Below are 72,089 nucleotides of genomic sequence, written 5' to 3'. Positions count from 1 at the left end.
TCCCACTGAAAGCACCCCACGCCGCTGGGAAATTGACAGGCGGGAGTGCACTGCCAGTGGGAAAAAAGAATCCCAACTGCCAGAGAATTCCGGCCGAGGAGAAGGGGATGGGAAACAACTTACCAAATATTTATTCACCTTCCAGCTCTTGTGACCCCTACCACCAAGAGGGACATGAGCATCAAAGTTGTGGAAAGGCCTTCCCCTTCAAGTTCCCTTTCAAGGCACATATTACCAGAATATGAATGTATTTTGCCGTTCCTCCAGTGACCCTGGGTCAAAATCTGGGAGCTGCCTATCTAACATCACTGTGGAAGTACCTTTGTCACATCGAATGCAACAGCTCAAGAGGGGGACTCACCACCACCTTCTCAGTTAAGTTAGTGATGAGCATTCAATGTTGGCCATCACCTCCATTCAAGGATGAATAATATACATATATATGTAATGTGCAATGATGCAAAATGGGAGCAGACTTAAGGCAATTAGCCCCTCAAGCCTGGTCCCGCAATTCAATAATATTGTGGGTGATCTGTTTGTGTTGCGAATTCCACATTCCCATTTACCTCGATAACGTTTATTCCCAGGCCTAACAAGAACCTCTCTACCTTCAGCTCAAGAATATTCAATGGCCCCACTTCCACTGCCTTCTGAGGCAGACAGTTCCAATGTCCCACAACCCTCTGGGAGAAATAAATTTGCCTCATCTCTGTCCCAAAAAAGCGACCCCTAATTTCAAAACAGTGCCCCCTAGTTCGAGACTCACTCACAAGAGGAAACATCCTTTCAAAGTCTTACCTTGTCGAGGCCATTCTAGATCTTACAGACTTCAACCAAGCCACCCACCGACTCTTCTAAACTCCAGTGGGAACAAGTTCAATCTGTCCGACCTTTCCTCATGTGTATAAAATCCCTTATTGAAGCCCAGCAGATGGATCAAAGACTTAGGCAGTTTGAGATGGATTAACAGCTGACTAGCATTTCAGCGCAAAACATATATAATGAAACACCATAAATAATAAATGCAGTCAACTACAAACATCTGATGTTTACTTAAAAATATCTGTCGTTCACTTCAGCATCAGTATTCAATTCTGACATGAATTCTTCAGGCACGTCCTCGACAAACGTTTTTTCTTTCCATTTAATTAAAGTAAAGTTCCAGTCCATGGGAGATGCAATTCTCCACCAAAGAGCTGTTTTAGCATTAGTAACTTTACTTCCCATGAGGACGTCTTGTGGTTCAATCGGTAGCTTCCCTGCCTCTGGGCAAGAAGCTTTGGGCCCAAGTCCCCACTCCAGGAATTGAAGGCCATGGATGGTCTATTCAGAACATTGCCAAACTGGTTGATCATCAATAAGGGATCAAGGGTTATGGGGAGAAGGCAGGACAATGGGGATGAGAAACATATGTCATGATTAAATGGCGGAGCAGAGTCGATGGGCTGAATGGCCTAATTCTGCTCCTATGTCTTATGTCTGATAATCACTGGCCAATCCATGGCCTCCAATTTGGACGGCACGGTGGCACAGTGGCTAGCAATACTGCCTCATGGCACCAGTGACTCGGATTCAATTGAGAGCTTGGATGATTGTGTGGAGTTTGCACATTCTCTCCTTGTCTGCGTGGGTTTCCATCGGTTGCGCCGGTGTCCTCCCACATTCTAAAATGTGCAGGTTAGGTCGATTAGCCATGATAAATTGTCTCTTAGTGTCCAAAAGGTTCGTGGAATTACTGGGTTACGGGGACAGGACAGGGGAGTGGGCTCAGACAGGGTGCACTTTCAGAGGGTCTGTGCAGGGATGATCGGCCAAATAGCTTCCTTCTGCACTCTAGTGACTCTATGATCCCAATACCCTCTTCGGCATGGCACCTGAGGAGAAGGAATGTTACTGTACACCATAATCCATTATTTGAAGGTCGAATAAAGGATGTTCTTGCTACTCATTTTATCCTATCATGGAATATGGGTATCACTTGCAACACCAACATTTGTTGCCCATCTCTAATTGGCCACAGCAGAGGGCAGTTAAGCGTTAACCACATTGTTGTGGGGCTGAAGACACACAGCCCAATTCCCCAAAAATTGATGGTAGATGTCTTGGTAACCATTACTGAGATCAATTCCAGACTTATTCCTGGAATTTAATTTCCACATAGCTGCCTTTGCAGGATTTGAACCTAGGTCCCCCACTCAGAACTACAGAATTGTTATGGCGCTAAAGGAATCTATTTGGCCTATCGTGTCTGCGCTGCCTCTCCAAGTGAGCATCATGGCTTCATGCCATTCCTCTGCTTTTTCTCCATAGCCCCTGCACATTGTTTTTGTTCAAGTAATCATCTAATGCCGTCTTGAATGCCTTATTGAACCTGCCTCTGGGAATTTTTTCTCTCTGTTCTTATCAATTCCATGAGGGAAGGTAGTGGCCTAGTGGTATTGTCATTGGACTAGTAATGCAGAGACCCAGGATAATAATCGAGGGACTGGGTTTGAACCCCACCATGGCAAGTGGTGGAATTTAAACTCAATGAAATACCTGGAATTAAAAGTCTAATGATGACCATGAAATGATTGTCGATTGTCGTAAAAACCCACCTGGTTCACTCATGTCCTTTAGGGAAGGAAACTGACAAATTCTATCCGCAACATTAGCATCTGAAAGAGAGCACTTCTAACAAAACTGCACTCTCACAGCACTGCACGCAACTGGCAGCCTAGGTTATGTGCTCAACACCCTGGAGTGTAACGGAGTAAGCGCACAATATCCTAACTTACTTGAGACTGTCCCACATGTTGCCAATGAGTATCGGATTTATGTGGAGCAACATTTCAAGGTTTAAACTGAAAGGTGTTGAGTGACAAAAACGGTACCTACTCGATCTCCTGAATTGACATAGAATGTGACTTGACCACTGTTACTATTTTAGAGCGTTCCAGGGAATGGAATGAACTTGTTTTCACTTGCTATCTGTCTAACCTCAAGCTGATGCCAGGGTCACAGTTCCCACTGAGACAATCCAAAAACGAACATTGGTAATTATTATGTCACCCTGAGTTGCAGAGAACACTGAAGGCTAGTGAGTGCACAAATGCAAGGTTAGATGTGAAACGTTAAACCGTAGTCTGTAAATACTACAGCTAGGAACTGCAAAGACAACTTGAAAATTAAATGAAATGAAAATCGCTTATTGTCACAAGTCGGCTTCAAATGAAGTTACTGTGAAAAGCCCCTTGCTGACATATTCATCAGATGTTGAACATGTAGTACCTGTAAGTGAGACAGATATGTTTTTTATTGGACAGGTAACCATGTCTATTATGGGCAAAGTGACCATGTTTGTGCTGGGTTAGGTGACTGTGTTTGTTGAGGGCAAGGTGACCATATTTGTTATGGACAAGGTGACCATGTTTGTTGTAGGCACGATGACTAGGTTTGTTATGGTCAAGGTGACCATGTTTGTTATGGACAAGGTGACCATGTTTGTTGTGGGCACGATGACTAGATTTGTTATGGGCAAGGTGCCCATGTTTGTTATGGGCAAGATGACTAGGTTTGTTATGGGCAAGGTGACCATGTTTGTTGTGGTCAAGGTGCCCATGTTTGTTATGGGCAAGATGACTAGGTTTGTTATGGGCAAGGTGACCATGTTTGTTATGGGCAAGGCAACCCAAGTTGGTTGTGGGCAAGGAAAGGTTCAACCTGGTTAGAAGTCTTAGTTGGAGATTTGTTTCCTTTCTTTGAAGTGTTAGACTCCAGTTCAGCTTGCAAAATCATTGGCCCAAATCCTCCAGTCTCCAGATTGGACGTCCAACTGAAATGCTCATCTGGAGTCTGTGGAACTCCTGGCATATTGATCTATGTGGGAGATTCCTCTGAGGTTTCAACGTCTGATGGACAATTCCCCTGATACTGAAACCCTCTGTGAAAGTCTGAGGCTCTGAGTTAGGGTCGGAGACTTGGGACAGTTCCAATTTGCTTCCGTGGATAATTACTCAGAAAATGTTAGTTGGATTAGAATCTAGTCTAACCTCTGGGTACCTACAGAACTGATTCCCAAATTATTCACCGTGAACCAGTGACTACCCTCTGATCCGAACCGACTACCTTCCCAGATACCTCAGGAACATCCTGATGCCGAACCATATCGCAGTCATGTGACTATCCCCTAACCAGACCCAACCTCCCACTGTTGACCTGACTGACCCCTAATCCGTCCAGACTATACCCCATCCTGACCTCCTGACTACATCTCCATCTGACCAATCTATCCCACGATCACCTGACTGCCTCCTCACCACCCCCCCCCCCCCTCCAATTATGCCCTCATCACCTGAGTACCTCCCCGGTCCAGCCCAACTCCCCTCCCAACCCAACCCAACCCAACTACTCCTACGACCACACAATTATCCAACAGAATTATCTAATTTCCCACAAATATTCCATTTCACCCACCTGTCATCTCACCCACCTACCACCTCATCCACCCTACCCACTTCACCCAACTGACACCTCAAACAGATACCCCCTCACACACCCTTCCCAATTATATACCTATCAGGTTCACTCATTTAGCCACCTCACCAACCTACCTCTTAACCAACCGCAAACAACTATCACCTCAAGCTCGACATCTATCATTAGGACATGCTTCGATGAGAAACATTGTATACTCCCAGAATGTCCTGATCCACTACAAGTTGAATACAACTGGTCCACAGCAGACGCCATCTCCCTGGCCCTGCACTCATCCCTGGAGCATCTCGACCACAAGGACTCCACATTAGACTCCTCTTCATTGACTATTGCTCTGTCTTCAACACCATAATCCCAGCCAAGCTCATGTCAAAATTCCTTGGTGTGCACACCACCGACAATCTGTGCTGGTCCACCCACATCAACGCTACGACCAAGAAAGCACAACTTTCTCAAGAAACTAAGGAAATTTGGCATGTCCACATTGACTGTTACCATTTTTTACAGATGCACCATAGAAAGCATCCTATCTGGCTGCAGCACCACCTTGTACGGCAACTGCTCGGCCCAAGACCGTAAGAAACTTCAGAGAGTCGTGGACACAGCCCAGACCATCACTCGAGCCCGCCTCCCATCCATTGACTCCATCTACACCTCCCGCTGCCTTGGGAAAGTGGGCAGCATAATCAAAGACCCCTTCCACCTGTGTTATTCTCTCTTCCAACCTCTCCCAACGGGCAGGAGAGTCAAAAGTCTGAGAATATGTGCAGACTCCGCGCAGGCAGCGACCCAAGTGGGAATCGAACCTGGCACCCTGGTGCTGTGAAACAACAGTGCTTATCACTGTGCTACGGTGCCACTGAAATGCCCTAGCAAACCACGCAGTTGTATCCAATTGCTTGAAAGTCAATTAAAAGGGATGAAACTGGTCTGACCTTCTGGAATCAACCTAGGTATTGGAAATGACAACGGCACATCCATCCCGGTCAACATTGCAACATCACTCTTACGAGCATCTTAGGGCTGTGCCAAATTTGGAAAAGCTGTCTCACAGACTAGTTAAGCAACAGCCTATCATGGTCATACTGATCAAGTCCCAGACACCATCCCTGGCTCACCGGCAGGCCACACCGAGCGGCACAGTGGTATACAGTTGGGAGGGAGTTGCCCTGGGAGTCCTCAGCATCGACTCTGGACCCCATGAAGTCTCATGCCACCAAGTCAAACATGGACAACAAAACCTTCTGCTGATTACCATGTATTGTCCACCTTCGGGCAGCACGGTAGCATTGTGGATAGCACAATTGCTTCACATCTCCAGGGTCCCAGGTTCGATTCCAGCTTGGGTCACTGTCTGCACATCCTCCACGTGTGTGCGTGGGTTTTCTCCGGGTGCTCCGGTTTCCTCCCACAGTCCAAAGATGTACAGGTTAGGTAGATTGGCCATGATAAATTGCCCTTAGTGTCCAAAATTGCCCTTAGTGTTAGATGGGGTTAATGATTTATGGGGATAGGGTGGAGATGTTGACCTTGGGTAGGGTGCTCTTTCCAAGAGTCGGTGCAGACTCGAAGGGCTGAATGGCCTCCTTCTGCACTGTTAATTCTATGATAAGTTCAGCTGATGAATCAGTCCTCCTTCATGTTGAACACCACTTGGAGGAAGCATTGAGGGTGGCAAGGGCACAGAATGTACTCTGGGTGGGGGACATCATGAAGAGTGGCTCAGTAGCACCAACTGAGACAAAGCTAGCTTGGTCCTGAAGGATATAGCTGCTAGACTGGGTGTGCCGCAGGTGGTGATGGAACAAACAAGAGGGAAGAACATACTTGACCTTATCCTCACCAACTGCCTGCTGCAGATGCATCTGTCCATGACAGTATCGGTCGGAGTGAGCATCGCACAGTCCGTGTGGAGATGAAATACCATCTAAACGTTGAGGATATCCTTCATCATGTTGTGCTTATTGTACATCCTATGTTTTAATGTGTGGAACGATCTGTCTGGACTGTACGCAAAACAATACTTTTCACTCTACCTCGGTACATGTGACAATAAATCCAACTCCTACCTACGTTCTTACCCACCTCATCCATCTCACTCACCTTACCCACCTACCCACATATCCACTTACCTCGCCCACCCTACCCACTAACATCACCCACCTACCCACCATGACACCCTGATCCTTCACTCACTCGTTCACTCACCCAATCACCCGTTCACTAATGTTCAAACTGGATATTTAAACTTATCGTGTGGCAGCTAGTTCCATAAAAAGGGGGTACCTGCCTCCCCCCCCTAACGCACTCTGCTTTGTTGGACATGGCATTGCGCTCATCTGGGAAAGCTTGGGATCACCAGGTCCCGGAAGGAATGTGGGGCAGCATTGAGTCGGGGGAGCAGAAATTCATCAGTGATCGCTGCACCTTAGAAGCTCCAGGCTATTAATTCCCTAAAAAGGAAAACTTGCATTTCTATAGCTCCTTCCACAGATGCAAAATATTCCCAAGGTGCTTTAGAGCCAATGCAGTTGCTCTTGTACTGCAAGAAAACCAGCAAGCAATTTGAGCATAGCAAGCTCCCACAAACAGCAATGAGGCAACTGAACTAACTTTGTGAAACTGATTTGAAACGGTGGCCAAGGAATCTTTTGCATCAACCTGGGAGGCAGACAGGGCCTCAGGTTAATACATCCCATCCAATAGGCGGCACCCCAATAGTGACAGCCGTCACTCAGCCCTGACACATGGGCTCAGCTCCTGGAGTGGGGCCTTAAACCCACAACCGAGAGTCTCAGTGGCGAATTCCACCAACGCACAGCCCCTGCCTCAGCCCCCAGAGTTTAATATGGGTGGCACGGTGGCACAGTTAGCACTGCTATTATTCCTACCAAAATGGATAACCACACAAATGTGAGGTTCTCCATTTTGGTACGAATAACAGCAAAAGAGATTATTATTTAAATGACAAAATATTAAAATATGTCGCTGTGCAGAAAAACCTGGGTGCGCTAGTACATGAGTCGCAAAAAGATGGTTTGCAGGTGCAACAGGTGATTAAGAAGGCAAAGGAATTTTGTCCTTCATTGCTAGAGGGATGGAGTTTAAGACTAGGGAGGTTATGCTGCAATTGTATAAGGTGTTAGTGAGGCCACACCTGGAGTATTGTGTTCAATTTTGGTCTCCTTACCTGAGAAAGAACGTACTGGCGCTAGAGGGTGTGCAGAGGAGATTCACAAGGTTAATCACAGAGCTGAAGGGGTTGGATTACAAGGAGAGGTTGAGTAGACTGGGACTGTACTCGTTGGAATTTAGAAGGATGCGGGGGGACCTTATAGAAACATATAAAATTATGAAGGGAATAGATAGGATAGATGCGGGCAGGTTGTTTCCACTGGTGGGTGAAAGCAGAACTAGGGGGCATAGCACCAAAATAAGGGGAAGTAGATTTAGGACTGAGTTTAGGAGGAACTTCTTCACCCAAAGGGTTGTGAGTCTATGGAATTCCTTGCCCAGTGAAGTAGTTGAGGCTCTTTCATTAAATGTTTTTAAGATAAAGATAGATAGTTTTTTGAAGAATAAAGGGATTAAGGGTTATGGTGTTCGGGCTGGAAAGTGGAGCTGAGTCCACAAAAGATCAGCCATGATCTCATTGAATGGCGGAGCAGCCTTGAGGGTCAGATGGCCTACTCCTGCTCCTAGTTCTTATTATGTTCTTATGCTGCCTCACAGCGCCAGGGACCCGTGTTCAATTCCTGTCTGAGGTTACTATCTGTGTGGAGTTTACACTTTTTATCTACGTAGGTTTCCTCTGGGTGCTCCGGTTTCCTCCGACAGCCCCAAAAATGTGTGGGTTAGGTAGATTGGCCATGATAAATTGCCCTTCATGTCCAAAGATGTGCAGGTTAGGCTATATGGGGTTACAGGGATAGGTCGGATGGATGTGTGAGGCATGGGTAGAATGCTAATTCAAAAGTTCAGTGCAGGCTCAATGGGCCGAATAGCCTTCTTCTGCACTGCAGAAATTCTCTGATTCACGGTGAAGATTCAACCTGTGCGGTGCCTGGTGCCAAAGCAATCACTTTCAGTGGGCGATCTACCGCTTGGAAAGATCCCAGGACCAAATTACAATCCGAATACCAGCGGCCACAATCGACCAGTATTGGGAATCGAACAACGCGACAACTGGTTAATGGATGCCTCGATCGATCGACCTAATTAGAAACCAATAAAATGTATTCCAAGATCAGGGATGAATAATAATGACTTAACACTGGGTTTGAAAAAAAGTGTCAATCCTTGGTTGAAAAATCCAAAGTATCGATCACCCGCCCCCCTCCAGAAGATTAAGTGCGAGGTCAATATTGACGAATTGCAGCAATGAGCTCACCAAGGGTGTCACGATTGTGATCTGGTGTGCAAGCAGAGAAATGACAGATGTCAAAGAACATAGAACGTACAGTGCAGAAGGAGGCCATTCGGCCCATCGAGTCTGCACCGACCCACTTTAAGCCCTTCACTTCCACCATATCCCCGTAACCCAATAACCCCTCCGGACTTTTCTGGCACTAAGGGCAATCCACCTAATCTGCACGTCTTTGGACTGTGGGAGGAAACTGGAGTATCCGGAGGAAACCCACGCAGACACGGGGAGAACGTGCATACTCCGCACAGACAGTGACCCAGTGGGGAATCAAACCTGGGACCTTGGTGATGTGACGCCACAGTGCTATCCACTTGTGCTACCGTGCTGCCCACAAAGAGCGCTGAAGTTTTGCCTCCCCTCCGGCGAATGGGAGTGCGGCTCCTGCCTTGAAATGCCGAAAGAGACCGCGTCCAACTGGATTTCGTCCTGTTGGGCTGATCGCGCCTTCGCGAAGTTTGAAGAAATGATGAATAACCTGGATTATGCTGGAAGGCGATCCCTCTTGCTGTTCCTGCACTACTGTGCACCATCTAGTGGACCGTGGTGGTGCCTACAATTCTTTGGCAAATGGAATCATGAAGGGCACGACATAAATACAATCTTTCCTGCCTGAGAGACCGGCAAATCTTTGATTGAAAAAATAGGCGTGCGTCAAGCAATCACCTCAGGAATAAACTATTCTGTCAATGATTCTGTATGCCAAGCAGGACAACGGGCAAATGGTGACAAAGTAAGGTTAACCAGACTGCAGGCATGGGACATCGCTAGTACGCTGTCAACACGGGGGCGGGGGGGGGGGGGCTGCGGGGTCGCCTGGGATCACACGTAAAAATTTCACTGGAATCCTGCGAGAATCGTGGCGAATCTCATTATTTTCTCATTGGGCCACCCGATTTAAATGATAGTTCAGGTGGAAGGTACACGAGGGGAATCAAGCAGCTTAATCGTGTCTGCCTGGGAGGAAGTCTATTAAAGAGAGGTGATCGCTTTATTATGTGGTAGAGATGAGGGAGACCTGATTTTTCATTTCAAATTAAAGCAGCAAAGGAACAGCTGAGCTTATAGATGAAAATTAGTGTGAAGGAAATGCAAGGCAGAGAAGTATAGAAAAATACTTCTTCCTCATCCATCAACGTCTTCAGTTTTCTTCTCTCTGTGAGCGTAATATTCTGAAGAAGGTCTTAATTCTAACGCCCGTGTTTACACACTTTGTCATGCTACGAACTAGTCATGAAGTGGACTCATTTGCAGGGTTGTGGGGAGAACAGGGGTATGGAAATAAATTGGAAAGCTATTGAGACAGTACAGGAACGCTGGGCTGAATGGCCTCCTTCAGTGCAGGATGATGGTATGATTTTAAGCTGCTTCTGAGTGTGGTGACGTGCCGATTCGCAATATCATAGATGATTGGTGGTGCGACCTCCAACCAGCTGGTGGCGGTACAGGCACACCATGCGGTCTCAAGACAGTGGTCATGTAACAATGCACTCCAATGTAAGTGGGGGCACATCTGGCCATCAGGAGATGGTTGGAAGACATACAAGAGGACAGACGAGCACTCGGAGTAGTTCCAGAGTAGTACAAAGAAACTCCATGATAACTTGCTCTGTCACAGATCGTTATCTTACCACGAGTGATTCAATGGCTTGGACAAGTCACAAGTCATTTGGTGGATTCCTTGCTCGACATTGAACACCAATCACAACGCTGAGGTCCACCGACTGATTGTGAACATTGTAGTTCCCACGACCTCCCATTAAATGTGTCAAGTTTCAATAACCTTCTATTGTCACAAGTATGAAGTCACTGTGAAAAGCCCCCAGTCGCCACGTTCCGCACCTGTTTGGGTAAGCTGGTACGGGAATTGAACCCGCGCTGCTGTCCTTGTTCTACATCACAAACCAGCTATCCAGCACACTCAACTAAACCAGCCCTTCTCAGGGTATGGATGAAATAAAAGGCAGTGATTTTTCGCCCGTCATTCACCCAGTTACGCTGGAACTGTGCACAGTGGAAAGATGGAGAGGTTTAAAGAGTGAGATAAATTTGGGCCTCACCCGAGCTCTTCAGAATTCTGAACAATTTTGTCAGAGGAAGGAAGAATACTCTGTTTCCACCAGTTGGTACATCAGTGATTATGGGATTTCAAGATGGTCAGCAAGAGAGTGAGGAGTGAGATGAGGAGAAACATCTTCACCCAGAAAGTTGTTGGGGTTTGGAAAGCATTGCTGAGAGTGCGGTGGAGGCGGATTCCATAGGAGGTTTCAAAAGGGAGCTGGATACATATTTGAAAGTGATGAATTTAGAGAGCGACAGAGATAGGGCTGGGGAATGGGACTAGCTAGGTAGAACCTTTGAGAGCCATTGCGGACATGATGGGCCGAATGGCCTCCTCTGTGCTGTAAATTCTATTATTTTCGGATTTGGATCAGATTGGATTGGTTTAATGTCACATGTATCGAGGTACAGTGAAAAGTATTTTTCTGCGAGCAGCTCAACAGATCATTAAGTACATGAAAATAACATAAAATAAAAGAAAAGAAAATACATAATAGGGCAACACAAGTTACACTACATAACACCAGCATTGGGTGAAGCATACAGGGGTGTAGTGTTAATGAGGTCAGTCCATAAGAGGGTCGTTTAGGAGTCTGGTAACAGTGGGGAAGAAGCTGCTTTTGAGTCTGTTCGTGTGTGTTCTCAGGCTTTTGTATCTCCTGCCCGATGGAAGAAGTTGGAAGTGTGAGTAAGCCAGGTGGGAAGGGGTCTTCTATTCAATTTAAGTAAAAACATAGCCATCAATGGTGGAATTTTAACAGTGGTAGATGCATACAGGACGACAACTGGAGGAGCAGGAAATCTCAGAGTCTAGAGGCTGGAGGAGATTATAAAGGTAGATGAGACAGTGGAAGGATTTGACTGTGAGGATGAGAATTTAAAGTTTGAAGCAATTTCATTAAATGCTAACGAGTAATAATTTCCTCCATTGAAGATGGGTAATCATTTCTTCAAATGTAGCTATAATGCATTCCTCAACCTCCTCAACACCAATCATCCTTCCAAGAGAAGAAAACACCATGCCAACATCCTGACCAGCTTGCCAGGCAGAAGGCAAGTATTCCCTGGCAGCAGTGGGCAAGCAGCTTCTGCGCAGCCTCAACAAAGGTAATCAGACGTCAAACAGCATTCTGTGAAGAACTAGGAGTTACATTAATCGGGAGATCTGTCTTGTGCCTTTAGGCTGGAAATTACTGTCCTCTCCTCACTGTTCTCACACAAGTGTGGATTTTCCAAAAATAAACCAGCGAACAATTCCATCAAAGCCACAGTAGAAACTTGCATCAATATGGCTCGAATGTGCGAACTGTACTTCACAAAGCAGAAATGGATTCAAAGGAGGAGGGGTCATCACCAGCAGGGCAGAGGCATGAGGGAGGCGTAAAACTGAAAAACACTGTCAAGCACTTAGCAGACCAGGTAGCGTCTGCAGCGGGATGAACAGTATTTTGGATTGTTCATCAGACCTGGAAGACGTTAGAGATCAGCAGCTTTTTAGTAAGTGCAGAGCCAAGGAAAGGTCACCTTCTTGTGTCCAAAGATATGTAGGTGAGGTGGATTCGACATTTTAAGATGCCCCTTAGTACCTAGGGATGTGCAGGTTAGGTTATGGTATTAAGGGGATCGGGTGGGTGGGTGGGCCTAGGTGGGCTGCTCTTTCAGAGGGTTGGTGCAGACCTGTTGGGCCGAATGGCCTCCTTCTGCACTGTAGTCATTCTATGTTTAGCATTAGACACCCAAGACGAGACCTACACGTCTTGACACTGAGAGTGGAATACTGGGAAGAGAGGCGTAAGAGCAAGGGGCGAGATGCATACAAATGCTTGGGCAGGGCTGGGACAGGGCTGGGAGATGGGAGGGAGATGGAGGAAAAAATGCTCAATTCCACATGTTAAGGGAACAAAGAACCAATGGAAATCAATGGGGAAAGTGCGGATAGATCAGTCAATTTAATGTGAAACAAGATTGAGATGGTGAAGTACGGAATGCGCGAAAGTATGCGTAGGGTAAGGCTTGGCCGGCAGCTGGGAAGGACAACGAGACAACAGAGTTATCCCAGAGTTCTCCTACGATACATTAACAGAAATTCTTACTGTCTCGCCACCTCGGTTACACAAAGGTCACTGATCAAAGTCAACAAATTTACTAAGGAAGGCATGAGAAAGGTCTGGAAATGAGTTTCAGAAACTGATTTTAAAAAAAGGAGAACAGAATGTGAATACAATTTAGCAAAAGGCTTCTATTGGTATGTAAAAAGGAAGACAAATGTGGGTCCATTGCAGGCAGAGTCAGGAGAATTCATAATGGAAAATAGAGAAAGGGCAGATATTGCAAGATTATATTGTGTCTGTTTTAACGAAGGAAGTTACAGGAAATCTCCCAGATGCAGAGATCCAAGGGGCTAGGGAAACTGCAGAGTTGAAGAAAATTAGTATAAGTGGAGAATTTAACGGGACTGAAGTCGATAAGACCCCGGGACCCGATATTATGCATCTCAGAGTGTTTGAAGAGGTTGCGTTAGAGATAGTTGAATACATTGGTGATCATCATCCAAAATTCTATAGATTCAATCAAGTTCACAGGGGGAGAGGGCAATGTGCAGATCTGGTGCGGAGTTCAGCCGGTTCCTTTGTGCTGTCTTCATCATTGTGAGGATGGAAAATCAAACCTCACACATGTAGGTCATTGTGAAGGGCAATGGCAACAAAATGCTTGTTTTACTCAGCACTGGATACTCCTCGGAGACTTGGCTACTCCAGAATGCTGACAACCTCATGGACTTGCCGGGTGATTTTAATATGCTGTCACAGGTGAGGTACAAAAGTTCAGTCTCTTAGTTTGGAGTCAGGTGTAAGTTAATAATTGACTCTGGGGTCTAAAACTCAAAAATACTTTTCACCCACCATTTTTTTAATCGCTCAAGGTTTATGGGCATCACCAGCTGGCCCAGCATTTATTACACATCTCTAATTGCCCTTGAAGGGGCAGTTAAGAGTCAACCACATTGCTGTGGGGCAGAACAGTCAGGATGACATGAGTGAAGCAGATGGGCTTTTAGAACAATCGACAATGGTTTCATGGTCATCAGGAGAGCTTTAATTCCAGACTTTTATTGAATTCAAATTTTGTAATCTGCCCTGATGGGATTCAAACCCAGGTCCCCAGAGCTTTATCCTGGGTCCCTGGATTCCTAGTCTAGTGACAATGCTACTGCACTACTGCCTCCCTCTTCTCTTTCTGCCCTGGAAAATAGTGACAAAAACGTTTGATCAGCGCAGCCAGATACGACTGAATAAGGCTTGCCAGTCTATTAACAGTTGCTGACACTTTTTTCTTCGATGTGTCGTAGCAGTGTGGGGAACATGTTGTAGTTTTGACTTTGTACTTACACTTGCCAAACTTTCAATTACTTTTGGAAAGCAGCTGTTTCTTCACAGTGCCGAAAGCAATCATCATCCTCCCCTTGCAATTTGATGTTCAGTTCATTTAGAATTGAAAAGATGTCGGCATGGTTTTGACCTGATTTGATTTATTGTCACGTGTACCGAGGTACAGTGAAAAGTATTTTCCTGCGTACAATCCAGAAAGATTATTCCTGCCATGAGAAAAAAACATAGGTCATACATAAATATACAACGTAAATACGCAGACGCAGGCATCGAGTGAAGCATTCGGAGTGTAGTATTACTCAGTAGAGAAGATGTGTGAAGAGATCAGTTCAATCCATAAGAGGGTCATTCAAGAGTCTGATAACAGCGGGGAAGAAGCTGTTTTTGAATCTGACAGGGCCTGCTTTCAGACTTTTGTATCTCCTGCCCGATGGAAGAGGTTGGAAGACAGAATAACCTGGGTGGGAGAGGTCTTGATTATGCTGCCCGCTTTCCCAAGGCAGCGGGAGGTGTAGACAGAGTCAATGGATGGAAGGCATGATGGCCTGGGCTGTGCTCACAGCTCTCTGTAGTTCCTTACAGTCTTGGACCAAGCAGTGGCCATACCAGGATGTGATGCAGCCGGATAGGATGATTTCTATGGTGCAACTGTAAAAATCGATATGAGTCAATGTGAACATGCTGAATTTCCTTAGTTTCTTGAGGACGTCTAGGCACTGTTGTGCTTTCTTGGTCATCGTATCGACATGGGTGGACCAGGACAGATTTTTGGTGATGTGCACACCACAGGAATTTGAAGCTGTTAACCATTTCCACCTCGGCACCATTGATACAGACAGGGGTGTGTACAGTACTTTGCTTCCTGAAATAAATAACCAGCTCCTTAGTATTGCTGATGTTGGGGGAGAGATTGTTGTCATTACACCACTCCACTAGGTTCTCCATCTCCCTCCTGTACTCTGACTCATTGTTGTAAGACATAGTTAGCATTCAATTCACATTTACCAGCACTTCCCTGCATATAACACAGATAGGCTTTGCAACTTGATTTACATTGGCACAATTGACAAAGACTTACCTCAAGAAATCATCTTTATACTGCTTTGTCTCCCATTTCAGTTTCTTCTCAGTCAGCTGTTCACAAGAGGGGCTGGAGCTTTATATGCAGCTCATATGAGCACTGCTTTGTCCTGCCATGGACTCTCCTGTGCAGCTCTCTCAGAATAAATAGATTCTGGCCTATTTATGTCTCTGGCCCTCTCTTCCTTATAACAAAATGATCCATCTTCAGTTCTTCACAGTCCTGTTGCTTGATTGCTCGCAGCTATAAAATGGAGCAATCTCTCCTCGGTAGTTTTGCGGCAAAAGCACGGATGGACAGGGTGTATGATGCCCGCATACATGCCAGGCACGTGACCTGCTCTCTGCCACCACTTTTAGTGGGAAGACTGCATCATTTGTTTTTACTGGTCACAGCCGGCATTCTCAACTTAAAAATCAAAGATGGCCGGCATTCTTAAAAGCCAATTGCGGCCATTGAATGTTCCTCTCGCGATCGGAAATGGTGCAACCGATCGCTCTGAGACCCTCCCGACACCCACCCATGCGTCACGACCTGTAGTTTGGAAAACTCTGCTCTAGATTTTCAGAGAATAAGAGGTGATCTCATTGAAATCTACAATATACTTAAAAGAATAGACAAAGAAGATGCAGGTAAGATGTTTCCCTTGGTTGGGGAGTCTACAACCAGGGGGCACACTTTCAAAATAATCGGTGACCACTTAGGACTAAGATGAGGAGAAATTTCTTTACTCATAGGGTTTGAATCTTTGGAATCCTCTACCCCAGAGGACTGTGGTAGCTCAGTCATTGAGTACGTTTAACGCTAGGATTAATAGATTTCTGATTGACAACAATGTAAAGGGTTAGGGGGACAGTGAGTTTAAAAGGAATTGAAGTGTCCAAACAGCCACAATCATATTAATTGGCGGAACATGTTCGATGGGCCGAATGGCCTGATTCCTATGTTCCTACTACTTGAGAGTTTGTTGTGAGAGGGTTCTGTGATTCCAAAGATCATGTGCTCGTGAACCAGAAATGTATTTTCTTGCGGAATGCAAATAGGGAAACAGTCAATCTCACACTGATTCAGATCAACCCAGCATGTTCCACAGAAAAATATCTTTCCTTTTGTTTCTGCAAAAGTACAGCCGTCTTCGTCAGTGTCTTATGTCAGTGGGAGTCTTCATTAAAATAAATAGAAATGGCAACCGACACTACTTCCCTCAAGGCAGTCACATGACTTAGTAAGATGGCATTGTCAAAACCCAAACATTCTCTATTTTATATCGAACATATCGAACAAAAAAATTTACAAACATATCGAAACCTAGCGAACGAAAAGCCCATTTCAATGCACAATCCCGTGTGACTGTGTTACCCAGGTTACCCACCTTCTACCCACTGTTCTCATGCATTAACAATTCTTTATTATACTGGTCAGTGATATTCATTGCACACGGAGTCTTCAAATCAGTTGGTCTTTCAATGGAAGTATAGATATTAGCTGCATGTTTGAGTGATGTGTCTTGTCCGGAGTGTTGTTCCTGTGGCATTTGTTTCCTCAGTGACTGTTGTTGTTTGATTACAGTTGTTGGGGACATGTTGGCCTCTAGAATTGATGATAGTCTGTACTCAGTATAGCTGGTGAGATCTCGTCTCCCTGATGTACTGATTGTTGTATGTGAGCGTAAAGGGCTGTGATTTGAGCGTAAAGGGCTGCGATTAGAAATATAGAAAAAAGAGGAGCAAGAGGCCATTCGGCCCTTCGAGCCCAGTTCGCCATTCATTCTGATCATGGCTGATTATCCAACTCAATAGCTTCATCCCACTTTCCCCCACATCCTTTGATCCCCTTTGCCCTAAGTGCTATGTCTAACTGCTTCTTGAAAACATACAATGTTTTGGTCTCAACTACTTCCTTTGGTAATGAATTCCACAGGCTCACCACTCTCTGGTGAAGATAGTTCTCCTCATCTCTGTCCTAAATGGTCTATCCTCTATCCTCAGAATGTAACTCCTGGTTCTGGACACCCCCACCAGAGGAAATATCCTTCCTGTATCTACCCTGTTAGAATTTTATAGGATTCTATGAGATCACCCCTCATTCTTCTGAACTTCAGCGGATACAATCCTAACCGATTCAATCTCTCCTCGTACGTCAGTTCCCGCCATCCTGGGAATCAGTCTGGTCAACCTTCACTGCACTCCCTCTATACCTAGAACATTCTTCCTCACATAAGCAATATTCCAGATGTGGCCTCACCAAGTCCCTGTAGAATTGCAGCAAGGCATCCCTGCTCCTGTACTCAAATCCTCTCACAATAAAGCCAAGCATACTATTTGAGTTCTTTACCGCCTGCTGCACCTGCATGCTTACCTCTCCTAGTTCATGGCCATTCAGATAATAGCCTGCCTTCTTGTTGCACAGGTATATTTGGTTGTTCACTTGCACTGCATACAATCATGGTGACAAATTATCGATGCACGTGCCAAGGTTTCACATGCGCTGACTCCTGTTGAGGGTGTTGAAGATTTTCACCCTGATTGGCTCTGCAATGCATTGGTTTGTCAATCTTGTCAAACTGTAATTTGGTTTTCGGTCATTTCTGTTACGCGTGTAGCATGCCTGGTTTCAGTCGCTTTTTGCTGTTGGAAAGGGAATTTGCATGAGGCATAACATTAGTCTCTGGACAGCACTTCTTTTCATTCCTTAAGTGGGTCTGTTTCTCCATTCAAGGAATACTTTGTATATATGTATGCTAGGTTTGCTCAATTTCTTGATGAACCCTGGGGCAGCAGGGTAGCATGGTGGTTAGCATAAATGCTTCACAGCTCCAGGGTCCCAGGTTCGATTCCCGGCTGGGTCACTGTCTGTGTGGAGTCTGCACGTCCTCCCCCTGTGTGCGTGGGTTTCCTCCGGGTGCTCCGGTTTCCTCCCACAGTCCAAAGATGTGCGGGTTAGGTGGATTGGCCATGCTAAATTGCCCGTAGTGTCCTAATAAAAGTAAGGTTAAGGGGGGTTGTTGGGTTACGGGTATAGGGTGGATATGTGGGTTTGAGTAGGGTGATCATGGCTCGGCACAACATTGAGGGCCGAAGGGCCTGTTCTGTGCTGTACTGTTCTATGTTCTATGTTCTAACCCATTGGCGATTTCCACTGCCACCTCAGACACTGCATTCGACTGAGGATGGTGTTGATTTTACAAATCCTTTGTGAATCGGCTGAATTCTCCACTTGTGAACTGAGAGCCATTGTCACTCATCACAATGTCTGGAATGCCATGTCAACTGAAGTGTGCTTTCAGAGCATTCTGCTATTTTTCTCGTTGTCGTCAAAGTCAGTTGGTCTAACTCCCAGTAGTCCGAAGAGTTGTCTGCAGTGTCAAGATGATCAGTTCCTGTCAAAGTAAAAAGATCTGCTCCCAGCTTCATCCAATGTCTGTCTGAGATATAATGTGACATGCCGGAAAAAAGGTGGTTTTAATATTTCTCGTTTTTTGGAATATCACTGTATTTTGTACCCTGGAAAACTTGCTTATGAGGGAGTGGCTGGTCAGTCCTCAACAGAGAACGAGCGTGGACAAGGCCAGACCTTGAGAGCCAGTTTCCAATCACCCTCAAAGATCACCTGAAGAGTCACAGGGAACTGTGTGGGAACGTTACTGGCACTTTATAGAATAGATAATATATCAAGACAGTTGCCACTTAAAATGAGATTTAGCTATTTAAGCCAAGATTTGTTCGGATAGGTTTAAAAGGTATTATTGACTGTATCAAGGTGTTCTGGAATTTGAGTGTCATTTTTTTATTTCTTTATTTTAATAAATGTTTCACTTAAAATAAAATCAGCTCCTTTGGCCTGAGAAGTTGCATACATAACCGGATGAGCAATGAAATTCAAGAGCACATTAGCCATGATGATTGTAACGAGTACCAAACTAAATAAACCTGAGAGGTATGAGTTCATATCCCACATCAGACATTCATGTATAGATATCGTAATAATAGTAATAATCTTTATTGTCACAAGTAGGCTTACATTAACACTGCAATGAAGTTACTGTGAAAAGCCCCTCGTTGCCACATTCTGGCGCCTGTTCGGGTACACAGAGAGAGAATTCAGAATATCCAATTCACCTAACAGCACGTCTTTCGGGACTTGTGGGAGGAAACTGGAGCACCCGGAGGAAACCCACGCAGACACAGGGAGAACATGCAGATTCCACACAGACAGTGACCCAGCCAAGAATTGAATCTGGGACCCTGGCACTGTAAAGCAACAGTGCTGACCACTATGTTGCTGTGCTGCCCTATACAGCAGTCTTCATCAGCCTTTTGTCTCAGTGAGAGTCTTTATTGAACTGAATAGAAACGGCTGCCTACAGTGCTGGCCACGTGGCAGAGTCACATGACTATGGCAAACTAGGTCGTACACCTAAGAGGATTTCAACATCAAAATCCAAACGCTCTCTTTTGGATGCAACACTGGTTGACACAGTGGTTTGGAGTTTTTGATCATGAAGGAAAGTGTCCAAACAGAGTGTATTTTACTCTTGAATTAATGTGGCCGTGGTGGCCAGTAAATCTGTAGGATTCTGGACCCTGATAAGAGCTCATTGGATTTCATTTCTGAATAACATGCATCGTATAAAATGCGGAGACGGCATGACTAGATCTATACATGAATGTCTGATGTGGGATATGAACTCATACCTCTCTGGTTTATTTAGTTTGGTACTCGTTACAATCACCACACTGACTAATGTGCTCATTAATTTCATTGCTCATCCGGTTATGTATGCAACTTCCCACGCCAAAGGAACTGATTTTATTTTAAGTGAAACATTTATTAAAATAAAGAAATAAAAAAATGACACTCAAATTCCAGAACACCTTGACACAGTCAATAATACCTTTTAAACCTTTCCGAACAAATCTTGGCTTAAATAGCTGAATCTCCTTTTAAGTGGCAACTGTCTTGATATATTATCTATTCTATAAAGTGCCAGTAACGTTCCCACACAGTTCCCTGTGACTCTTCAGGTGATCTTTGAGGGTGATTGCAAACTGGCTCTCAAGGTCTGGCCTTGTCCACGCTCGTTCTCTGTTGAGGACTGACCAGCCACACCCTCATAAGTCTGTAATTTGTTGATGATGCAGATGCATTGTGAACTCTCTAATGAAAGATGTTGATAATCTGGGTGAAGTCAGATTCTCCTGATACTCCACAGTAGATCTGTGCCATACTTATGGCTGGAGGTATCTACCCTCTGTACTCTCCTGTACCCCACACCCCTGTGAAATATTTGTGTACATTCAGATCTGGTTTCTTGAGCAGTCCCGATTTTCATTGAACCACTGTTGGTCATGCTTCAGCTGCCAAGGCCCTAGGTTCTGGAGTTCGCTCCCTAAACTTTCTTCTTTGATTAGGCTTTACGCCACCTGTCCTAATTTGCCATAAGTGGCACGGTGCCAACGTTTTCTTAATGGCACTATTGTGTCATGCCTCGGGAGATTTGATTACAGTAAAGGTGTTATATAAATGCAAGGCGTATTTGTTGTTGCAGTTGATGACAAGGTGAATAAATCCCGAAGGTTGTGCTTGTTAGGTGAATTGGACATTCTGAAGTCTCCCTCTGTGTACCCGAACAGGTGCCAGAATGTGGAGACTAGGGGATTTCACCGTCACTTCACTGCAGTATTAATGTAAGCCTACCTGTGACACTAATAAAGATTATAGGACATTTGCCACGGGGAAAACAAGATTGGACAAATTCACAGAGAATTTCTCCCCTACTCTTCTCGCCCCCTCCAATTTCCAAAGTTGGAATCAAATATTTCAACAATAGCAAATTGTCCAGCTGCACATTCTGCTCCTGAAGCCCTTTCAGCAGCCGGCTTTATACCCCCGGCAGCGGGTGAACTCTATTCGGGCCTTCTCGGTGCTGAGAATGGGGGCCGGGCCGATATTTCCTAGGAGATACCCCCACACACTCCCAGCTTTGAAGGCGGCCAAGTGAGCTTTGGAACCGTGACAATGACCATCAATCATCGCTTCATCGACAAGGTGCAAACACTGAATCAATGCAACAAGCAGCTGGAAATGCACTGGAAGCTGTTGCAGGAGAAAGGAGCATGCAGTTCCAACATTGACAGCCACTTACAAGTTTATTTCAACCACCTCAAGCAGCAGATCGATGCCTTGGCCCAGGAGAAACTTTGCCTGCAGGCTGGGCTGGAGGGCATGCTGGGGCTGGTGGAACAACACAAGACCAAGGATGAAGGTGAAATCAACTTGCATATGGAGAGGGAGAACAAATTTGTAATGATCAAAAGGAATGTTGATGAAAACTGTCTCATCTCAACTGACCTGGAGGCTAAGCTTGAGAGCCTTACTGATGAAATCAATTTCCTGAAGAACATATTTGAAGTGGAAATCCACGAGCTGCAGGTACAGATCAAGAACACTGCTGTGAAAAGCACCTATTCACCACATTCGGCACCTGTTCGGGTCCACAGAGGGAGAATTCAGAATGTCCAAATTACCTCACAGCACGTCTTTCGGGACTTGTGGGAGGAAAGCGGAGCACCCGGAGGAAACCTGCGCAGACACTGGGAGAACGTGCAGACTCTGCACACACAGTGCTCCGAGGCCGGGAATCGAACCTGGCACCCTGGAGCTGTGAAGCAACAGTGCTACCCACTGTGCTACCGTGCTGCCCTGCCCTCATGCTGCCGTTACTGTGGAGGTTGACACCAGCCGTTAACTGGAGCTTACACTGTGACCTGATGGGGAAACCAAGTTCGACGAAACGAAGGAAAATTCTGGAAAACATGCAGAAGAGCTCCGTGTCATGAAGACTGCCATTTCAGACATGCAAAGACAAATCGAATGCTCAAGTTCTGAAATCCAGGCTCTGAACAAACAGAAAGAGCAGCTGGAGGCAGCGATCGCAGAGGCAGAGGGACATGGTGGATAGGCTATTGCGGAAGATTAAAAAACGCATTGCCAACTTACAGGAGGCCATAGAGAAAGCTGACAAGGGAATCATTCGCCAGGTCCGAGAGTGCCTGGATCGGGTAAACTCTAAACATGCCCTGGACATTGAAGTTGACACTTACAAAAAAACTACTGGAAGGAGAATAGAGCAGTTTGTCAACACCACTGAATGTGACCTATCACCAATCAACCAAAGGTTAAGAGGTGGAATTCTGCATTTCTTTTTTCAAAAATCTTTTTATTGGCATTTTTCATATTTATAAACAATTGTGTATATGCATCATTTTCTTATTCGCGTTAATTTACTTTATTGTACATAAAGGCTTATCCTGTCCTTCCTTTAATTGACCTTATATACATTGTGCCACCCTCTGGTTCGGTCTGTGGTCCCTCCCGTCTCCCCCCCCCCCCCTTTACCCCCCACTCCTCTCTTGCATACTCTCCCCCCGCCCCCCTCCACCGTTGGCTTCAGCTGTGCTTTGCTTTTATGTTCGGGGGGGGGGGGGGGGGGTTACCACCCTCCCTCCTCTTCTCCTCCTTTGTGGCTTTCCCAATTTCCATTTCTCCCCCCCCCCCCCCCCCCCCCCCCACCTCGGGTTGTGCAGTCCTTTGGTTCCTCATCTATCTTGGTTTTTTTCTTCTCGTTGTTGGTCTTGAACAAGTTTTGGAACAGGCCGACGAACTGCCCCCATGTATCTAGGAAGCCTTCCTCCGACCATCGGATAGCAGACTCAATCTTCCCCAGGTGGAGAAATTCCGAAAGGTGAGCGAGCCAGTCTGCAGCTTTGGGTGGTGCTGCCGATCGCCAGCCGAGTAGGATTCTCCGGAATGCGATTAGGGAAGCGACAGGAGGGCCGTTAGCCCCCTTCCCCATGTGTAGTTCTGGCCGTTCCGATGCCCCGAAGATTGCCATGCTTATTGTCACCCTCACCCCCACAACTGCATCGCCACCCACACAGTCCAGGGCGCGGAGTTCAGCAACTTCCGCTTCTACGTCCTCCCCAACCTCTGCGCTGCCTAACTACCCAGCCTGGACTTCCAGTGCAACCTTCAGAGCCTAACCCTGAACTTCGGCGGGACCCTACCACCCCTTACTGTGTGCGGCCTCGTGACCCTTAAGGTCGACCCGCCTTTCCTTTTTGCAAACCTAACCCCGGATTGGAAACCCGTCACCACCAGGAGCAGACGGTACAGCGCCCAGGACAAGACCTTCAACAGGTCTGAAGTCCAGCGGCTGCTTCGGGAAGGCATCATCGAGGTCAGCAACAGCCCCTGGAGAGCCTGAGTGGTGGTGGTCAAAACAGGGGAAAAAAACAGGATGGTCGTTGATTACAGTCAGACCATCAATCAGTACACACAGCTCGACACGTACCCCCTCCCATGCATATCTGATATGGTCAATCAGATTGCACAGTACTAAAAGTAGGGTGATCATTGCTCTGAGTAGGGTGATCATTGCTCGGCACAACATCGAGGGCCGAAGGGCCTGTTCTGTGCTGTACTGTTCTATGTTCTATGTTCTAGTACTGGGTCTTCTGGACAGTGGACCTGAAATCTACCTACCACCAGCTACCCATTCGTAAGGGGGACTGTCCATACACTGCGTTCGAAGCAGACGGCCGCTTTTATCATTTTCTTACGGTCCCCTTCGGCGTCACCAATGGGGTCTCGGTCTTCCAACGGGAGATGGACCGAATGGTTGACCGGTATGGACTACGGGCCACCTTCCCGTACCTGGACAATGTCACCACCTGCGGCCACGATCAGCAGGACCATAACCTTTCCACATTTCTCCACACTGCCCCTCTCCTCAACCTCACGTATAACAAGGAGAAGTGCGTGTTCAGCACTAACCGATTAGCCATCCTCGGCTATGTGGTTCAGAACGGAGTTCTGGGGCCCGACCCCGATCGCATGCGCCCCCTCATGGAACACCCCCTCCCCCACTGCCCCAAGGCCCTCAAAAGATGCCTGGGGTTCTTTCCGTATTACGCCCAGTGGGTCCCAAACTATGTGGACAAGGCCCGTCCACTCATTCAATCCACCGTTTTTCCCCTGACGGCCGAGGCTCACCAGGCCTTGAACCATATCAAGGCCGACATCGCCAAGGCCGCGATGCACACGGTCGACGAGACGCTGCCTTTCCAAATTGAGAGCGATGCATCAGACGTCGCTCTGGCCGCCACCCTCAACCAGGCAGGCAGGCCCGTGGCATTCTTTTCCCGCACCTTCCATGCCTCCAAAATTCGACACTCCTGCGTCGGAAAGGATGCCCAAGCCATCGTAGAAGCTGTGCGGCATTGGAGGCATTACCTGGCCGGCAGGAGATTCACTCTCGTCACTGACCATCATGTTTAACAACACACAACGGGGCAAGATCAAAAACGATAAACTCTTGAGGTGGCGGATCGAGCTCTCCACCTACAACTACGAGATTATGTATCGCCCTGGTAAGCTCAACGAGCTCCCCGATGCCCTATCCCGAGGTACAGCTCCAGGGTCCCAGGTTCGGTTCCCGGCTGGGTCACTGTCTGTGCGGAGTTTGCACGTCCTCCCCGTGTGTGCGTGGGTTTCCTCCGGGTGCTCCGGTTTCCTCCCACAGTCCAAAGATGTGCGGGTTAGGTGGATTGGCCATGCTAAATTGCCCGTAGTGTCCTAAAAAAAAAGTAAGGTTAAGGGGGAGTTGTTGGGTTACGGGTATATGGTGGATACGTGAGTTTGAGTAGGGTGATCATTGCTCGGCACAACATCGAGGGCCGAAGGGCCTGTTCTGTGCTGTACTGTTCTAATTCTAAAATCTACATGTGCCAGCGCACAAGTGGACCGACTCCGGACCCTGCACGACAATCTCTGTCACCCAAGGGTCACCCGTTTTTACCATTTCATTAAGGCCCGCAACCTGCCCTACTCCATCGAGGAAGTCAGGGCGATCACCAGAGACTGCCAAGTCTGCACGACGTCTGCCACTGTCATCAAAGCCCTCAACACCATCTTCGCTCTGTTTGGCTTCCCCGCCTACGTCCACAGCGACCGTGGATCCTCATTCATGAGCGATGAGCTGCGCCAGTACCTGCTCAACCGGGGCATTGCCTCGAGCAGGACGACCAGCTACAACCCCAGGGGAAACGAGCAGGTGAAGCGGGAGAATGGGACGGTCTGGAGGGCCATCCAGATGGCCCTACGGTCCAGAAATCCCCCGGCCTCCCGCTGGCAGGAGGTCCTCCCCGAAGCCCTTCACTCCATTCAGTCGCTCCTGTGCAGCGCGACTAATGAACCCCCCCCCCCATGGACGTCTCTTTGCCTTCCACAGGAAGTCCACCTCCGGGGATTCGCTACCAATGTGACTGGCAGCTCCTGGACCCGTTCTCCTCCGTAGACATGTTCGACTCCACAAGGCGGACTCATTGGCTGAGAGGGTACAGCTACTCCACACCAACCCGCAGTACGCTTATGTAGTGTACCCCGACGGCCGTCAAGACACAGTCTCTCTCAGGGACCTGGCACCAGCTGGTTCCACACACACCCCCTCCTCTGCCCCGGCGCCACCTTTCCTTCCCCCAGCACACCCCACCGCAGCCCCCGTTCCGGGACAATCCATCCTCCCCTTGCTCCCACCCGGGGATGAAGAGGATTTCGACGCGCTCCCAGAGTCACCGAAGACCAAGCTGCCGCCTGAGTCGCCACCAGCGCTGGGGCGCTCTCGACGGCAATTTGTAATATTATGTGTAATTTTAAACACAACGTTCTGTACATCGTTCTCCACCACCCCCGCAGGACTCATTTTTAACAGGGGGTGAATGTGGTAGTCACCACTGATGTATATACTGTATATATATGTGTTTTACGGTAAGGCCCCTGTACTACAAGTACGTGGATAGATCCCTGCCTGCTGGCTCCGCCCAGTAGGCGGAGTATAAATATGCATGCTCCCCATACAGCAGCCATTTCGTCAGCTTCTGTAGGAGGCCACACATCTCAGTGTATTAAAGCCTCAATTACATCCTACTCTCGTCTTTGCGTAATTGATAGTGCATCGCTGTGCTGTACCTTTCTTTGTTCTTTGTTCTGGGACAAGCCCAGAACATGTGAGTGTGGTTGGCCGGGCCCCTCTGGCACCGTTCACATTTGTCCTGCACCTCGGGCTTCTGGTCAGGTGCGCTCAGTGCACCACTTTGAGCTGCATTAGGCTGCGCAGGAGGAGGTGGAGTTCGCCCGGCTCAGTGCTTTGCTCCAGAGTCCCCACCGTACCTCTGACCCCAGTTTGTCCTCTCATTTTTGTCTGGTTTCGTCCGAGCTCTGTCCAGTGACTGCCCGTATATTTTCCCACATAGTCTCCCCTCCTTGCTGCCTGTGTCTATCAGGTCCTCTCATAGTGTGGTTTCTGGGGGCTTGGGGTACCCTCCTGTCCCTTTGCGGTGGGAGTGCTTTATATGGAGGTGACTCATTTCCTGTCCTTTTGTTAGTTTCCACTTCCTCGCCAGTTCACCCAGTGTCACCAGTCTGTGCCCTCCGTAAAAGCCCCCGACCGTCAGTGTGCTCCCATCTTGCCTCCATTTTGTGAAGGTGGTGTCTGGCATGGCTGGGGGGATCTGTGATTGCTGCAGATGGGGGCCATGGGGGGGCATCCTAGTTAGCCCCAAAGTGTTGTCTCAATCGGGCCCATGTTCTCAGCATGGCCGCTACCACTGGGCTCGTTGTGTATCTTGTTGAGGGGGATGGGAGTGCTGCTGTAGCCAGGGCCCGGAGGGTTGTTCCTTTACTGTGCTGGGTGATGCACCATCGATTGCACGTGAGGCGAGTGATTTACCAAAGTCAGGCTTTAATTAACTAGAACACAGCCTGGCGATCGTCTACAGTGGAAAGGGACGAAAGAGGCTTCTGAGCATTTATACCTCGTTGATAGAGGCGTGGTTAACTCAGCCTCTCGGCCAATCGGTCGAGAGGCACATGACCGACCAGGGCCAATGGTAAGCCGACGTTCTGGCCCAATGGCAGACGAGTATGCAGATCATATCATCACATTCACCCCTTACGGAGAAGGAAGGCGGGGGGGGGGGGGGGGTGAACGAGACCCGGGGTGGGGGGGGGGGGGGAAGAACTGATGATATGAGTAGCCGTCGGGAGAATAATTTTCTCTCCGTACCCTTGTCTAATTTGGGGGCTTGCCACTGGCCCAGACATAACAATATTTACAAAAGGAAGTCCATGGGACCGTAGAACTCTAGAAGGATTCGATCAGTCATTTTATAGATAGAAGATAGATAGAACAGTACAGCACAGAACAGGCCCTTCGGCCCTCGATGTTGTGCCGAGCAATGATCACCCTACTTAAACCCACGTAACCCGTATACCCTTAACCCAACAATCCCCCCATTAACCTTACACTACGGGCAATTTAGCATGGCCAATCCACCTAACCCGCACATCTTTGGACTGTGGGAGGAAACCGGAGCACCCGGAGGAAACCCACGCACACACGGGGAGGACGTGCAGACTCCACACAGACAGTGACCCAGCCGGGAATCGAACCTGGGACCCTGGAGCTGTGAAGCATTGATGCTAACCACCATGCTACCGTGAGGCCCCAAATTTGGTGGTCCTTGACGTCCTGGCCGAGCGCCGTAGTGGAGGAGGTGTCGTCGGATCGGCTGATGGTCCTGCTGATGTCCTGGAGTCCGGGAGCGATAGACTTCGAGTAGTCTCCGTCACCTGAGCTGGCCGCGGAGACGCCATGGATGAGGGATGGGGAAGCTGAGTGGGGTGCTGGGGTGAAAAAAGGGAGGGGGGGTCTGTGGTGGGGGGGGGCTGCACGCCGGCGGGTGCCAGGTCCCGGAGGGAGACCGTGTCCTGCCGACCGTCGGGGTGCTCCACATACGCGTACTGCGGGTTAGCGTGGAGTAACTGGACATGCTCCACTAACGGGTCGGACTTGTGCACCCGCACATGCTTCCGGAGCAAGATGGGTCCGGGAGTGACCAGCCACGTCGGGAGAGGGGATCCGGAGGACAACTTCCTGGGGAAAACAAGAAGACGTTCATGAGGTGTCTGATTAGTAGCAGTACAGAGCAGTGAGCGGATAGAGTGCAGCGCATCGGGGAGCACCTCTTGCCATCGGGAAATAGGGAGATCTCTGGACCGGAGGGCCAGTAGTATGGTCTTCCAGATGGTACCATTCTCCCGCTCGACCTGTCCGTTACCCCGAGGGTTATAGCTGGTCGTCCTGCTAGAGGCGATGCCCCTGTCGAGCAGGAATTGACGCAGCTCGTCGCTCATAAATGAGGACCCCCGGTCGCTGTGAATGTACTCGGGGTAGCCAAACAGTGAGAAGATGGAGAGGAGGGCCTTAATGACGGTCGATGTGGTCATGTCGGGACAGGGAATGGCAAAGGGGAAGCGGGAGTGTTCGTCGACAACCGCCAGGAAGTAAATGTTGCGGTTGTTAGAGGGAAGGGGCCCCTTGAAGTCAATGCTGAGACGTTCAAAGGGGCGGGATGCTTTGATCAGGTGTGCGCGCTCGGGGCGGTAGAAGTGCGGTTTGCACTCGGCGCAGATGTGGCAGTCACGGGTTACTGTCCTGACTTCCGTGATGGAGAAAGGCAGGTTGCGGGTCTTAATGAAATGGTAGAGATGGGTCACCCCTGGATGGCAGAGGTCCGCGTGGAGGGAGCGGAGGCGGTCTATCTGCGCGCTGGCGCAGGTACCACGGGACAGGGCATCGGAAGGCTCATTGAGCTTCCCAGGACGATACAAGATATCATAGTTGTACGTGGACAACTCGATCCGCCACCGTAAAATCTTGTCATTTTTGATCTTGCCCCTTTGTGCATTATCAAACATGAAGGCTACTGACCGTTGGTCTGTGAGGAGGGTAAACCTCCTGCCGGCCAAATAGTGTCTCCAATGTCGCACGGCTTCGACTATGGCCTGGGCTTCCTTTTCCACAGAGGGGTGGCGGAGTTCGGAAGCCTGGAGGGTTCTGGAGAAGAAGGCCACGGGTCTGCCCGCTTGGTTCAGGGTGGCCGCCAGAGCTACTTCTGATGCGTCGCTCTCGACCTGGAAGGGGAGGGCCTCGTCGATGGCGTGCATCGTGGCCTTTACGATGTCCGCTTTGATGCGGCTAAAGGCCTGACAGGCCTCCGTCGACGGCGGGAAGGTCGTGGTTTGCATGAGGGGACGGGCCTTGTCCGCGTAGTTGGGAACCCATTGGGCGTAGTATGCGAAAAACCCCAGGCAGCGTTTGAGAGATTTGGGGGTATTGGGGAGAGGGAGTTCCATCAGGGGGCGCATGCATTCGGGATCGGGGCCCATCACTTCGTTACGCACTACGTAGCCGAGGATGGCTAGGCGGTCGGTGCTGAACACGCATTTATCCTTATTGTACGTGAGGTTAAGGAGTTTTGCGGTTTGGAGGAATTTCTGGAGGTTGGCGTCATGGTCCTGCTGGTCGTGGCCGCAGATGGTGACATTATCAAGGTACGGGAAGGTAGCCTGTAATCCGTACTTGTCGACCATTCGGTCCATCTCCCGTTGGAAGACCGAGACCCCATTCGTGACACCAAACGGAACCCTAAGGAAGTGGTAGAGGCGCCCGTCAGCCTCGAACGCGGTGTACAGTCGGTCACTCGCGCGGATGGGGAGCTGGTGGTAAGCGGACTTAAGGTCCACAGTTGAGAAGACCTTGTATCTCGCGATCTCGTTTACCATGGTAGAGATACGGGGGAGAGGATACGCGTCCAGTTGCGTAAACCAATTGATGGTTTGGCTGTGATCGATGACCATCAGGTTTTTCTCCCCCGTCCGGAGTTTGCGGGCTGATGCGGAGGCATTCGGGCTTGATGCGGAACTCCATCTTCAAAGTTGTAGTTAATTAAATTGATGCACCATCGATTGCACGTGAGGCGAGTGATTTACCAAAGTCAGGCTTTAATTAACTAGAACACAGCCTGGCGATCGTCTACAGTGGAAAGGGACGATCGTCAGGCTTCTGAGCATTTATACCTCGTTGATAGAGGCGTGGTTAACTCAGCCTCTCGGCCAATCGGTCGAGAGGCACATGAACGACCAGGGCCAATGGTAAGCCGACGTTCTGGCCCAATGGCAGACGAGTATGCAGATCATATCATCACACCGGGTTTGTGTACCCGTTCCCTCACTCTTTCTGCCGTTGCTGCCCAGTGGTAGTATTGGAGGTTCGGTGAAGCCCCCTTTGATTTTCCTTCTTTGCAGTGTCGGTTTGGGAATTTTCGGGTTCTTACCCCCCACACAAACGCCATGATTGGACTGCCTGCATTTAGGAAAAAGGCCTTGGGGATTAAGATTGGCATGGATCTAAACAGGAAGAGGAACCTCGGCAGTACGTTCATCTTGATCGGCTGCACTCTCCCAGCATATACACACGTCACTCCACACACACACACACACACACATCGTCCCAACCAATAAAATGGCAGCGAGGAGAGTGACACCCTATTTCATGGACGCCGAGCTGTAGAGCCTCCAGTACGCCATGGAGGACAGGCGCTTGGCCCTGTACCCCGGCTTGGGATGGAGGCTGCCAGTTGCCGCCATTCGCCGTGGCTGGATGCAGGTGGCAGAGGCTGTCAGCGCCGTGGGCAACACCGTCCGGACCGGCCAGCAGTGCTGAAAAAAACTGCACGATCTCTTCAGTCTGACCTCCCGGAGAAGGTGGCTCATAACCACCGGGAGCAGGAGATAACTGGCGGGGGACCGCTGCACCTGCGGCCCCTGACCGTGGAAGAGCACATGGCCCTAGACATGGTCAGCGGCCTGGAGGAAAGGGAGGTTGCCGGGGTGGAGGTCGGCTGTGGGCGAGGAAGTGAGAACCTATCAAGAACATTCGGCCCATCAAGTCTGCACTGACCCACTTGAGCCTTCACTTCCACCCTATCTCGGTAACCCAGTAACCCCTCCTAATCTTTTTTTGGTCACTAACAGCTAATTTATCATGGCCAATCCACCTAACCTGCACGCCTTTGGACTGTGGGAGGAAACCGGAGCACTTGGAGGAAGCCAACTCAGCCACAGGGGGAATGTGCAGAATCTGCACAGACAGTGACCCAGGGAGGAATCGAACCTGGGGCCCTGGAGCTGTGAAGCCACAGTGTATCCACTTGTGCTACTGTGCTGCCCATTGTGCTACCGTGCTGCCCATATTGAATTACGGTTCCCCATGACACGTGTGTCAACCTCCCCAAAACCGTTCCCACAGCACCCTCACCACCATCCCCTCAGCACATTCATCCCCACCACCCCTGCTCCCTGTCCCCAGGCCCGTGGTCTAATCATGTGTCCTATCGCGTGTCTTGCAGGGCCCGCTGGAGATGAGGCGTGTCCATCTGGAGTCCCCAGCCCTCACCGGCCGGTGCCACAGCCATGGCCGCCACCACCTGCCCCCCCTCCCCCTCCCCTCCCACCCCCCCCCCCCCCCCCCCCCCTCCCGAGCCGAGCAGTGATTGGAGCAGCTCGGACGACAGCCCTTGACCCGCGTCTCAGGAGACCCACAGAGCTCGAGTCTGAGGATGATACAGATTTCCCATCACAGTTGTCTCCAACACCCTTCACCATCAGGGCCTCATGGTAGCATGGTGGTTAGCATCAATGCTTCACGGCTCCAGGGTCCCAGGTTCGATTCCCGGCTGGGTCACTGTCTGTGTGGAGTCTGCACGTCCTCCCAGTGTCTGCGTGGGTTTCCTCCGGGTGCTCCGGTTTCCTCCCACAGTCCAAAGATGTGCAGGTTAGGTAGATTGGCCATGCTAAATTGCCCTTAGTGTAAGGTTAATGGGGGGATTGTTGGGATACGGGATACGTGGGTTTAAGTAGGGTGATCATTGCTCGGCACAACATCGAGGGCTGAAGGGCCTGTTCTGTGCTGTGCTGTACTGTTCTATCTATCCCAGAGACACTCACCCGTTTGGGCAATTTAATGAAGAGGCTCCTGGGACACTATCTGATGTGAACCACACAGCTGATCCGGTAAATCAGGTGAAGGTAGGAAGGTGGGGTTTCGGTCTTCTGGAACAGACAGTCCCATTGATTGTAGAGGTGCTGTCTCTGAGCCAGGAACTGCATGAGGGGTTATCAGTGAGCATCCAGCACCTGCAGGGGGAGCTGGAGGAGTCCGATCGCGTGCAGGAGCAGATGCCGACTATGCGTGACGCGCAGGCCAACATCGCACGGATGGTGTTCACAGTGGAGGCATTGGGGGGGGGGGGGGGGTGGGTGACGGTTTCGGCTATGGATCAGCATGTCTAAGGCCTGGGGAATTCTGTGCAGGCACTGGCCAAGGCCCAGGTCAGGGTTTCCGCCTCAAAGACAGCCATCTGCCTGAGCCACCTGGACATCTCAGCGGCACTTCTGGGCACGGCCCATTCACAGCAGGCCATGGTTGGGTAAGCCGGCGGCATTCCCAGTTGCTGGCCGATGTGGCGCAGTCACAAAGGGAGGTTCCCAGTCCCAGAGTGAGATGGTACAGTCACTGGCTGAAGGTGGTGGACACAGTCAAACATGTCAGGAATCGTCGATCATGCCAGATGAAGGCGTCGTGCACACTGCTCGGGTATCGGGCACAGACATGCATGGTGCGCATCTGATGGTCACATATCAGTTGCACGTTCATCGAGGGAAATCCCATTCAGTTTTAGTAGAGCAGCCTGTCATCTGCAGGTGCTCATAGGGCAACATGGCATTCCGTTAATCACCTCCTGCACCCGGGGCATCCCGTTGATGCCGGCGAACACCCCTGGCCGGACATTTTGTCGGTCCATATTGAAATGGATATATTGTGCTGACTAGGCACATAGGGCCTCCGTGATACACAGATATACCTGTGCACGCAGGCCGGTGACCTCCCAGACAGGTCCCCACTCGGTGCCTGGAAGGGCCCCCTGGCATATAAGTTCAGGGCAACCGTCACCTTGACGGCCACCGGTAGTAGGTGTGCTCCACCATACCCTGCGGTGCCAGGTGTGCCATCATCTGGAAGATATGCTGCACTGTCTCTCTACTCAGCCAGTCTTCGGCAGCATGCCGTCTCCGGCAGACCCTTGAATGACAGGCACTGTTGGTACACGCGAGGCCTCATGCGGTGCCTTCTTGGCACCTCCTCCTCGGCCTGTTGGGCTGCCGGCTCTCCATCCTGGGTGGCTGCCTCCTGTCCCGCGGGGGTCAGGCTCTGCTGCTGCATTCTTCTCTGCTGGAGCATACTCCTCCTCGAGCTGCAGCTCGTACAGCTGCATCCCCAGAGCTGCGGCGACCAGCAGGAGGGCCATCATTGCTGGTTGTATTCCAATATCCATCAGCTGGCACTGCCCATGCCAGTGGTATGCCCCATGGTCCCTGTCCAGCACTGCCATAGGGGCTACAGTGGGCGTTGCTCTGGATGGGCCGTCTGATGCACGCCGGTGGATGACAGCCATGTTGCTGGGGGGGGAGGGGGGGGGGGGTATGGCAGAGGGTGGTGGGTGGGGGCACCAATATGTCCCATGTCACTCTGCAGAACCAGTGGCCAAGATGAATAGTCAGTGGGGTGCGCTGCAAAATGGCTGCCTTGCAGGCTACAGCAACGGCAGTCCATGCCTGGGACACCCCCCATGTCCCCTGGGGTGTTACCCCGGCCACTCGGCCTGTCCCTCATCAACCCCCCCGGCCTTAGCAGGGCCCCCCACCCCAGCCAGCGCCGCCAGTGACCGGCCCAGCAGCCCACAGTCACGCCTCTCTGTGTCCCATTTCCTCTCTCTCTCTCTCATCAGCCACGACGCCGGTTTCACGATTTTTAAAAGCACAAGTTAACCGTTCCGTCAGGAACTCAGCCCATCAGAGGCGGAGCATCGCAGAGGCCCCGGAGTATACCAGGTCAGGGCCGCTAATGACATGCAAATGGTGTTTACTGTACGTGTGTTCGGGGCCGCACTGATGTCATTGTCGAGGTGAAGGAGAATTGCGATTCGGTGTCGGAACCTATTCTCCGCCCAATCGTGTTTTCCCTATTTCGGCATCAGCCAACGGAGAATCCGCCCACATTTACAGATCAAAAGCTTGAATTATAGTGGGCTAGAAAGTGAGCAAATCTCTTATCGTTAAGATGAATAAAACCAAGCATGGCAAAACACTCTCCGAGTCCACCCTATTAAACAAGAAAAGGACGATTTTGTGCTTTACACAAAGAATTGTCTGGTCATTTCAACTTATCTTAATTTCCTGAGGTACATTTTAGTCAACAAAATCTGAAACTCAAGAGTTCATTGATAGGTCCTTTAAGGGATCTTGATAATAAGAAATTATGAAGGATTTTGCCCCATTGTGAGATAAAATGTGAGATAAAATTGATAATCTAAACACTTATGGCTGTAGTTAGGGGAAGCAGACAGCATAGAAACTGCACTCACAACACTTATTTATCAGACATGGCAATTTTCTCTTGATTGTTATTGAGTGACTAGACTCCCACCAGCATTCAAAAGGGGTTGAAGGCAGACTTTCTCTGTGGTTCATTCAGTGAGTGGGTAAGCTGTACAAATCCGGTCTGCTTGCAATTTTGCTTCCTGGCCTGCCTAACTTACCTGATAGGATGGTTACAGGATATGGGTGTCGGTGGTGAGACCATCGTACGAATATATGAGGAGCAGGAGTGGACCACTCGGCCCCTCGAGCCTGGTCCGCCATTCAATGATGTCACGGCTGATCTGATTCTAACCTGAACCCCACATTCGTGCTTACTCTTGTGAAGTAATTTCTGTTCGCAATTATTTTTGATTAGGTGGTGGGAGACCTTTTAAATCGCTGCATTCCATGTGGTGAATTAGCTACTCCCAGAATGCTGATCGGGATTTCCAGTGACCCAGAGACAATGAAGGAAAAATAATATATACCCAATTCGGGCAGGTCTGAATCTTGGATATATATATTCTACAGGGTTGCCAGCTGTGATTAAATGTCTTCCTCGAGACTTCATCACATGACTTGAACCCCAGACTCCAGCCAGTAGTCGGCCAACACATCCACCCTTGGGATGCATGGCCTTCCCACGCCAATCGCAAACAGGAAGATTCATTAACCAACTGGATGATGTTTGACGGTCAGCCAACAGCCTTTTTACCCCCCCCCCCCGCCCCCCCCCAAGAGAAATGTGCCCAGAAAATAAGAAAAAAAAATGTTTTGTTGTCCCGACAACTTTCCTCCAGATCGGACACAGCAGTGTCCTGGGGAGCAATCTTCAATTCCTCGCGGGCTGGCACATGTGCGTGTGTATATTAGAATAAGGAATGCTTGAGCTGCACGGTGGCACAGCGGTTAGTACTGCTGCCGAGGGCACTGAGGACGTGGCATCGAATCCCAGCCCTGGGTCACTGTCCATGTGGAGTTTGCACATTCTCCCCATGTCTATGGGTTTACCCCAACAACCCAAAGATGTGCAGGTGAGGTGGATTGGCCACGTTAATAATTGCCCCTTAACTGTAAAAAAATAATTGGGTACTCTAGATTTATAAAAATAATTATCGAATAAGGAATGCTCTGTTAAAGGTCGCAACCTCTATCTGAGTTAAGCTTCGTCAACCATTCAACTTCAGTTACATGGCCTTTTCAATCAAACTTCTTTGGTTCGTGGACAGCTTCAGGCAACAGCCTCTGATATACCTTAGCCTAGACTCAAAAGTGCAGAAAGAGGCCATTCGGCCCATCAAGTCTGCACCGGCCCTTAGAAAGAGCACCCGACTTAAGCCCACGCCTCCACCTAGCCCTGTAATCCCACCTAAGCTTTTTGACACTCAGGGCACTTTAGCATGGGCAATCCACCGAACCTGTACATATTTGGACTGTGGGGAGGAAACTGGAGCACCCTGGAGGAAACCCACGCAGACACGGGGAGAACGTGCAAACTCCACACAGAGAGTCACCTGAGGTTGAAATTGAACCTTGCAGTGAGGCAGCAGTGCTAACCACTGTGCAACCATGCCGCCCGATCTGGAGTATTTTTTAAAAACACCGACATATCTTATCAATGTTAAAATTATCATGGTGGGGTGCACATTAATGAACTAAATTAATAGTTTTCACTCCACCCCCCCCCCCCCCCCCTCCACGTTTCGCACTACACTTGAAAGGAAGGGGTACTGAAAAACCCTCTCTGGATTGTGTTGACGCCTCCTGCGATCCGTGCTTCAAATCTGCTTTCTTCTTTGCCCCCTCGTGTTGTTGCTGGTTGTGGTTTGAATGGCCAATCTCAAATAGACAGGTGGGAATTTTCAACCTCTACCCAAGGTTGATTTACACGCTCTGCTTTAATTGCCTGCATTAGAATCGTCTCCCCCGGCATTTATGTTTGCAACTGCGATGACCCGCATTTCCATTTCGACACAGCGATCCAGATTAGCTTTCCTCCAAACCTAATAGCGTGACACGTTAATTAACAATCTTCACAGTGCAGGTTTCAAAAGAATGCCCGTTTTACATGGCCTTGAGCTAAGCTGCCCCTGCTTTGTTCATTGAAACCATCCCATAGCTCATATCCCATGCAATGCACAAGTGACAGCCTGCAGGTTTCTCATCGATCCACCGCTGATTACCCATCTGGTTCATAGATCCCTGCTCGTCTCTGACTGGAAGCTGTAAAAGCTGTGACTGAGGGCACAACGGCAGCAACCCTTTCCTACTTGCTGCAAATCTCAAACTGAAAATATGCCGAAAGCGAGCATGGTTTATCTTAGCTCTGATGAAAGGAAGGAAGGATTTCTGCGACATCTTTTGTTTTTTAAACAGGTCCGTAGAATCCATTGAATCCCTACAGTGCAGAAGGAGCTCATTTGGCCCATCGAGTCCGCACTGACCCTCTGAAAGAGAACTACACCGAGGCCCAGGCCCCTAACCTATCCCCGTAAACCCCGAATATTTATCTCGGCCAATCTGCCAAACCTGCACATCTTTGGATTGTGGGAAGAAATAATAATCTTTATCATTGTCACAAATAGGTTTACATTGACGCTGCAATGAAGTTACTGTGAAAATTCCCTCGTCACCACATTCCGGCGCCTGTTCGGGTACACAGAGGGAGAATTCAGAATGTCCAAATTACCTCAGTCTTTCGGGACTTGTGGGAGGAAATAGAGCACCTGGAGGAAACCCACTCAGACACAGGGAGAACGTGCAGACTCCGCACAGACAGTGACCCAAGCGGGAAATGGGACCCTGCCGCTAATAGACAGCTGTGCTAACCACTGTGCTACCACGCCGCCCACTGGAGCATCCGGAGGAAACACACGCAGATACGGGGAGAACGGGGAGGCCGAATCAAACTCGGGTCCCTGGCATTGTGAGGCAGCAGCACGAATGACTCTCCCAGCATCCCAAATGTGGTGCTTATCTCAGAAATGTATATTTTTATTTTCAGTGAGGGGATGTGGCTATCACTGGCAAGGCTAGAATTTATTACCCCACCCAATTGTCCTTGCCTTCTTGAACCACTATGTTGTAGGCTATCCAGTTTATTCTTATTCTACCTTTATTGAGCAGTTTGATACAATCAAATGGTTATTTCAGAGAGCTGTTAAGAGTTGGGTCTGGAGTGACATAGACCAGACCAAGTAAGGTTGGTCCCTAAAGATCACGAGTAAACCAGATGGATTGCTATGACAATCTAATAGTTTCATGAAGATCATTATTGCGCACAGTGCTTTAAAAATCCAGATTTATTCGAATGAATTGAATTTAAAATCCCCCAGCTGTGGTGGTGAGATTTGAACTCCCATTTCTGGTGAATTAGCCTGGACCTCTATGTAACTAGCCCAGTATCATTACCACCGTGCCACAATTCCCATTGAAGTATGTGTTGTCGCTTCAAAGGCTGTGGCGTAGTGGTATTGTCACTGGACCAGTAATACAGAGATTCCGGATCGTGTTCTAGGGATTTGGGTTCAAATCCAACCACAGCAGATGGTAAAATTTGAATTCAGTTGGAATTGATATTGAATAATAACCAGGTTGATTGTCGTAAAAACCTACCTGGCTCACTAATGTTCTTCAGGGAAGGAAATCTGCTGTGCTTACCTGGTCTGGCCGATATGTGACTCTAGACTTTCAGTAATTCGAAGTTATTTTACAGGTATATTAAGGGTAAAAGGATAATTAGGGAAAGAGTAGGGCCCATTAAGGATCACAGTGATAATTTGTGTGTGGAACCAGAGGATGTAGGTAGGGTTCGAAATGAATACTTTGTGTTAGTGTTCATTCATGAGAGGGACAATGTGGGTTGAGTACTCAGGGAGAAGGACTTTGATAAAATTAAAGAGATTGACATTGACAGAGAGGGGGTTCTGAGTGGTCTGGCAGGCCTCAAAGTAGGCAAGCGTCCAGGGCCAGATGAAATGTATCCCAGGCTGTTGAGTGAGTCAAGGGAGGAAATAGCAGGAGCACTGATAATAATTTTCAATTCCTCTTTGGCCACAGGAGAGGTGCCGGAGGATAACCAATGTGATACCATCATTCGGGAAGGGAGGCCGGGATAAACCAGGAACCTGCAGGCCAGTCAGTCTAACCTCAGTGGTGGGGAAACTATTGGAAGCAATTCTGAGAGACAGAATTAATCTGTATTTGGAGAGGAAGGGATTAATCAAGAACAGTCAGCATGGTTTTGTTCAGGGGAGGTCATGTCTGACCAACTTGATTGAATTTTTAGGAGAGGTGACCAGGTGTGTCGATGAGGGAAATGCATTTGACGTCGTCGACTTGGACTTCAACAAGGCTTTTGACAATGGCCCACATGGGAGACTGATAGCGAAGGTAAGTGGCCGGGGATCCAAGAAAATTTGACAAATTGGATCTGGAATTGGCTGAGTGGCAGGGAGCAGAGGGTGATGTTTGAGGGGTGTTTTTCTGACTGGAAACCTGTGTCCAGTGGGGTTTTGCAGGGATCAGTGTTGGGGCCCTTTGCTGTGAGTGGTTTCTATAAATGATTTAAATATGAATGCAGGAGGGTTGATCAGTGAGTTCACAATGGTATGAAAATTAGTGGGGTTGTAAATAGTGAGGAGCCTTCGATTACAGGAGGATATAGATGGGCGGGTCAGATGAGCTGATCAGTGGCAAATGGAATTCATCTGGATCAGTGTGAGGTGATGCGCTTGGGCAGGACAAACAAGGCAAGGGGATACATAGTGAATGACAGGATCCTGGGAAGCACCGAGAATCAGAGGGACCTTGGTGTGCATGTACACTGGCCCCTTAAGGTAGCAGGGCAGCTGGATAAAGTGGTTAAGAAGGCAAATAGTACACTTGCCTTTATTAGCCGAGGCATAGAGTTTAAGACCAGGGAGGTTATGTTGGAAATGTATAAAACTTTGCTTAGGCCACAGCTAGAGTATCGTGTGCAGTTCTGGAATCCACATTATAGAAGGGATGTGATAACACTGGAAAGGGTGCAGAGGCGATTTACCAGGATGTTGCCAGGGCTAGAGAATGTTAGCTATGAAGAGGGTCTCTTGAGGGCCTCACGGTAGCATGGTGGTTAGCATCGATGCTTCACAGCTCCAGGGTCCCAGGTTCGATTCCCGGCTGGGTCACTGTCTGTGTGGAGTCTGCACGTCCTCCCCGTGTGTGCGTGGGTTTCCTCCGGGTGCTCCGGTTTCCTCCCACAGTCCAAAGATGTGCGGGTTAGGTGGATTGGCCATGCTAAATTGCCCGTAGTGTAAGGTTAATGGGGGGATTGTTGGGTTACAGGTATACGGGTTACGTGGGTTTAAGTAGGGTGATCATTGCTCGGCACAACATCGAGGGCCGAAGGGCCTGTTCTGTGCTGTACTGTTCTATTCTATAACTTCTATAAGAGAGATTGGATAGACTGGGGTTGTTTTCCTTGGAGCAGAAGAGACTGAGGAGGGATATGATTGAGATGTATAAAATTACGAGGAGCGCAGATAGAGTAGACAGGAAGAAACTTTTCCCCTTGGTGGAGGGATCGATGGCCGGGGGCATATATTTAAGGTAAGGGGCAGGAGATTTAGAGGGGATGTGAGGAAAAACCTTTTCACCCAGAAGATGGTGGGAGGTTGGAATTTGCTGCTTGAAAGGGTGGCAGAGACCCTAATAACATTTAAGAAGTTTTTAAGTGCGCATTGGCGATGACAAGGCATACAAGGCTATGAGCCAAGTGCTGGAAAATGGGATTAGAATAGTTAGGTAGCTGCTTTTGACCCGTGCAGTCACAATGGGCTGAAGGGTCTTTTCTGAGCTATGGATCCCTATGACTCTATAACTCTAATGTGGTTGATTCTTCCGTGTCCTCTGAAATGGCCCTCAGTTCAAGGGCAATTAGGGATGGGCAATAAATGCTGGGCCCAGACAGTAACATCCGCATCCCATGTATGAATAAAAAAAAGATTCTCAAGAAGTGGGAATCGCTGGAACACTATCATTCATTGCTCATCCCGAGCTTCCCTTGTGGTAGTGAGCTTCATGTCCTCAAAACCCTGCCGTCCACCTGGTGTAGGTACTCCCATATTGCTGTTAGGTAAAAGCAAATTACTGCGGATGCTGGAATCTGAAGTGAAAGAGAAAATGCTGGAAAATCTCAGCAGGTCTGGCAGCATCTGTAGGGAGAGAAAAGAGCTAATGTTTTGAGTCCAATGACTCTTGTCAAAGCTAACAGACAGAGAAAGTGGGAAATATTTATACTGCGGAGTGAGAATGAAAGATGAGTCATAGCCACCGAAACCCAGGGAAACCGGGTGCTAATGGCCACAGAAACCAAGGGGAAAGAGTGTTAATGGCAGTCCCCAGGGAGAACAAAAGATGTGAAAGGCCAAACAGCAGAGAAACTAACATCAGAGGGTGAACTGTGATAAATGTAGATGTGGGGGGAGGGGGAGGGGGAAGCAAAGAGGAGAAAGGGTCAGGAAAGGTGAATAAGATGGGGGGGGGGGGGGTTACATATATATTAAGAAAGACAAGAAAGAAAGAAACAGTAAAAGACAGTTAAAATGAAATGGGATGAAAATAAATGGGTTGAGATGGGATCGAGATGAATTCAACAACTTCAGATAATTAGCTCTACCCCATCTCGACCCATTTATTTTCATCCCATTTCATTTTAATTGTCTTTTACCATTTCTTTCTGTGGCCATTAGCACCCGATTTCCCTGGGTTTCTGCGGCTATGACTCATCTTTCATTGTCACTCCACAGTGTAAATATGTCCCACTTTCTCTCTCTGTTAGCTTTGACAAAGAGTCATCGCACTCGAATCGTTAGCTCTTTACTCTCCCTACAGATGCTGCCAGGCCTGCTGAAATTTTCCATAATTTTCTCTTGTGTTGCTGTTAGGTAAGGAGTCCCAGGACTTTGTCCCGGCAATGATGGAGAAGCGTCAGGATGGCATGTGAGGGAAGCTTGGACAATATGGCACCCTCATGCGCCTGTTGTCCTTTGTCTTTGATCTGGTAGGGGCCAGGTGGTAAACACTACTGGTAACACATTGCATGTATTAAGGTACTTCCGCTGTATTACAGGTACCACAGTAAATCCCAGCCTGCTGGCTCCTCCAGCAGGCAAAGTATAAAAGTGTCTGCTCTCCTGCGCTGCTCCCATTCTGGTTCCAGCTGTAGGTGGCACAACATCTTGTGCAATAAAGCCTCGACTGTGATGTACCATCAATTGGACTCGAGTCGTGAAGAAGTTCCAAATATCAGGCTTTAATCAACTAGTTGTGTGCCCGGCAGTCGACTGACAGAGAAAGGCCGACTGCCGGGTCCTACGGGTTCTTATACCCCGCCTCATAGGCGGGACTACTTGCCTCTCGGCCAATGGGTGAGCAGTCACATGACTAGCCTCAACCAATCAGCAGAGAGGCACATGACGGACCTGAGCCAATGGGAAGCAAGTGCTCTGCACCAATGGCAGATAGGTACCGTAAACCTCCTAGTCATACCACCACAGATTGTTTCACCATTCTCGTAGTAATTGAAGGTACATCAGGCCACAGGTATGGGAAGGGAGGGAAGGTTCTTGCATTTTACCACAAGAAACAAGTCAATGTTGCCACTATTGACGGTGTCAAACAAAAAAAAACAGCAGTTGTTCCGTGGGAAACAAATGTTCATTCACTGAGAGGTGACGCTGTAGTCTGTTTAGTTTTTTTTAGGTGCAATTTACCATAACAAGAAGAGAAATGAAATTGGAATAGACTATTTTTAAATTGCTTCAGGAGAGAATGAGACTACTGGGAAGGCAGACTGGTGGGAGGCTAGTTGTCACAGTTAAAAAAAATGTTGCACTTAGAACAGAATTGATAAGAACTCCCATTGGAAACAAAGTACTTTCTCCATGAAGCATCTATTACATCTTCAGGGCATCCCAAAGTCCTTCACAGCCAATGAATTACTTATGTTCCCGATTGTTTTATGGGCAAAAGCTGGAAATGAAACTGCGCACAGTTATCTGATAAAAGGGCAGTAAATCTGTTTGATAATGACGGTTAAAAGGTAACTTTTGGCTAGGCCTTGCACTTGTGTTAATAATACCTTGGAGACTTTTATAAACACCTGTACATATAAACATAGCCTCAGTCCCGGTGACAGTATGAACACTGTACTGAGATTGCAGCCGAGATCATGCATGGTGGCCACTGTTGGCATTGCAGCCAGTGCCCACCATCGATCATCACTGGAGCCAGTCAGGCCCCAGTGAGGGGGTGGGTGGGGTGGGGATGGTTGGGAGGACAGGGGGTTGGAAAAAGTGGGGGGGAGCATTGCGTGCCCTGGTTGGGGGACGTTCGGTGGGCACAAGGTATGACACCTCCCGCACCCCTCCTCATCCTGTACCCTGGCGACATTGTGCACTCCCAGCTCTGATAAAATACCGTCAGTGATGGGATGAGGCCAGTGATTATATTTTATTTCTTATTCATTTACGGGATGTGGGCGTCGCTGGTTAGGTCAGCATTTATTGCCCATCCTTAGTTGCCCTTCAGAAGGCGATGGTGATCTGCCTTCCTGAACCGCTGTAGCCCCTGAGGTGTAGGTGCACCCACTGTGCTGTCAGGGAGGGATTTCCAGCATTTTGGTCTGCGAACGGTGATATATTTCAAAGTCTGGACAGTGAGCGACTTGGAGGGGAATCTCCAGATGGTGGGGTTTCCAGGTATCTGATGCTCTTGTCCTTCCAGATGGCAGTGGTTGTGGGTTTGGAAGGTGCTGTCTAAGGAACCTTGGTGAGTTACTGCAGTGCATCTTGTAGATGGCATACACAGCTGCCACTGTTTGTCAATAGTGGAGGGAGGGAATGTTTGTGGAAGGAGTGCCACTCAAGGGGGCTGCTTTGTCCTGGATGGTGTCGAGCTTCTTTAATGTTGTTGGAGCCGTGCTCATCATGGCAAATGGAGAGTATTCCATCATCAAGCCTGACTTGTGCCTTGTAGACGGTGGACAGGCTTTGGGGAGACAGGAGATGAGTTACTCAGCACATGATTCCTGTCCTTGCAGCAACAGTATTTATATGGCTAGCCCAGTTCAGTTTCTGGTCAATGGTAACTCCCAGGGTAGTGGGGGACTTAGCGAAGGTAATGCCATTGAATGGTTAGGTTCACTCTTGTTGGGGATGATGTTAAAAATTTGGGAAAACTACGATTAGAAATTAAAACAGGGAGATGCCTGAAGAGATGTTGAGATGCGAATCAGCATATCAGTGAGAAAAGCACGTGTTTACCTCAGTGACAGATACGGAAATTGACACGTGTACGCGGAAAAGCGACTCCACAAGATGGATAACATCAAAGGGAAAGAATGTTATATCTATGGCACAACGACTGGGGAAAAAGAGAGACAAACACAGCTACCATCAGCCACACCCAGCTGCATAAACGGTCTCCCGAAAACAAGTTATTGCTAAACAGGCAGCTGGTTAAAAGCAAAACTCGAACCAAGTAGATTTCGCCTTTGCTGAAACTGAAGATTGATTTCCCAAACTGGGCCACATAATCTGTACATGGTAATTAACTATTGGATTTAGCCCGTTTAGTCGTATAATATTGGATTTTGTTTGGGAACAAAGGGGCAATTTGGAATTCAAGGAACGTCGGTGGTTGGGAACCAAAAGGTAATTTCATGTAATACCATGTGTGTATAGCTATTAGTGTACCTAAGTGTTGACGTGTGTTATACTCCTTCTTGTTGTATTTTTTTTTCTTTTATGTGAATAAATATTCTTTATTAATGGATCACACAATGACTGGACTTTTCCTCCCTGGTTCACATATTTTTCTCACGGTATACCAAATTGAAAATATCCATGAAGAACCGATGTTCCAAGTTACCCTTCTGGGTTTTGGGATACTCTCACTGTTAACATCAGCAGGGTTCTTAACAATGGTCATTGCCAGACACTTGTGTGGCGTGAATTGTATATTAATGATTCAGATGAGGGAATTAAGTGCATTGCCTCCAAATTTGCAGATGATACAAAGTTGGGTCAACTGTGAGGAGGATGGTTAGATGTTTCAGCAGGATTTGGACAGGCTGAGTGAGTGGGCACATGCACGGCAGATACAGTATAACATGGATCAATGGGAAACTATCCTATTCAGTAGCAAAAATAGGAAGGAAGATTATTATTTGAATCAATGTAAATTCAGAGAAATGAGTACTCAGCAAGACGTTGGTGTCCTCATGCATCAGTCGCTAAAAGATAGTATTGAGGATACAGCAAAGCATAGATAGGTTGGAGATTTGGGCAGAGGTCATGTGACGTAATGCATTTTGGTCGATCTAACATGGAGGAGAAATATACCGTAAATGGGAAAACTCTGAGGAATATAGAACGTCAGAGAGATCTGGGAGTGCAGGTCATCAGATCTTTGAAATTGGCAACACAGGGCAGCACGATGACTCAGTGAGAAGAACTGCAGCCTCACGGCGCCGAGGTCCCAGGTTCGATCCCGGCTCTGGATCACTGTCCGTGTGGAGTTTGCACATTCTCCCCGTGTTTGCGTGGGTTTCGCCCCCCACAACCCAAGATGTGCAGGGTATGTGGATTGGCCATGCTAAATTGGAAAAATGAATTGGGTACTTTAAATTTTAAAAAAAGAACTGCACACAGCAATTAAAAAAAAAGAAAGTGGCAACACAAGCGGACGAGGTAGTCAAGAAAGCAAATGGAATGATTCTCTTCATTGGACGGGGCATTGAGTATAAAAACTGGCAAGTCATGCTGCAGTTGTATAGAACCTTGGTACGGCCGCACTTGGAATATTGCGCATAATTCTGAGCACCAGATGACCAGAAGGGTGTGGAGGCTTTGAGAGGGTGCAGAGGAGGTTTACCAGGATGTTGCCTGGTCTGGAGAGTGTTAACTATGTGGAGAGGGTGAGTAGACTTGGACTATTTTCATTAGAATGACAAAGGTTGAGGGATGACCTGATAAAGGTCGACAAGGTTATGAGGGGCATGGATAGAGTGGATGGGCAGACACTCTTTCCCAGGGTGGAGGAGTCATTCATCAGGGGGTATAGATTTAAGGGGGACAAAGTTTAGAGGATATGTGTGAGGCAGGTTTTTTAAACAGAGGGTGGTGAGTGCCTGGAACACGCTGCCAGGGGAGGTTGTGGAAGCAGATACATTAACGGCGTTCAAAAGGCATCTCAACAAATACATGGAAAGGATGAATATAGAGGGATACGGCTCCAGGAATTGTTAAAGGTTTTGGACAAGGGCAGTAACATGACCGGTATAGCCTTGGAGGGCTGAAGGGCCTGTTCTTGTACTGTATTGTTCTTTGTTCTTTGAAAGTAAATGCGCAGGTACTGCAGGCAGTAAAGAAGGCAAATGGTATGTTGGCCTTCATTGTGAGAGGTTTTGAGTATCGGGATAGAGATGTTTTATTGCAATTGTGTGGAGCATTGATGAGGCCACACCTGGAGTATTGTGTGCAATTTGGTGCCCTTATCCGAGGAAGGATGTTCTTGCTATGGAGCGGCTGTAGCGAAGGTTTACCAGGCTGATTCCTGGGATGGTGGGACTAAGTATGAGGAGAGACTAAATCGGTTAGGATTATAGTCTTTGGTGTTTAGAAGAGTGAGAGGGGATCTCAGTTTTGCTGGGGCTTCCTGATGCCATATTGGATGAAAAGCTGCCTTGATGCCAAAGGCAGTCACTCTCACCTCACCCCTTGAGTTCAGCTTTGTCCATGTTTGAACCAAAGCAGGGGTTGAGTGAACCTGGCAGAACCCAAACTGGCCATCTGTGAGGAGGGTATTACTCAGCTCCCCTTCTAAATTTTACCGATGATTGAGAGTAAACTGATGGGGCAGTAATTGGACAGGTTGGATTTGTCCTGCTTATTGCACACAGAAGCTACCTGGGCAATTTTCTACATTGCTGGGTTGCTGTGGTAGTTGTACTGGAACTGTTTGACTAACTGTCCAAAAGTTCTAGAGCACAAGTCTTCAGTACTATTGCCAGGATATTGTCCGGGTCCATAGCCTTTACACTATCCAAAGCCTTTGTCCATTCCTTGATATCAGGTGGAGTGAATTGAATTAGCTGAAGACTTGCACCTTTGATGCTGGAGACATCCAGAAGAGGCTGAGATGGATCGTAAACTCAGCTCTTCTGGCTGAAGATTGTTGCATTGATATACTTGGCTCCCACATCATTCAGGATGGAAATAGTTGTGGAACCTCCTCCTCCAGTGCGTTGTTGTTGAATTGTCCACCACCATTCACGGCTGGATGTGGCAGGACTGTAGAGCTTAGATCTGATCCATTGGTCGTGGAATCGTCGAGCTCCATCACTTGCTGCTTATTCTGTTTGGCACACAAGTAGTCCTGTGTTATAGCTTCACCAGTCTGAAAACTCAATATTCCATACCTGCTGTTGCTCATGGCATGCCTTCCTCCACTCTTCCTTTAACCAGGGCTCATTCCCTGGCCTGATGGTAATGGTAGCCTGGGGGATATGCTGGGCCATCAGGTTACAAATTGTGTTTGAGTACAATTCTTCTGCTGCTGATCATAGAATCGTAGAATGCCGACAGTGCAGAAGGAGGTCATTTGGCCCATCAATCCTGCACCAAACCTCTGAAAACACACCGCACCCATGCTTATCAGTCCTCCCGCCCCCCCCCCCCCCCCTGCCTTATCCGCACCCCATAACCACACCTATCCTTTGGAAACTAAGGAGCAATTTATCATGGTCAATCCACCTATCCTGCATATCTTTGGATTGTGAGAGGAAACGGCAGCACCTGGAGGAAACTCAGGAAGACACGGGGAGAAGATGGCCCACGGTGTCTTATTGATGCCCAGTCTTGAGTGGCTAGATCTGTTCGAGGTCGATCCCATTTAACATGATGGTAGTGCCACACAAAGCAATGGAGGGTGTCCGCAATGTGAAGAATGGACTTTGTCTCCACAAGGACTGTGTGGTGGTCATCTCCACTGATCTATCATGGACAAATCCATCTGCGGCAGGTCGTTTGGCAGGATGAGGTCAAGTATGTTTTTCCCTCTTGTTCCCTCACCACCCACCGCAAACCTAGTCTAGCAGCTATGTCCTTTAGGACCCGGCCAGCTTGGTCTGTGGTGGCATTACCGAGCCACTCTTGATGATGGACGATGAAGTCCCCCACCCAGAGTATATTCTGTACCCCTGCCTCGAGTAGTGTTCAACATGTAGGTGTAATGATTAATCAGCTGAGCGGTTGATTCATCAGCAGAAAATTTCCTTGCCCATATGTGACCTAACGCCGTGAGAATTTATGGGGTCCGAATTTGATGTTGAGGACTCCCAGGGCACTTTCCTGTTGACACTCTACCACCACCTCTGCTGTATCTGACTTTCCAGTGGGGCTGAATGGGTCATTGAGGTACCGATGTGTTCATGGTGGCATCATGCTGGAGTTTGCAGATATGGCGGAGGATGATCCTTTGAATGCAGAAGCTGGTGGACTGAAAAGTGAGTACAAGAGTAACTATTGTGGTTCTGGGATGGACGGGAAGGGGTGAGGGCAGAGGTGTGGGAAATGGATCAAACCTGGTTGAGTGCTCTGTCAACCATGAAGTGGGTGTATGGGGTGGGGGGGGAGGGGGGGGGGGGATAAATCTCAATTAAGAAAGACCTTTGAATGAAAAGGCTCCCTGTCACCATGGGCCACTCAATCCGTAACACCCTGGGCCATTCCTCCATCGCTCCCAACTTCTCATCTCCTTCCCATGGCACCTTCCCTTGCAATCGCAGAAGGTATAACATCTGCCCCTTTACCTCCTCATTGCTCAAGGCCCCAAACACTTCTTTCAGGTTAAGCAGTGTTTCACTTGCAATTCCTTCAATTTGGTCTATTGTATACGCTGCTCCTCCAGATTGGGGAGACTAAACGTAGGCCGGGTGACCGCTTTGTGGAACACCTCGGCTCAGTTTGCAGTCATGACCCCAACCTTCTTGTCACTTAACAATTTAACTCAACACCTTGTTCTCAGGTCCATCATTGGCCTGCTGCAATGCTCCAGTGAAACTCAAAGCAAACTGGAGAAGCAGCGACTGATCTTTCAATTGGGCATGTTACAGCTTTCTTGACTCAACATTTAGGTTAACAACTTTTGACTGTGACCTTTCTCCTCCACCTTTGGAAATATTTTTATTAATTTTTCCTCCATCTTGACCCCTTATTTTTATATCCCAAACCTTTTTGTCTCAATGCAGAAACACTCTCCCACTGGGCCATCTGCCACTTGTTCTTAAACTTTGCCACATCTGTGTTGCAATCTCACCAATCGCTGTTCCAGCTGTTCCACCCCTCTTAACCAGGATAATATCCAACATACTTTCCCTCTCCTTACTTAGAGTCAAATGGGCTTGAAATATGAACTCTGTTTCCGTAGAATCCCTGCAGTGTATGAGGAGGTTATTTGGCCCATCGAATTTGCACTAACCCTCCAAAAGAGTATCCTACCTCGGCCCACTCCCCCGCCCTATCCCCGTAACCCCACCCAACACTAAGGGCAATTTTCGACACCAAGGGCAATTTAGCATGACTAATCCACCTAACCTGCACATCTTTGGATTGTGGGATGAAACTGGAGCATCTGGAGGAAACACACGCAGACTTGGGGGAGAACGTGCAAACTCCACACAGTCACCTGAGGTCGGAATCGAACCCGGGCCCCCGGCTCTGTGATGCAACCGTGCAAACCACTGTGCCCCCGTCGCGTTAGATGCTGCCAGGGCTGTTGAGGTTTTCCATCATTCCCTGTTTTAGTTTCAGATTCCAGCACCCGCAGTATTTCGCGTTTATTTTTTTTGTTTTCCCAAAGGTGTTTTGGGTATTTGCAAGAAAAGCACATCACAGGTAAGAGCTGGGTATTCGCCCATATCCCTTGTTGCAATGGGATCATTAACAAACAAAGACAAATCTGGCCTCGAGATTCAGTAAAACCGGAATTCTAGATATATCATTGACAGATCCTACAGAAAAATAATAAGATGGTGCAACAGGAGGATTACTGAAGAACTAATTCACAACCCCATTCAAACTGTCCCCTACTGCAGCCCACTGGTGGATAACACACTTGGAATTAGCTGCTCTGTTCATGATACCATCATAAAATCTTAATAATTATTTGAACTAGACTTAATGAAGCAGATTAAGTTATCGATGCTGGAGACATTTCACATTGACAGACAGAAAAATGATCTTGTTAGGTTCTTCAACTCACCTATCCCTTATTACATTCAGTGTTGATTAGAGATTATTATTAAGACAATGCAGCTATAAAGTTCCAGTTTATTAACCCACTAATAAGCGCTTTGCTCAATTTGAAACCAATGATCTTTGCATCACTGTGCACCAAGCTTTTTACTTCACGGCTTCTCTGCAATCCATGCAGATAAATGTGCCTTTCTTTATCTCCTTCATTACGGTGATTAGTCCTGGGTAATTAATGCTTTTTTCAGCTTGCATTTCCAATAAACAGTTATTGCTGCAAATGAACGCCCAAATCTTCAACACTGTGAATCTTGATGAACAGCACGGCTGAGTCTAATGAAGCAGGCAGGTCGTTATCACAACCTTCCTGGTAAAATTAATGCAAGGGAGCATTCACTTGATTCTTATAAAATGCTAAAGCTACTATTTTAGTAAATAAAATGAACGGGCTATAAATTGATAGCCGGGTTTCAAAGTGTACTCCATCTTAGCTTTCAGGAATCATGAGGGCGACACGGTGGCGCAGTGGTGAGCACTGCTGCCTTACAGCGCCGAGGACCCGGTTTCGATCCTGGCCACGAGTCACTGTCCGTGTGGAGTTTGCACATTCTCCCCGTGCCTGCGTGGGTCTCACACCCACAATCCAAAGATCTGCAGGGTAGGTGGATTGGCCACACTGAATTGCCCCTTAATTGGAAATAAATCATTGGGTATTCAAAAGAAAGAAAAAGGTTTCAGCAATCACCCTTCAATTCACTTTGGCTCCCTGCATTGTGAGTCTTAGCCATTGGTGGCCGCCTAGATTCTGGATTTTTCTTCACACCGCCCATCATAGTTTCCCTGTCAATATGTGGTCAAAATATCATTGGCTGTGGGTGGTGGCCTATTGCTTTGATGGGCAATCAGCTTTCAGGCCATCCATTGAGATGTCATGACCTTAGAACTGAAACAGTAGATAACTTTTTATTAAATGTTGATTTATTTTGCTGTGCCCTCCGGAACTGAAGAGAAATATCTCCATCCATGTTATCAATGGAGGAATTGGTGCATCCTTTTGGTGGATTTGGCCTTTTAGAAGGGAGATGAAATATAAAAGACGGGACGGCTCGCTGCCAATGTATAGGGCATCTGTGAGTCCACATCAAGAGTACTGTTCCTTATTTAAGTAGGGATTGAAGGCGGTTCAGAGAAGGTCCACTAGGGTAATTCCTAGGATGACTAGGGTGTTTCGTGAAGAAAGGTTGAGCAGGTTGGGCCCACACTCCTTGGAGTTCAGAAGGAAGAATGGTGACCCTATTGGAATATATAAGATCCGAGGGAGCTGGAATGAAATGTACCGGCCTCCCTGAACAGGCGCCGGAATGTGGCGACTAGGGGCTTTTCACAGTAACTTCATTGAAGCCTACTTGTGACAATAAACGGTTATTATTAGGGGCTGGTTTAGCACAGTGGGCTAAACAGCTGGCTTGCAATGCAGAACAGTGTCAGCAGCGTGGGTTCAATTCGCGTACCAGCCCCCCTGAACAGGCGCGGAATGTGGCGACTAGAGGCTTTTCACAGTAACTTCATTGAAACCTACTTGTGACAATAAACAATTATTATTATTCACTGGGATGTAAAGAGTTAACAAGTTAATGATAATGCTTGTTACCACGAGAGGGAACCGCAGAACAGTTATATAAATATCATCTGACTTTGGACATTCTGGGAGTTAAGAGTTAGTAGAGAGCTGGAAGAGGGTCAGGCATAGCGAGCAATTGTATACTTGAGAATTCTGTAAGTTAGAGATAGCATAGTTTTATATAATAACCTTCTACTTTAGGAAATTGAACAAATCTTAGTTAGTAGTGTAATTAAATTTATAGTTTTGTTCGATAACAAAGCTTTCTGTTTTTTATTCAACAGTACGCATCCGAGCCATCCAGGTAAAGCAGAATAGAGAACATAACAGGAGCTTGACAGGGTGGATTCTGCGAGGATGCTTCCCATCATGGGGCACGGTTTCAGAACAAGGGGCGCGATTCTCCGCACCCCACGCCGGGTGGGAGAATCGCGGGAGGGCCAAGCGAATCACGCCATGCCGCCCTGGCAAGATCAAGCCGCCATGTCTTGCGGGGCAGCAGAGGGGAAGACGGCAACCGCGCATGAGCGAGTTGGCGTCGGCCGACCTGCGCATGCGCGGCTGATGTCACTTAGGCGCCGCCGGCCACGTCATTCCCGGCGCGCCGCAAGCATCAAGGCCCGGCGCCCGAGATTCACGCACTGCTGCTCCTAGCCCCCTGGGGGTGGGGGGGGGGGGAGGGAGAATAGGGGCCGAGGAGCAGCCTCCGACGCCGGAGTGAAACACTCCGGGTATCACTCCGGCGTTGGCTGTTTGTCTCCCGATGGGAGAATTCCGCCCAAGGCGTCTCCCATTGAAGTCAGGGATGGCGAGGAATTCTTCTCTCACAATGTCGCTAATCTTTGGAATTCTATACCGCAGAGAGCAGACTGGGTGACTGAATATATTCAAGGCTGAGCGGGAGAGAGTTTTGATCCAGAAGTGAGTCAAGATTAATGGAGGTGGTGAGGCTGGAAAGTTGGGTTCGGGTCACAGTCAGAATGAATAGTGGAGCGGGGTCAAGCAGCCAAATTATCTTCCTTGTGTTATGATTTTCCCAGAGTTACTGTAAGCACATGGAGCTGCAGGATCTGCAAATTTGGACTTGGGACCAAAGGAAAAAGGTGACTTGAGAAAGTTTGGTTCAGTAGCACAGCACCACACTAAATCTACGGCTACCTTATAGAAACATATGAAATGAAAATGACTTATTGTCACGAGTAGGCTTCAATGAAGTTACTGTGAAAAGCCCCAAGTCGCCACATTCCGGCGCCTGTCCGGGGAAGCTGGTACGGGAATTGAACCGTGCTGCTGGCCTGCTTGGTCTGCTTTAAAAGCCAGCGATTTAGCCTAGTGAGCTAAACCAGCCCCTTGTTTAAAATAGGACCAAGAGGAGGCCATTCGACCCTTCGAACCTGCTCCGCTATTCATTATGATCGTGGCTGATCATCCTACTCCATAGCCAAATCCCGCTTTTCCTCCATATCCTTTGATCCCCTTCGCCATCTAACTGTTTCTTGAAAACATACAATGCTTTGGCCTCAACTGTGATACAAAACCACACACAGTCACAGGGAAGAAGTGAAAACTCCACCCATACATTCACCCAAGATCGGAATTGAACCGGGGTCCCTTGCACACTGCGCCACCCCTTCCATTAGCATTTCTCACAACCTTCTCCCCGCGACAGACACTGTTCATACTTGACAATTGAATTATTCTAGTTTTGGGAACAATCACAATTCCAGTAGGCTACAAAAACATCACCCGAGACAGGTCACATTCTACACAGCCAAAGGCAGGGAGTGGCTACAAGTCCATGATCACCACTTTGGTTATTGACACTCTAGACAAGTTGTTTACAAAATGGAGTTTGTCAGAGACTATCGTCAAAGACAGTGGGCCAGAGTTTGTTTTTAGTCAGTTCAAAGGTCACTCAATCTCAAAAAGGACATTATTGGCTATAGTGAACGACACTGCATTGACACTAAATCATCCTTTCTAACATGAAGCAGAGTGAAAAATTCTCCTAATTTAATCTGTGGTTCTTTTCACATTACCCTCAACCACGATCGTCCGCCTGCTCATGCCACAATTTCTACTCGGTTACTCCATCAGAACCCCTCCTGATTTAAAAAAGAAATTGAGAACCATATAAACATTTTGTATCTTAAAAGCCACAGGTTCCAGCCAGCTCCTTGGACAAGTGACTGATGGAAACCTGAGGGAAACGATGGGGGTCTCATTCTGAGAGTATTCCATTTTAGCTCGTATGACCTAGAACCTCCATCCATTCCAGGCCAAGAGATTTGACCACCCAAATACCTCGCAGACCCAACCCTCCACACTATCAGCCCCAGACTTCAAATCCAGAGAATGAACTAAGTTTCCATGGGCAACAGGTAAGTGATCCCACAGTAGGGGATAAGAGGAGGATTTTCAGCATGGCAACTAGGGGAGTGCCACAGGTATCAGCGCTGGGTCCATAATTATTTACAAAACATAGAATTTAGAGTGCAGAAGGAGGCCATTTGGTCCATCGGGTCTGCACCGGCTCTTTGAAAGGGCAGCCTACTTAAGCCCTCACCTCCACCCTATCCCCGTAACCCAGTAACCCCACCTAATCTTTTTTGGACACTCATGGCCAATCCACCTAACCTGCACATCTTTGGACTGTGGCAGGAAACAGGATCTCCTGGGGGAAACCCACGCAGACACGTGAAGAACGTACAGACAGTGACCCAAGCCGGGAATCGAACCTGGGACCCTGGAGCTGTGAAGCAACTGTACAAACCGCTGTGCTACCATGCTGCCCATATATTAACGACTTGTTTAAGGAAAGTGAATGCACCATTGCCAAGTTTGCAGATGACATAAAAATAGATAATTAATAATAATTTTTATTGTCACAAGTTGGCTTACATTAACACTGCAATGAAGTTACTGTGAAAAGCCCCTAGTCGCCACATTCTGGTGCCTGTTCGGGTACACTGAAGGAGAATTCAGAGGGAGGTAGGAATGCAGGTGGTGTGGATGACACAGAGACTTATAGACGGGTTGGGTGAGTGGGCAAAAACTTGGCGGATGGAACATAACGTCAGAAAATATTAAGTTATGCACTTTGGTTGGAGGAATAACAGCTGAATCTTATTTAAATAGAGAAACCAGGCATCACAGCCTGGGATGGCAACTGCTTGGCCCAGGACCGCAAGAAACTTCAGAGAGTCGTGAACACCCCCCAGTCCATCACACGAGCCTCCCTCCCATCCATTGACTCCATCTACACCTCCCGCTGCCTGGGGAAAGCGGGCAGCATAATCAAAGACCCCTCCCACCTGGCTTACTCACTTTTCCAACTTCTTCCATCGGGCAGGAGATACAGAAGTCTGAGAACACGCACGAACAGACTCAAAAACAGCTTCTTCCCCTCCAAACACTAGACCCCTGTATGCTTCATCCGATGCCGGTGCTTATGTAGTTACATTGTGTACCTTGTGTTGCCTTATTATGTATTTTCTTTTATTCCCTTTTCTTTCCATGTACTTAATGATCTGTTGAGATGCTTGCAGAAAAATACTTTTCACTGTACCTCGGTACACGTGACAATAAACAAAATCCGATCCAATCCAGAAAGACTGCAGAAAGCTGCACCACAGATGAACTTAGAGGTCCTTGTACGTAAATCACAAAAGGTAGCATGCAAGTTCAGCAGGTAATTGATGGAACCATCAATTCACCAGACATGTGCTTTCCGATATGAACAGTGGTTTTAATCTACTTACTACAGAGCCAGCCTGTTACCCGTTGATGAACTCTCGGTGAACTGCAGGCTGACTCTGGACAAGGGTATTTATACAGCAGCACAAGGGGGAGGAGTCATGGGCGGAGCCAAGGGTGGAGCCCCGTACAAACTCCTGAGCATTCCCAGAGCTACTCCCCCCTAGTGGTCGGATAGCGCTACTGCGCTTACAAACAGACAGTGTGAATTACCAAGTTACATTCACCACTTTCACCCCCTGCAAAAAAAAATCAAGTCCGGTGGGGGTGGTGGTCTACAAAGTCAGTCTGTCCGGTGGTCGAACTGTCCGCTGTGATCTGCGGAGCACCGGGGTTGCAGCCTCTTGCGGTGGCTGGATGGGTGTTGTGTGCTGGGGTACGATGGTGGACTCCTGGGAGGGTTGTATCCAAGCTTCATACTCTCCTGGTTCGACCGGGGACTGGGGGCGCTGGGGGCTGGCCGGCCCGGGTGCGCGGAACTGGTGGAGCGAGCCCGTGGGCTCGGGAGCGCGAGGGGGCGGCAGCATTGGGTGTAGGGTGAGGGGTCCTTCTGTTGGGGTAGAGGGGGTTCTGGATCCGGCGGGTGCCAGATCCCGGAGGGATACTGTGTCCTGATGGCCGTCAGGGGATTCGACGAATGCGTACTGGGGGTTGGAGTGGAGCAGGCGCACCTTCTCAACAAGGGGGTCGGTTTTGTGTGCCCTGACGTGTTTCTGCAGGAGTACGGGGCCCGGTGTCCTTAGCCATGCCGGACGTGAGACCCCCGTGGTAGTGCCCCTGGAAAAAATGAAGAGCCTCTCGTGAGGGGTCTAATTGGTCGCTGTGCACAAAAGGGACCTAATAGTGTGGAGCACGTCTGGGAGGACTTCCTGCCACTGGGAGACTTGGAGCTTTCTAGATCAGAGGGTCAGCAGGACGGTCTTCCAGACCGTCGCATTCTCCCTTTCCACCTGCCCGTTCCCCCTGGTGTTGAAGCTGGGGAAACCAAACAGGGTGAAGATGCTATGCAGGGCCCTAATGACTGTGTGGGAGGTCATGTCGGGGCACGGGATAGCAAATGGGAAACGGGAGAACTCATCTACGACGTTTAGAAAGTAAACGTGCTTGTTAGTTGAGGGGAGTGGCCCTTTGAAATCAATCACGAGGCGTTCAAAGGGCCTAGATGCCTTGACCAGGTGGGCCCTGTCTGGTCTATAGAAATGCGGTTTGCACTCCGCACAGTTCGGGCAGTCCCTGGTGACCGCTTTTACCTCCTCGTTGGAGAAAGGCAGGTTTCGGGCTCTGATGTAGTGGGCGAGCCGGGTGACCCCCGGGTGGCAGAGGTCATCGTGGATGACTTTCAATCGGTCAATCTGCGCGCTGGCGCATGTCCCGCGGGATAGGGCATCCGGAGGCTCGTTGAGCTTCCCTGGTCGATACTTAATATCGTAATTGTAGGTGGAGAGTTTGATCCTCCACCTCAGAATTTTGTCGTTTTAAATTTTGCCCCATTTGCGAGTTGTCAAACATGAAGGCAACCGATCTTTGGTCGGTGATGAGGGTGAACCTCCTACCTGCGAGGTAGTGCCTCCAGTAATGAATAGTCTCCACAATGGCTTGTGCTTCTTTCTCGACTGAGGAGTGTCAGAGTTCTGAAGCGGAGAGGGTACGGGAGAAAAATGCGACTGGTCTCTCTGCCTGATTTAGTGTGGCTGCTAGAGCTACCTCTGAAGTGTCGCTCTCAACCTGGAATGGAGTGGATTCATCCACCGTCCGCATGACCACTTTGGCAATGTCCTCCTTGATGCAGTCGAATGCCTGGCGCGCCTCAGCTGACAGGGGAAATCGTGTGGCCCTAAAGAGTGGGCGGGCTTTGTCCGCATATTGAGGATCCACTGGGCGTAGTAGGAGAAGAAGCCCAAGCACCGTTTGGGGGAGGGGAGGGGGAGTTCTAACCATACGGTCCGGGTCTGGGCCCAGGACTCCGTTTTCCACGACATAGCCGAGGATGGCTAGTCTGGTTGTGCGGAAAACGCATTTCTCCTTGTTATACGTTTTTGTGCCGTCTGGAGAAAACGGTGGAGGTTGGCGTCGTGGTCCTGCTGGTCGTAGCCGCAGGTGGTGAAATAGACCAAGTACGGAAACGTGGCCCGCAGCCCGTACTGGTCCACCATTCGGTCCATTGCTCGTTGGAACACCGAGACCCCATTAGTGACGCTGAAAGAGACCCGGAGGAAATGGAAGAGGCGGCCGTCGGCCTCGAATGCCATGTAGTGGTGGTCCTCTGGGCGGATTGGGAGCTCGTGGTATACAGACTTCAGATCCACCATGGAAAAGAGCCGGTAATGGCCGATCTGGTTTACCATGTCTGCAATCCTGGGGAGGGGATACGCGTCAAGGAACGTAAATCTATTTATGGTCTGACTGTAGTCGACAACCATGCGGAATTTTTCCCCGGTCTTAACGACCACCACCTGAGCTCTCCAGGGACTATTGCTGGCCTCTATAATCCCCTCACTGAAAAGCCTTCGGACCTCTGTTCTGATAAATACCCTATCCTGCAGGCTGTACCACCTGCTACGAGTGGCTACGGGTTTACAGTCCTTTGTGAGATTGGCGAAGAGAGGAGTGGGGGGGGGGGGGGGGGGGGGGATTCGCAGCGTAGCGAGGCTGCAGATAGTAAGTGGGGCAGGGGCCCGCCGAAGCCGAGGGTGAGGCTCTTAAGGTTACATTGAAAGTCTAGGCCTAATAAGAGTGGAATTTTGAGTAGCTAGCCCCTCGGATTGTGAGTGTCGCGGCGGTGCGCCCCTGGATCTGGACCGAATGGGAGCCTGAAGCGAGTGAGATAGTTTGCCGCATGGGGAAAACAGGGAGCAAACAGCATCTTACCAGGTCTGGGTGTATGAAGCTCTCAGTGCTCCCGGAGTCGAAGAGGCATGGCGTGTTGTACCCGTTGATTTGGACCTCTGCATCGAATTTCGCAGATGCTTTGGCCGTGATTTGTCCAGAGTACCTGCGCTGAGTTGCGGGGTCCGCGGGGAATGAGTTAAGGCTGCGGAAGGAGACCTCCATTGTGGTAGCAGCTTCCACAGTTGTTCCTAAGTCTTGGGCCCCCTTTTCCAGCAGTCGTTGGCGCACATAATTAGACCTGAGGCCTGCTACAAAAACATCGCATACAACAAGTTCTCTGTGTTCAGCTTGATAGTTACAGTCATTTGATAAATTATTGAGTTCCCTTAAAAATTTGGCAAGTGATTCTGTAGGCCGCTGGCAGCGAGTCGTGAACACATGGCGTGCGTAAACTTCGTTAATGGGCCTTACATATATCTTATCGAGTACCACTAGCGCTGCAGTATATGAATCGGCCGAGTCTAGTTGTGTAGAGATTCTGTGGCTCACCCTCACGTGCAGTAGACTTAACTTCTGTTCCTCTGTCGTTTCGGCTGTGCTCGCTTCTGCCAGGTAGGCCTGAAAGCACCGCAGCCAGTGGGAGAAGATTTATTTTGCCTCTGCATCCTGTGGGTCAAGTTCCATGCGCCCAGGCTTGAGAGCCGATTCCATGATCGATCTTGACTGAAGGACAGCACGGTAGCATGGTGGTTAGCACAAATGCTTCACAGCTCCAGGGTCCCAGGTTCGATTCCCGGCTGGGTCACTGTCTGTGCGGAGTCTGCACGTCCTCCCCGTGTGTGCGTGGGTTTCCTCCGGATGCTCCGGTTTCTTCCCACTGTCCAAAGATGTGCGGGCTAGGTGGATTAGCCATGCTAAATTGCCCGTAGTGTCCTAAAAAGTAAGGTTAAGGGGGGGTTGTTGGGTTACGGGTATAGGGTGGATACGTGGGTTTGAGTAGGGTGATCATTGCTCGGCACAACATCGAGGGCCGAAGGGCCTGTTCTGTGCTGTACTGTTCTATGTTCTATGTTCTATGTTCTTAAGTAGATTAAATTGATGGAACCATCAATTCACCAGACACGTGCTTTCCGATTTGAACAGTGGTTTTAATCTACTTACTACAGAGCCAGCCTGTTACCCATTGATGAACTCTCGGTGAACTGCAGGCTGACTCTGGACAAGGGTATTTATACAGCAGCACAAGGGGGAGGAATCATGGGCGGAGCCAAAGGTGGAGCCCCGTACAAACTCCTGAGCATTCCCAGAGCTACTCCCCCTAGTGGTCGGATAGCGCTACTGCGCTTACAAAGATACAGCGTGAATTACCAAGTTACATTCACCACAGTAATTATGAGGACAAATGGAATGTTGGCCTTTAGAACAAAGAACAAAGAAAGGTACAGCACAGGAACAGGCCCTTCGGCCCTCCAAGCCTGTACCAACCATGCTGCCTGTCTAAACTAAAATCTTCTACACTTCCTGGGTCCGTATCCCTTTATTCAAAGGGAATGGAGTATCAAAATAGGGAACCCCTGCTAAAACTAGACAAGGCACTAGTTAGCCCACACCTGGAATACTGTGAACAGTTTTGGTGGTCCCCTTGTCTAAGGATAGATATACTGGCATTGGAGGCAGACCAGAGAAGGTTCACTGGGCTGATCCCAGGTATGGAGGAATCTTCTTACGAGGAGGGGTTGAGTAGGTTGGGCCTGTACACATTGGCGATTAGAAGAATGAGAGGTGACCTTCTTGAGCGATACAGGGTTCCCAGGGGGCTTGATAGGGGAGATGATGAGAGGATGTTTCTTCCTGTGGGAGAGTCGAGGACCAGAGGGCATAAACAAAGAGTAAGGGGGTCACCCATTTAATGCAGATATGTGGAGGAATTTCTTCTCTCAGAGGGTAGTGAATCTGTGGAATACTTTACCACAGAGGGATGTAGAGGCTGGCTTGTTAAGTCGGTTCAAGACTGAGATAGACAGATTTTTAATCAGTGAGGGAATCGAGGGTTATGGGGATAAAGCAGGAAAATGGAGTTGAGGATTAGATCATATCAGCCATGATCTCATTGTATGGTGGAGCAGACGCGATGGGCCAAGTGATCTACTTTTGCTCCTATCATAGAATCGTAGAATTTACAGTGCAGAAGGAGGCCATTCGGCCCATCGAGTCTGCACCAACCCTTACAAAGAGCACCCTACTGAAGCCCACATATCTACCTTCTCCCCGTAACCCAGTAACCCTCACTTAATATGTTTTGGACACCAAGGGCAATTTATCATGGCCAAGCCGCCTCAGCCACACATCTTTGGACTGTGGGAGGAAACTGGAGCACCCGGAGGAAACCCACGTAGACACGGGGAGAGTGTGACCCAAACCGGGAATCGAACCTGGGACCCTGGAGCTGTGAAGCAACTGTGCTATCCACTATGCTACCATGCTATGTCTTATGGTCTGAGAGTAACTTGCAACCCCAACCCTTGGCCTCAGCACAACAGTCAGGACTGCATCGTTAGGAGCCTTCTAGTTGTTACCTTTACTTTCAATGAGATGGCATGACAATGTCCCAGAACCCAGGATTACATTACCTGTTAAACAGAGAACCGAAAGCAGTCAGCTGGGTTTGGTGCTGATGTAAGGAAGGGAACCTTTTTGATTGGGTTCCTTCCCCAGTGTTGATGTTGATAAAATATGCGTTTGGGGGGTTGTTTCTCAACGGCTGCATTGGCGAGATCACGGCCGTATTCAGCGGCACTCAGTGACTGCAATGAGCCCCCACGAGGTTCTCCCCATTACTGGCTCTCTCGCTGTCAGATTCCTCCCGCAGCTTCTTGCTGCTAACAAGGGGGAGTTGCTTTGAAATGCTCCCTCACCACTCATTCCCAGTCAACACACAAGCACAGCAGTGCGCAGACCGGCTCCTCGCTTTGGCGATGCTTCTGGCTAGGCTTCTCGATGTTGTGATTGAGAGGGGTGGGGTGGGGGGGGGGGGGCATCTCATTCCCTCTTGGAGAGGGGGGCAGTGGCAGCGCCAGTCAATTTGGGCAGCTTGACCAGGAGGACCACCGTCCAGTGTCAGAAGAAGATCAACGACCTCCACCGAGCTGCAAGGGTAAGTTACCACCTCTCTCCTGGCATCAGTTCAATTTGACACCCCTCAAAACCTCAACCCCACCCCCCTCCTACAGATCACCAACTGACAACTTGCACCCTCCCCACATCCGATCTTCATGCTTGTTCTTCAGAACCCCCTGGCACCCACAAGGACAATCTCTTTTTGTACAGGTGCGGTGCCCACACATGTCACCTGCTAGAGAGACCCCCCCCCCCCCCCCCCCCGATCCATCATGCCCTTTCTTTGTCCCTGCAGGAGAAGATAGTCCATAATAAGTGGGAAAAGGCCAAGAGTGGGGATTGGAGTACCAGAGATCCGAGTCCTCACCCCCTGTGCGGGACAGGCCCTGCAAACCGCGGGGTTGACTGAGGAGAGAGCAGTCACCGACAGCGAGGTTGGCCTGCGCCACAGAAGTGAGGATCAACTGCCCCTTCACCCAGATATCTCCAGTGAATAGCTCATGTCAGACAAAATGATCCTTCCCTCTCACTGTCCATTCTCTCGCAGGATCTCCATCTGATGAGGCTAGCCATGCGGAGTCATTCCCCGCCTCCCCACCATCCAGGAGACCATCTTGAAGCAGAGCTCCATGGAAACCACCATCGATGTGTCACAGCTATATCCCCCACCTTCCACCTGAGCAGAGACACACACCTCAGTGGGCGACACTAGTGGACAGTTTCTGTTGTGTTATGTATTCTGGGATAACAAAGGCTGCAACTCGATGCAGCTTTGACCAAAAGGTACTCCAGACTTTGAAGTAAGTTCAATGTGATTTATTGAACCATTAGCACAGTTCTCTATGAGTCTGACTCTCCTGCTAATCTTGCTATAGTAACTCAGTAGAACTAACCAGTCTGCTCTAAGCCACGTGGTGGGTGTGATGCTTCTGATCTGCCCCTGTCCTACTCTCTAAGTGTCGCTTGTGGAAAGAGACAGAGCATGTGTGCCCCGTTCTTATCTATGGGTTGTGTAATGCCCCCTTGTGGTAGTGTCATCACTGGGTGTCATGACTGCCCATTGGTTGTGGCCTATTCTATGTGTCCATTAGCTGTATGTCTGCATGTCATGACATCTCTGGTGCTAACTCTAGTGTTTACTTAGCGTAGTGTATTTACATTAACCCCTTGTGTATTTACAGTGATGCATATCACCACAGTTTCTGGGGCACAACCTGGTGAGCACCACACAGTTACTGATGCACATCAGGTGGAGGCAGGAGCATCCAAGGTTGACAGCAGTCGGAGGTCTGCTGGATCCCAGGACTCAGCTGGATCCCAGTCAGATGTCAAACCTCTGGACAATGTTCTCCCAGAAATGAAGCAGATGATAGGACTCAGCCGTGACATTCAGTAGGGGATGTCAGGTGCATTCCAGGTGGCCTCTCCCTCTGGGTTCCTCCTCAGCCTGAAGAGCAGCTGGGTCTTCAGGGTGTGCAGTGGCTCCCTGCACATGGGGTGCTGGTCCCAGCCTGTGTCGTTGCTGTTGCTGACGACTATCATCAGCAACGTGTGGACAGCCGCTGCGGAACCGATTTTGATATCTATAAAAATTTGGAGAAGGAGACAGACTGACAATAAGCTAGGGCTTCCATTCCAGGACCCTCAAATCCCACAGCACCCCCCCCCCCCCCCCCCCCCCCCCCATCCCGGCCCTTACCTTGACTGTCCCACCTTCTCTCAGAGTGCCATCCAGTGAGCCAGTTGTGCTGGCAAACCTTTGCTCTGCACACACAGCCCCGGCGACACCCTTTGATCACGAGAGGATCCCCAGTGCAGAAGGCCTGCTCTTTTGTCCTTGATTGTTGGCAGCTGCCTCTATGGAGCTGACTCTCCTGGAGTTCAGGTGCAGTGTACAGGCATCAAAGTTTCCCTGAGATGCTTTACAGTAATTACCCTCTGATGCATGGCACATGTACCCTGGAGGAGGCATTTGAGAATATTTTGTTTAATAAACGGTCAACAGGAACAAAGATTTGAAAATCAACTACTTAACATTCCGCATATCACACTAACTGTTAAACAACAAAGAAACTTAACAGTTCCATACTGGTACCAATTCAAAGCTATATCCGCTCATTTCCAGGGAACAAAAAAAACGCATGGTATCACCCCTCGCAGGTTCCACAAGAGAAAAGGAGGCTAAGCCTGGGAATGTGTTATCATGTCCAGAACTTTGTCGTAGAAATGATCTGTCCATCGATGTGTGACTTGTTTCACGTATCGGTGCCATTCTCGGTTTGAGCCTGTGACCTCCAGGCGAGATGCTACACTGAATCCCTGCCCGCCTCTTCCGATGATCAGGTGGAGGTTTAAGAAAAAGGAATTCTTCGTCATCCTGGTGAGATTCCACCGGCAATCAATGCAACTTAAAATAAAAATAACCGGGGTTTTTTTTTTGCACCGCTGTTTGCTGTTTGGCGAGAATCACTGCACTCCGACATTGAATTACTTGGCAGAGTTTTGAGACAAAGAATAATGGAAAATAAGTGCCCTCTTCGCCAAAAAGGTGTTAAGTCTGTTCAATTCAAAAAGATATCTTAAGATAAGGAGTTAAGATACAGATCAGCCACAATCTAATTAAATGTCAGAACAGGCCTCAGGGGTTCAATAGCCTTATTTAGTTGCCAGGTTCCTATGATAAATGTTCGTACCAGGGGCCATAAAAATTGAGTATTATTTTTAAGAAGCAGAATAAGTGAGGAAGAAAAAACTGAAGTAAGATTCGAAAGGTGTAACATAACAGCCTAAATTCACCAACGCTATTGCTGCATTGTGCCTGAGCGCAAAAACCTCATTCTATTCTTAATAGAACAACATTATACTATTGATCCTGGCACTCTTTTGTCCCCTGACTAACCTATTATAGGCCGGCTGCCTACAATTCAACATCCTCAAGATCCTTTCACTTTCAAAGGGATAATACAGGAGCCTCTTTTGTTGACCTTGTTGGCCATTTAAAGCTCAATTGATTTCACATTTCTGCTGGTTAGACTAACATCTGCAGTGTGGAGATTTTTCATTCAAGCAATATTTCACTGAAAGAAATGTGGGGGGGGGGGGGGCAGAGACTTCAAGGAAGAGCGGGCATGGATTTCGAAGAGTGTGAGGACAGAGATGAATAGATGACTGAGATCTATCCACTGAATATAATGTGTTTAGGCTTTTATTTCAGAAGGTATTTTGAATCAGCCAGTGCAGAAGGAGGCCATTTAGCCCATTGAGACTGTTCTGGCTCTCTGAAATAATTGATTCCAATGGGCCTCAATTCTCCTTCTCATTTTGCATAGCCCTGCAAATCTCTCTTCATCAAGTATTCACTCAATTCCCTTTTGAAAGCTTTATGTTGAATCCATGATAAGCAGAACGCATAGACGATAGCCGATACGAACGAATAAGGTTTATTGCAACACAATTCCGGAAGTCCTCCACTCCCCTAAGGGTCACCTTCCCTGACCTGCACCCAGGTTTATTAACAGCTGGGGATCTCCTTGTTAGGGGGAAGTCCCTCCCCGTTAAAGGGGACGTTCATATTCCGTGGAGGTCATGGGAAAAAACCTGAGCTATGAAGAGAGGTTGAATAAACTCGGTTTGTTCTCACTGGAACGACGGAGGTTGAGGGGCGACCTGATAGAGGTCTACAAAATTATGAGGGGCATAGACAGAGTGGATAGTCAGAGCTTTCTCCCAGGGTAGAGGGGTCAATTACTAGGGGGCATAGGTTTAAGATGCGAGGGGCAAGGTATAGAGGAGATTTACGAGGCAAGTTTTTTACACAGAGGGTAGTGGGTGCCTGGAACTCGCTGCCGGAGGTGGTGGTGGAAGCAGGGACGATAGTGACATTTAAGGGGCATCTTGACAAATACATGAATAGGATGGGAATAGAGGGGTACGGACCCCGGAAGTGAGGAAGGTTTTAGTTTAGACGGGCAGCATGATTGGCGCAGGCTTGGAGGGCCGAAGGGCCTGTTCCTGTGCTGTACTTTTCTTTGTTCTTTGTTCTTGGTCCTGATCCTGGGACCTTCATTGGGGTTATAACACTTCATATGGAAATTGAGGGCAGTGGTTTTCCAGATTGTAATCTTCCAGAAGATTACATAGAACATATAGCATAGAACATACAGTGCAGAAGGAGGACATTTGGCCCATCGAATCTGCACCGACCCACTGAAGCCCTCACTTCCACCCGATCCCCATAACCCAATAACCCTTCCGAAGCTTTTTGGTCACTAAGGGCAATTTATCATGGCCATTCCACCTAACCTGCACGTCTTTGGACTGTGGGAGGAAACACACGCAGACACGGGGAGTACGTGCAGACTCCGCACAGACAATGACCCAGCGGGGAATCGAACCTAGGACCCTGGCGCTGTGAAGCTACAGTGCTAGCCACTTGCACTACCGTGCTGCACAAGGCCTATGAAGGTAAAGGGGTAGATCATATCACTGGATTAACATTAGCCCTGGTAAGACTAACATGCAGGTGCAACAAGCAGCTAAGAAGGCAAATGGAGTGACAGCCTTTATTCCAAGGGGGTTTGAGTATAGGAATAAGGATGCCTTGCTGCAATTGTATAGAGCCTTGGTGAGACCACACTTGCAGTATTGTGTGCAGTTTTGGACTCCCTGCCTAAAGGAGGAGACATTTGTCGTAGCAGAAGTGCAACGAAGGTTCACCAGGCTAATCCTGGGATGGCTTGATTGGCCTATGAGGAGAGGTTGAGCGGACTGGCATGGATTCGCTAGAGTTTAAAAGAATGAGAAGTGACCAAATTGAAGCATACAAAATACATAGAGGGTAGATGCAGGAAGGATGTTTTCCTGCTTGAGGTAATGGGGAGGGCACAGGCCCAACATGTGCCCTGGGGTAATCGGAAGGAGTAACAAGCCCAGAGAACAATGGATGACCAGAGACATTCAGGATCCAATGAGAAGGAAAAGAGAGGCTTTTAGCAAATACAAGGCGAGAAAATCAACGGCCTGGTGCTTCGGTGTGTTCCTGCTGGTCGCAGATCTTGGGCGGGATTCTCTGACCGCCCGCCGGGTCGGAGAATCACCCAGGGCCGGCGTCAATCCCGCCCCTGCCGTGTCCCAAATTCTCTGCCACCCGGGATTCGGCGGGGGCGGGAATCGCGCCGCGCTGGTTGGCGGCCCCCCAGCGGCGATTCACCGGCCCGCGATGGGCTGAAGTCCCGCCGCTGACAAGCCTCTCCCAACAGCGTGGATTAAACCACGTCTCTTACAGGCGGGATTGGCAGCGCGGGCGGCGCCGGGGTCCTGGGGGGGTGGTTGCGGGGCAATCTGACCCCGGGGGGTGCCCCCACGGTGGCCTGGCCCCCGCGATCGGGGCCCACCTGTGCCGTGGGAGCACTCTTTTTCTTCCGCCTTTGCCATGGTCTTCACCATGGCGGAGGCGGAAGAGACCCCCTGCCCTGCGCATGCGCAGTATGACGCAGCAGCTGCTGACGCTCCGGCGCCTGCACGGACATACGCCAGCCGGCGAAGTCCTTTCGGCCCCGGCTGGCATAGCGCCAAAGGCCGTTCACGCCAGCCGGCGGAGCGGACACTTCCGCACTTTTGGGGCGGCCTGACGCCGGAGTGGTTCACGCCACTCCAACACACCGGGACCCCCCACCCCGCCGGGTAGGGGAGAATCCTGGCCCTTCTTTCCAATGTCCATCAGGACGAAACTCAACCACGTGCACAGTGGTCTGTTAACAACTCCGAAGGTGCTACCTCAGTCGTGGCATTAGCCGTGGTGTGCTACGTCTGCTTCTGCATTCCTGGTTTAAAAGTCTGTACTGCCTGGTCAGCAAATCTGTTGGCGAAGGGGTGGCAAGGTGCGGTCCCTACATAGTGGATCCTGTTCGTCCTCACGAAAGTATTGAATTCCACGCTTATGAAAGCTGTGCCAATGTCAGACACTCACACCTCTGGAAGCCCATGGGTGCGTCTCAATCGTAGCCCGCAACTTCGAATGGGCGTCCATGATGAGGAAGTACATGGCTCCGGGAAAAGATCCTGGGAAATCCACATGGAGTCGAGTTCATGAACAGCCCAGCCACTCCCATGGGCGGAGTGGAGTGGACACCCCGAATCCACTGCACTGTCACCAAGTTGCTCTCCGCTACTCCCTTCGGCCCAGGCAGCCACCCCCGGCAAGCGCTACAATTTTTAACGTTGTTAAAAACTTTTCTTCCCTTCTCTTTCTCCATCAGCAGCCGTGGCGCCCAGTCCCTGTTTGTAAATGCCGAAAGTCAACCGCACCCGCCTGACCTCCACCTGACAGTGACACAGAATCGGAGAGGAGCAGAGCGTACTGGGTCAGACCCAATTATGAAATGTAAACAAATTCAAATTCCTTTTCTGCACGCCGCCGGTGCTGGGCATACATTTCATTGGCGCCACCAGCTAGAGACCGGAGCATGGCTTTCGGGTTCGCGCCATTTTGTCCGGACGCCCAATTTTCCGCACGATCGCGAATCATGTTTCTGCCGTTGTGAGGCAGAGAATCCAGTCCGCTGTTTGGTAGGAAAACCAGAAACATCGCCTCTTAGAAAATAAAAAAACAAAAGGAGATGGAAAGACAAATGGATTTGTTTTATTCTTTCAAGAGATGCGGGCTTCACTGGCAAGGCCAGCATTCATTGTCCATTGTCTTTGAGAAAGTGGCGATGAGCTGCCTTTTTGAACTTCTACAGTCCACATGGTGTAGGTACACCCACAGTGCTGTTAGAGGGTGGGTTCCAGGATTTTGACCCAGTTGCATTGAAGGAACAGGAATGTATTTACAAGACAGGGTGATGCATGTTTGGATGGGAACTTGAAGATGGTGGTGCTTCCATGTACTATTTTTCTTTGACCTTGAGGTGGTAGAGCTCGCAGACTTGGAAGTTGCTGTGGAAAAAGCCCTCGCTCAATTGCTGCAGTGCATCTTGTAAATGGCATCTGGGCATCAGTTAGAACATAGAACGTAGAACAGTACAGCACAGAACAGGCCCTTCGGCCCTCGATGTTGTGCCGAGCAATGATCACCCTACTCAAGTCAACGTATCCACCCTATACCAGTAACCCAACAACCCCCCGCATTAATCTTATTTTTTAGAACACTAAGGGCAATTTAGCATAGACAATCCACCTAACCCGCACATCTTTGGACTGTGGGAGGAAACCGGAGCACCCGGAGGAAACCCACGCACACACGGGGAGGACGTGCAGACTCCGCACAGACAGTGACCCAGCTGGGAATCGAACCTGGGACCCTGGAGCTGTGAAGCATGTATGCTAACCACCATGCTACCGTGCTGCCGTTCTGGGGGTTACGAATGTTTAACGTGGTGGATAGGTGGTAATCCAGCGGCTGTTTTGTCCTGGGTGGCATCAAGCTTCTTGCATGCCGATGGAACTGCACTCATCCAGGTAAGTGGAGAACAATCCATCACACTCTTGACTTATGCCTTATAGATGGTGGACAGGCTTTGGGGAGTCAGGAGGTGAGTTACTCGCCGAAGAATACCCAGCCTCTGAACCTGTTCTTGTAGCCACAGTATTTAATGGCTGGTCCAGTTCAGTTTCTAGCCAATGATGCCCCCCAGGATGTTGATACCAGGGGATTCAACGATGGTAATGCCATTAAATATCAAGGGCCGATGGTTTGATTCTGTCTTGTTGGAGATGGTCATTTCCTGGCACTTGTGGGGCACAAACGTTACTTGCCACTTGTTAGGCCGATGATCTTATAACAAGCCAATGCTGTTAACAGGACCTCAACGATATTGTTCTTCCTGCTTGTGAGGCTGTTGGTAAGGGATGGATGCAATAAGAAGCCACGAAAATCCATACGAAAGTCCAAGCATCATAAATGATAGAGCAGGGAAGAAGGTCATTCAGATCATTGGTCTGGCAGTGTGGGCAGGGGTGCATAGTCAGCAGAACGGAGAATGCCGCCCGCGGAGGATTCACCCCAGTATTTCGAAGGCTAGTCTAGTTCTGTTACTGGTTAGCGATAACCTCCAGGATGCTGATAGATTAGGATCTCGGAGACAGGTGAACAACATCACAATTCATGAGCGTTTAACAATGCTAACAAAGCACTCAGATTTATTTCCATTTGTATTGTTACAAAACCCCGTTGATGTTATGTGCGTGAGTGTTCCAACCCAAAAAAATGATTTGCCTGGTATATATTTTTTTGGACATTAGTGTGAAACGTTTGCAAAAACAGTGAGATCCCAAACTTCGCTTTCATTAAACAACAATAAAAGTATTTCTTAAGGAAAAGAAAGATGATGAAAGACTGCAAAGAACATTCTTATACTTTGGCACATTAACGTTGAGCACTTAGTCCCTCAAAGACTGGAAACCTAAGAGCATCTATTTTCCTCGTTATCCTAAACTCTAATGAGACCCCTCCATTTCCCAAACAACAACCATAAATCTATTGGCCAAATCTAGCCAGTGACTAAGACGCTGCACAGCTTAAGTGACCAGGATCTCTGAATGGTCTCCGGTTCAACAAAGGAAATTACCTTCTTTTTGCCTTCAGCACTTAATTTCTCGATGAGCTGTTTCTTGAAATTGGCTTCCCCTCTCTCTCTCTTGCTGTTGCATCTTCAACACCTCATCTATGACTGACCTGCGTTCACAACTGTGCGTATTAAATGGATCAATTGCAAATACACACCCTGGCCGGGGTTCTCCGAGCCGCAGCGACGCAATCGCGCCCTGCGCAGGGGCAGAGAAAGGGGCGGCGGACCCACAACGCCTTTTCACGATTCTCCGTCGACCGGAGTATCACCTCCAGTCGCGCACACGCGGTCGACGCGGTGCCGGTCAGGGGCTGTTGAAAGAGGCCCCCCCACGGCGATTCTCCGCCGTCGACCGGCCGAGTTCCCACCGGCGTGGTTCTCGTGTGGTCCCACCCGGCGGGAGCTCGGCGTCGCGGCTGTGGTGGCCGTCATGGTGGGGGGCGGGGGATCAGTCTCCGGAGTGATTCGCGCCCGTTTTCTGGCAGACATAGCCCCATTATTGGAGAATCCCGGCCATGGTTTTACAAAATACATGGCAGTTTGATTTTACTCGTGCAAAAAGACCCACATTAATTTCAATGGGATCCCATCAGTTCGTGACAGTATAAAATCCAAATATGGTGAACTTATATTAACTTCTATTAAATGCAGATAGAATCCAGATCAACTGTACTGTGTGGTGCTTTTGTGTCCACACTACATACAGCATGTAGAAACACTGGAGAAAGGAAAAAAGATTTATAAAGACGGTAACAGAACAGAGAGATTACAGTCATCAAGAATAATTGAACTGGTTGGAGCCATTTTTACTTTCGAAATATAAGACTTAGTGGTGACCTGATAGAACTCTCTGAATTATGGACGGGGCAAAGAGTGGGTTGTCTTGTGAAGAGAAATTGAACCGTTTTGGTCTATACTCTCTGGAGTTTAGAAGAATAATTGAGGTATACAGAATGATACAAGGCATTGACAAAGTTGACAGAGAGCTGATACTTCCTCTTGTGGGGCAATCTAGAACGAGAGGTCATGGGCACGATTCTCCGCTCCCCACGCCGGGTGGGAGAATCACGGGAGGGCCCCCCAACAAATTTCACGCCCCCCTGGCGCTCCCGCGATTCTCCCCCCCCCCAACCCCCGCTCGGAAGAATCGGCGTTCATCGTTTTTCACGGCGAACGGCGATTCTCCGACCCGGATGGGCCGAGCGGCCTGCCGTTCACGGCCGTTTCACGACGGCGGCAAACACACCTGGTCGCTGCCATCATGAAACGGGAGTAAGAAGCCCGTTTGGGGCTTGTAGGTGGTCAAGCAAGGAAAGAGCACCACGACTGTGCTCGGGAGGGGACAGGCCCGCGATCGGTGCCTACCGATCGTCGGGCCGGCGTCCAAATCCGACGCACTATTTCCCCTCCGCCGCCCCGCAAGATCAAGCCGCCACGTCTTGAGGGGAAAGACGGCCACCGCGCATGCGCAGGTTCGTGCCGTCAGCGTCATGACATCAGCCGCGCATGGGCGGGTTGGAGCCAGCCAACCTGCACATGCGCGGCTGACGTCATTAGGCGCACCGGCCGCGTCATTCTTGGCGCGACGCCCCTGCGGCCGAGAGTTACAGAGCGCCGCTCCTAGCCACGCCGGGAGGGGGCAAGGAGCGGCCTCCGAGGCCGTCGTGAAACTCGGCCGAGTTCACGACGGCCCTCCCGATTTTTCCCGGGAGCGGAGAATTCCGCCCCATAATTTTAGGATAAGAGGCAGCAGATTTAAAACTGAGATGAGAAATTACTTCTCTCAAAGGTTCGTGAATCTGTGGAACTCACTACTTCAGAGTGTGCTGGATGCTGGGACATTGAGTAAATTTAAGGAGGAGGTAGACAAATTTTAAATTAGCAAGGGTTGAAGGATTATGGAGAAGGGGCAGGAAAGTGGAGTTGAGGCCGGGAGGAGATCAGCCATGAATAATAATAATCGCTTATTGTCACAAGTAGGCTTCAATGAAGTTACTGTGAAAAGCCCCTCGTTGCCAAATTCCGGTGCCTGTTCGGGGAGGCCGGTACGGGAATTGAACCCGGGCTGCTGGCCTTATTCTGCATTACAA

At 48.9% G+C, this 72,089-nt stretch overlaps 1 protein-coding gene across 1 annotated transcript; it reads left to right on the top strand.

Annotated features, from left to right (window-relative positions):
• Positions 1-21,448: 21,448 nt before the first annotated feature.
• Positions 21,449-52,842, top strand: LOC119969940 (keratin, type II cytoskeletal 8-like). The gene is made up of 5 exons (XM_038803908.1): positions 21,449-21,883; positions 22,432-22,607; positions 49,718-49,752; positions 52,015-52,034; positions 52,771-52,842. Exons 1-5 carry the CDS (start codon positions 21,449-21,451, stop codon positions 52,840-52,842), a joined length of 738 nt encoding a protein of 245 aa, XP_038659836.1.
• The last annotated feature ends 19,247 nt before the right edge of the window (positions 52,843-72,089 follow it).

The sequence above is a fragment of the Scyliorhinus canicula genome, chromosome 8, assembly GCF_902713615.1.
Source record: "Scyliorhinus canicula chromosome 8, sScyCan1.1, whole genome shotgun sequence".
Lineage (NCBI taxonomy): Eukaryota > Metazoa > Chordata > Chondrichthyes > Carcharhiniformes > Scyliorhinidae > Scyliorhinus > Scyliorhinus canicula.
The sequence above is the reverse complement of the archived record's forward strand: the minus strand, read 5'-3'. Positions and strand labels throughout refer to the sequence as shown.

What these genes read in the sequence shown, in the direction of transcription:
- LOC119969940 (XM_038803908.1), top strand. Translation starts at nt 21,449, where the DNA reads ATGACCATCAATCATCGCTTCATCGACAAGGTGCAAACACTGAATCAA. An exon ending in CTATCACCAATCAACCAAAG is followed by an intron (nt 22,608 to 49,717) that starts GTTAAGAGGTGG and finishes GTTTTCCCAAAG; the next exon opens with GTGTTTTGGGTATTTGCAAG. An exon ending in GCAAGAAAAGCACATCACAG is followed by an intron (nt 49,753 to 52,014) that starts GTAAGAGCTGGG and finishes TTTATTCAACAG; the next exon opens with TACGCATCCGAGCCATCCAG.